General features: G+C 48.0%; 5 protein-coding genes across 5 annotated transcripts; all 5 read right to left on the bottom strand.

The window, feature by feature from the left end:
* Positions 1 to 4,868: 4,868 nt before the first annotated feature.
* LOC115641870 (olfactory receptor 52B2-like) lies at positions 4,869 to 5,834 on the bottom strand. The gene has a single exon (XM_030545238.1). The coding sequence runs from the start codon at positions 5,832 to 5,834 to the stop codon at positions 4,869 to 4,871; it is 966 nt and encodes a 321-aa protein (XP_030401098.1).
* Positions 5,835 to 26,500: 20,666 nt separating this feature from the next.
* Positions 26,501 to 27,418, bottom strand: LOC115641869 (olfactory receptor 52B2-like). Its single transcript, XM_030545237.1, has one exon. The coding sequence runs from the start codon at positions 27,356 to 27,358 to the stop codon at positions 26,501 to 26,503; it is 858 nt and encodes a 285-aa protein (XP_030401097.1). The 5' UTR covers positions 27,359 to 27,418.
* An 11,536-nt stretch (positions 27,419 to 38,954) lies between these two features.
* LOC115641868 (olfactory receptor 52B2-like) lies at positions 38,955 to 39,920 on the bottom strand. Its single transcript, XM_030545236.1, has one exon. The coding sequence runs from the start codon at positions 39,918 to 39,920 to the stop codon at positions 38,955 to 38,957; it is 966 nt and encodes a 321-aa protein (XP_030401096.1).
* Positions 39,921 to 43,258: 3,338 nt separating this feature from the next.
* Positions 43,259 to 47,005, bottom strand: LOC115641948 (olfactory receptor 52B2-like; the record flags this gene model as incomplete). Its single annotated transcript, XM_030545294.1, has 2 exons — positions 46,091 to 47,005; positions 43,259 to 43,288 (listed from the first exon to the last, which is right to left on the bottom strand). Coding segments are annotated over exons 1-2 (945 nt in total), but the record flags the coding sequence as incomplete, so codon positions are not given.
* An 18,519-nt stretch (positions 47,006 to 65,524) lies between these two features.
* LOC115641867 (olfactory receptor 52B2-like) lies at positions 65,525 to 66,490 on the bottom strand. The gene has a single exon (XM_030545234.1). The coding sequence runs from the start codon at positions 66,488 to 66,490 to the stop codon at positions 65,525 to 65,527; it is 966 nt and encodes a 321-aa protein (XP_030401094.1).
* Between the last annotated feature and the right edge of the window lie 4,526 nt (positions 66,491 to 71,016).

The following is a 71,016-nucleotide window of genomic DNA, read 5'->3' as shown; positions in this document are numbered from 1 at the left end:
CAGCAGATCGAGGGAAGTGATTATTACCCTGTATCAAGCACCTATCTGGAGTATTGCATCCAGTTTTGGTCCCCCCAATATAGAAGGGATGTGGACAAACTGGAGACAGTCCATTGGAGGGCAATGAAAATGATCAGGGGGGTTGGGCACATGATTTACGAGGAGAGGCTGAGGGAACTGGGGTTATTTAATCTGCAGAAGAGAAGAGTGAGGGGGGATTTGATAGGAGCTTTCAACTACCCGAACGGAGGTTCCAAAGAGGATGGACCTCGGCTGGTCTCAGCGGTTGCAGAAGACAGAACAAGAAGCAGTGGTATCAAGTTGCAATGGGGGAGGTTTAGGTTGGATATTAGGAAACACTATTTCAGAAGGAGGGTGATGAAGCACTGGAATGGGTTCCCTAGGAAGGTGGTGGAATCTCCATCCTTAGAGGTTTTTAAGGCCCAAAACCTTGGCTGGCATGATTTAGTGGGTGTGGGTCCAACTTTGAGCAGGACATGGGACTAGATACCTCCTGAGGTCTCTTCCAGCCCTGATATTCTGTAATTCTATGTTTCTGTGAAAAGGAACTATTGACCCAAATTCTCCTTTTGTGATTTTATATTGTATCCATTTGTTTCCACCTCACTCTCGTTTCTAGTTAACTCTACTTTTTGCTTAACTAAACTGACTTCTGTTTTATTACTAGTACTCACAAGCACCACGTGTAATAAAGGAGCGGTGATTTACTGCAAAACTGAATGTGACATACTATAAGCGTCTTGTAACTCCTGTATTCCTCATCTGTATATAATTGTGATATTGCTTAGAAAGCAGGCCATGTGAGGAGTCAGGGGAAAGATTATGATCAGTTGAAAGTCACTATTCTCTCTAAATATGGATGTTATTAGTGTATATGAATTTATGAGACTTGTGTTTTATGGTTGGCACTAAAACGTGCTGTAAGGTGGGGAATCAACCAGATATTAGCTCCCCAAGGACAACAGCAAGGAAAGTAACCAGCATCCGGGCGGGGTGTGAAATAGCCCATCAGCAGCAATTGTCCAGCAAGGGAGCTACAATTTAATGACTCACCTGCATAAGGCCATACCAGGGGAACTGCTCAACCTTGCCTGGAGAATCAGCAGTGTCCCAGACATTCCTGGACTTGTGTTCTTTTAGCACATGGGACTGAGGGTATGAAACAGAACAAAGGGACCCCACGCTTGGCCTTTCTCCTGTCCCCACCTATGCTGCAAGCAACAAGGACAGAAGACTGAAGACTCCAACAGAGGACACTGGCCCAAGTTTCATGGGTGAAATATGTTTGCTAAGAACTACAGTATCCAGTGGGATGATAGAAACTGCTTAATCTAGGTTTTGCCCCATCTAATAGGGTTTATATTTTATATTATTTTGGTGACTAAAGCTGATTTTTTGCCTATCACTTATAATCACTCAAAATCTATCATTTGTAGTCGATAAACGTATTTGACCGTTTGTCTTTACCAATGAGTTTGCCTGAAGCCTGTGGTAACTCTCCGCAGGTGTTGCAAGGGCTGGTGTATATCCACTTTCCATTGATGAGGTGGGGAACCAGTTAATAAATGTGCACTGCGCGTCTTCAGCAGTGCCAGTCGGTGTATTGCTGAGGTAGAAAGCTGGGAGCTGGGAGGATTTGGCTGGGGCCTTTCCCTGTGTGATTCATGAGCGGCTCTGGGAGCATTCATGCAATCTAGCTGGGTGGGGAGTCTCCACATTCAGTTGTGCTGAGTGACAACAGCACCTGGAAGGGTTTGCTGCTGGTCATTACCAAGACATTGCGAATGACAGCCCAGGCTGAAGAGTTCAGGGGGCCCCGCCCTCGCACCATCTGTCCCCCGAGCTCCCACCGTGTACCGCCCCTTCCCCTGGGTCCCAGTCAGACCCCCTGTTCCCCAATCCCCTGCCCCCCACTCATTTCTCTCCACCCCCTCCCTCTGTCATTCACCATTCTGGCTGTAAGCATTGGGAGGGCTTAACCCTCCAACTTCTATAAGTGATGGGGCCATGGGCCTTGGCCCCCCACATTCCGGTGCCCCAGCGTCCAAACCTGAAACCCTTTAAATCAGCAGCCACGTAGGAAAATGTTTGTCTGGAGTGCAGGAGACTGGACTAGATGACCCGGGAGATCCCTTCCAGCCCTACACGTCTAAGATTATCACTGGCTAATGTCCCCTTGGTGTTTCAGGTCAGGTCGACTGTCCTGATCGCTTCTGTCAGTGAGGGGCACAGTCAGAGATTTTGTCTTCTCAGTCCAGACTTGATAGGTGGCAATAGTAAAAGTTGGCAGAAGAAAAGTCTGACCTTGGCGTGTTTGACTCTGTCTCCATTACTGTCTGTGTGTCAGGGACCACAGGTCTTGAACATCAGTCTAGAGGGCCCTTAGGCACCAGCACACACCTGTTACAAAGTCATTATATTATATGTGAGCGTATTTGATTCTTACGTTTTTGCATGAATACTGTCTGTGTCTCAGTTTCCCTGTGTGCTGCACCAATGCAGAGGTGGTGGGAATACGGGTGTGTGACTATTGCTGAGGCCTTTGGGGTCAGGTGACGTCGCTCCAGCTGTCTGCATGTAAGCGATGGTCGGTGACCTTAGTCACCTGAGACCCAGGAGGGGGATGTAACCATGTGACAATTTGCCTAGGAAGAGAGACACAGACAAGGAGGAGGAGTAATGGGCATGTCAGAGGTCGGGCCTCTGGAAGCTGGGCAGTCTGCTGTGGGGGACTCGGAGAGATGGAAGTCAGGATGTCTGTCCTGGTCCTCCCAAGATGAATTTTCTGAAAGACAGAGGTTTTTTGCTAACAAGTTCTGTTCTTCCTTTTTCCATTCTGTCTGAGAGTCACGGCTGACTGTGGAGTTGGGGTGCAAGGCCCTCTGGTTTCCCCACAAAATCCTTCCTTACCTTGGGGGTTTTCAACATGACTAAAAAGACTTGAGCTGTTCAGCTTAGAAAAAAGACCTCTAAGGGTGAATCTGACAGAGGTCTATAAAATCATGCCTGGCGTGGAGAAGTGAATAGAGAAATGTTATTTACTTTCTCACAATATACAAAAGCCAGAAGATACCCAATGAAATTAATAGGCAGCAGATTTAATACAAACAAGAGGACATATTTTTTCACACAACAGAGATGTAACCTGGGGAACTCACTGTAAGAGGAATGAAGTGATGGCCAAAAGTACAACTGCATTGAAAAAAGAACGAGACACACGTATAACTGGGAAAAACAAAGAAATAGAACAGTCCTATGGAGGATTGATCCATCAACGGACTATTAGCCAAGACAGTCGGGCAATTCTTACTGAATTGGAGAGGCAACGTAGTGACAGAGGATATGGTAAAAGCTGAAGTGCTCAATGCTTTTTTTGCCTCGGTCTTCACTGGCAAGGTCAGCTCCCCGACTGCTGCACGGGCAGCACAGCATGGGGAGGAGGTGAGCAGCCCTCAGTGGTGAAAGAACAGGGTAAGGACTGTTTAGAAAAGCTGGACACGTACAAGTCCATGGGTCCAGACCTAGTGCATCCAAGGACGCTGAGGGAGTTGGCTGATGCGATGGCAGAGACATTGGCTAGTCTCTTCAAAATTTTTTGGTGATCGGGGGAGGCCCCAGATGGTTGGGAAAAGGCAAATCTAACCATATTTTAAAAAGAGAAGGAAGAAAACCCAGAGAACTACAGACCAGTCAGCCTAACTTCACTCCATGGCAAATTCCTGAAACAGGTCCTCAAAGGATCCATTTTGAATCACTTGGAGGAGAGAAAGGTGATTAGGAACAAACAATATAGATTCATCAAAGGCCAGTCATGTCTGACTAAACTAATTGCCTTCTGTGATGAGATAACTGGCTCTGTGGATATAGGGAAAGTGCTAGATGTGATATATCTTGACTTTAGAAAAGCTTTTGATACGGTCTCCCACAGTATTCTTGCCAGCAAGTTAAAGAAGTATGGGCTGGATGAATGGACTATAAGGGGATAGAAAGCAGTGACCCTGAGAAGGATTTTGGAGTTTGTATCTCTTTGTGGAAGGTGCTGTAACAAAAATCAAGTTAATGCGTTCAATCCAGGGGAGACTGGGTATAATTCTAGGGCCTTGTGTTATACTGGAGGTCAGATTGTGGTTCCTTCTGGCCTTACACATTATGAATCACCATGTTTGCTGTTGGGTGGTGTGTGGGAGACTGTGCTGCCCTAGACATGTCGTCTTGGAGTGGATCTCCAGTTCGAGGAGGCCCATGAAGACACAGTCAAAGCCACCCCTGCTCAGGTTCTGGGCTGTGCAGTGGAGGGCCATGCAATCCCTGTGCTGTCTCCCTGAGGAGACTTTCTCCTGACTTCCATGCTGGCCCCAAAGTGTGCTCACTTTGCCACAGAGGAAATTAAGAAGGAAAGAAACGAACCCAAGGTGACACAGCAGGTTGGAGGGAGAACAAAGTCTAGAGCCCCTGTCTCCCAAAGTTCAGCACAGTGCACTTCGCATGCTGTATGGCATGTCCCCCTTGGCTGCTGCTTTCCACACACACACTGTGCTCTCTCTCTCTCATGGTGACTTTATGCTTGTGCTTTCTTGGTTTGTGGTTTCCCTTCAACTTAGAACAGAGACTTATTCAGTCTGGCTGCTTTTTGTGGAAGTGAGCAGTGTTGTTGTAGCCATGTGTATCCCAGGATATTAGAGAGACAACATGAGGAGGAAATAGCTTTCATTGAACCCAAATTCTGAGGTGAGAGAGACCAGCTTTTCGATCCTACGAAGTGGAAGGACATAGTTAAAACACTCCTATAGTTCCAATGAAAACCTGGCTTTAATTTCCAAGTCCCACAGGATTTTCTGTTGCCTCCTTTAACTCAGCAGGGAGCTTCTGCTGCAGCATCGATGAAACACATTGATCACCCATTTCAGGATCTCTTTTGTTGTCACCCCATAAACAATGGGGTTTAACATGGGGGGAATGAGCACATAGAGGTTGGCCAGGAGGTTGAGAATATAACCTGGGATGATGGGCCCAAATTGGTGTGCAAAATAGGAGAAAACAGATGAGATGTAGAACATCAATATGACACAGACATGGGAGCCGCAGGTGCGGAGAGCCTTGAGCCGGGCATCCTTGGTGGAGAGCTGGAATACGGCCCTGAGGATCTGCCCATAAGACAAAGCAATGAGCACAGAATCCAAACCAATTACTAAAATAGCCACAGCTACGCCATACCAGACGTGGACTGTGATGTCGTCGCAGGCCAGCCGGGCTATGATCATATGCTCACAATAGGTGTGAGGCAGGCGGTTGGTTCTGCAGAACTTCAGCTGCTTCACAAGAAAGATGAGAGGGAAAATGAAACAGAAACTTCTTGTGATAACTGCCAGCCCCATCTTCCCAATCACAGAATTGGTTAGTATGATGGTGTATCTCAGGGGGTTGCAAATGGCAACGTACCGATCAAACGCCATGGCCAGCAGGATGGCCGACTCGGCCAGAAAACTGACATGGATGAAGAACATCTGCGTCAGGCAGGCAGCAAAAGAAATTTCCCCTGCTCTAAACCAGAATACAGCCAGCATCTTGGGCACTGTCGTGGTAGATAACAGCAGATCAGCAGTGGCCAGCATGGACACAAATAGATACATGGGCTCATGGAGGCTTTGTTCTGTTAGTATGATGAATAGTAGGAGAGAGTTTCCAAAAAGTGTTGCAACGTACATCAGACAGAAGGGAATGGAGATCCAGACATGAGACTCCTCCGTACCCGGAATGCCAGTCAGGACATAGGTCATGGGGTCTGAAAAGGTGTGATTGTCAGCTGGCATCATGTGCCATCATTTGGATTTTCTGTTCAGTTTCCTGTAACTAACAGCAAAAGAGACAATCAGTGAGAAGGTGAGTAGTGGCTAGGACTGGACTGCATTTGTTACAGTGTGACATGTTCCTCCCGGGTGTCACCTGGAACTGGGTTTTCATTAAAAATGTACGCACTTGGACTGAGGTGGAGATGGACATAGGAGACGGAAGTGTGGAGAGTCTCTGGGTTAGGCTAAAAGGGGTAAAAAGCACAGGGGATGTCGTGCTGGGAGTCTACTACAGGCCACCTAATCAGGTGGGAGAGGTGGATGAGGCTTTTTTCAAACAACTAACAAAATCATCCAAAGCCCAAGATTTGGTGGTGACGGGGGACTTCAACTATCCAGATATATGTTGGGAAAATAACACCGCGGGGCACAGACTATCCAATAAGTTCCTGGACTGCATTGCAGACAACTTTTTATTTCAGAAAGTTGAAAAAGCTACTGGGGGGAAGCTGTTCTAGACTTGATTTTAACCAATAGGGAGGAACTTGTTGAGAATTTGAAAGTAGAAGGAAGCTTGGGTGAAAGTGATCATGAAATCATAGAATTTGCAATTCTAAGGAAGGGTAGAAGGGAGTACAGAAGAACAGAGACAATGGATTTCAGGAAGGCGGATTTTGGTAAGCTCAGAGAGCTGATAGGCAAGGTCCCATGGGAATTAAGACTGAGGGGAAAAACAACTGAGAAAAGTTGGCAGTTTTTCAAAGGGACGCTATTAAGGGCCCAAAAGCAAGTTATTCCGATGGTTAGGAAAGATAGAAAATGTGGCAAAAGACCACCTTGGCTTACCCTTGAGATCTTGCGTGTCCTACAAAATAAAAAGGCGTCATATAAAAAATGGAAACTAGGTCAGATCACGAAGGATGAATATAGACAAATAACACAGGAATGCAGAGGCAAGATTAGAAAAGCAAAGGCACAAAATGAACTCAAACTAGCTATGGAAATAAAGGGAAACAAGAAGACTTTTTATCAATACATTAGAAGCAAGAGGAAGACTAAGGACAGGGTAGGCCCACTGCTCAATGAGGAGGGGGAAACAGTAAAGGGAGACTTGGAAATGGCAGAGATGCTTAATGACTTCTTTGTTTCAGTCTTCACTGAGAAGTCTGAAGGAATGTCTAGTATAGTGAATCCTTACGGGAAGAGGGCAGGTTTAGAAGAGAAAATAAGGAAAGAGCAAGTAAAAAATCACTTAGAAAAGTTAGATGCCTGCAAGTCACCAGGGCCTGATGAAATGCATCCTAGAATACTCAAGGAGTTAATAGAAAAGGTATCTGAGCCTCTAGCTATTATCTTTGGGAAATCATGGGAGACGGGGGAGATTCCAGAAGACTGGAAGGGGGTAAATATAGTGCCCATCTATAAAAAGGGAAATAAAAAACAACCCAGGAAACTACAGACCAGTTAGTTTAACTTCTGTGCCAGGGAAGATAATGGAGCAGGTAATCAAAGAAATCATCTGCAAACACTTGGAAGGTGGTAAGGTGATAGGGAATAGCCAGCATGGATTTGTAAAGAACAAATAGTGTCAAACTAATCTGATAGCGTTCTTTGATAGGATAACGAGCCTTGTGGATAAGGGAGAAGCGGTGGATGTGATATACCTAGACTTTAGTAAGGCATTTGATTTAGTCTCGCATGGTATTCTTATAGATAAACTAGGAAAGTACAATTTAGATGGGGCTACTATAAGGTGGGTGCATAACTGGCTGGATAACCGTACTCAGAGAGTAGTTGTTAATGGCTCCCAATCCTGCTGGAAAGGTATAACAAGTGGGGTTCCGCAGGGGTCTGTTTTGGGACCGGTTCTGTTCAATATCTTCATCAACGATTTAGATGTTGGCATAGAAAGTACGCTTATTAAGTTTGCGGACGATACCAAACTGGGAGGGATTGCAACTGCTTTGGAGGACAGGGTCAAAATTCAAAATGATCTGGACAAATTGGAGAAATGGTCTGAGGTAAACAGGATGAAGTTCAATAAAGATAAATGCAAAGTGCTCCACTTAGGAAGGAACAATCAGTTTCACACATACAGAATGGGAAGAGACTGTCTAGGAAGGAGTATGGCAGAAAGAGATCTAGGGGTCATAGTAGACCACAAGCTTAATATGAGTCAACAGTGTGATACTGTTGCAAAAAAAGCAAACGTGATTCTGGGATGCATTAACAGGTGTGTTGTAAACAAGACACGAGAAGTCATTCTTCCGCTTTACTCTGCGCTGGTTAGGCCTCAACTGGAGTATTGTGTCCAGTTCTGGGCACCGCATTTCAAGAAAGATGTGGAGAAATTGGAGAGGGTCCAGAGAAGAGCAACAAGAATGATTAAAGGTCTTGAGAACATGACCTATGAAGGAAGGCTGAAGGAATTGGGTTTGTTTAGTTTGGAAAAGAGAAGACTGAGAGGGGACATGATAGCAGTTTTCAGGTATCTAAAGGGTGTCATCAGGAGGAGGGAGAAAACTTGTTCACCTTAGCCTCCAATGATAGAACAAGAAGCAATGGGCTTAAACTGCAGCAAGGGAGATTTAGGTTGGACATTAGGAAAAAGTTCCTAACTGTCAGGGTAGTTAAACACTGGAATAGATTGTCTAGGGAAGTTGTGGAATCTCCATCTCTGGAGATATTTAAGAGTAGGTTAGATAAATGTCTATTAGGGATGGTCTAGACAGTATTTGGTCCTGCCATGAGGGCAGGGGACTGGACTCGATGACCTCTCGAGGTCCCTTCCAGTCCTAGAGTCTATGAGTCTATGAGCCCGTCTGTGCTCCCTTTCACACACTGTGCTCCTGTGACAACCTGCAGACCTGCTCCAAATCTTACGCTTACACCAGCATCCACACACATAGAGACACACCCCGCTGGAGTTACATGCAGGCTCACTGACCAGCCACTGCATGAACCAACAATAAAGAGGCTGCAGCCAAATTAACCACCAGCTTCCCAGATTCGTACCCCCCACTGGAGTGTAAACCCAAAATGTTACAGTCTTACCCTGCCCAGAGAACTGTACAGCATAAGCTCATAGATTTCGCCCCCTCCCTGAATGTGGAAAGGAATATACAACAGCCTCTGCCAGTCGAGCTATGATTTTCCCAGGCACTTCATTCCAACTCACTGGTGTAGATAAAGCAAAAACACCTTTATTAACTACCAAAGATCGATTTTAAGTGGTTATAAGTGTTAGCAAACAGATCAAAGCAGATTACCTAGCAAATAAACAAAAATGCAGCCTAAGATTCATATAGAATCTAAAAATCTATTTTTCATAGATAAAAAACTTATTCTGTTATAATCCAAACCATTGAGGTTTGACTGGAGTGCTTGGGGAAAATCTTGGTTTGGTTAACCCAAGTGTGCATGGTTGTCTTCACACTGAGTGATAGGTGTAGGGGTATTAAACACACACACTGCTCAGATTTATCCAGGGCAGGATGGTACTGCTCTGGGGTCCTAGCCTGGACAGCTGGTAGTTCAAAAGTCTCTGTCCAGTTGCAGCTGGGTGTGTCTCTCCCTGTGTGAATGCTGGTGAAAGTGCAGGCGGGAGGATTATGCAGTTTGTCAGAGCAGTACAGGGTGAGAGGGAGCCCAGGCTGTCAGCGGGCTCAGTGGTACCCCAGTTCCAGATGGCACCCTGGGGGGGAACCTGTCACAATCAGTATCAAAGCAGCCCTTATAATTGGTTGCTCCTGGGTTATTTTGGACATTTACAGCTATGCTGCTTAAAACCAGCTAATTTCTGCAAACCAGAACGGACTGAGTCCTGGGGTCCTGATTGATTTTCATAGAAGTGTTGCCTGAGTGAAGATCTCAGGATTTGGGGTGCAGAATATTACAGGGCCTGAGGAGGTTTGCAATGAGGTTTACTCTGAACAGTCACGTAAACAAGAATGTCCCAGTCCAGGGCCCACTGAGTGCACCAGCAAGACCCTCAGTGACTCCTGTGGGAGTGGATCAGGGTAACCCGGCGACCTCTTCCCAACACCCAACCTCAGCGCAGTCACAGGAGCGTATCTCAGAGCCCCGGCTCCCGTCCTGCCCCTGCAGTCAGAGATACGCACCCTCATTCTAGCCAACCCCAGCTCAACATTTCCCAGGTTTCATGTTTCCATTCGCCCCTTCACAGATTCATTCCATGCAAACGACTCACCAGGCTCCGACCCCAGCTGGGGAGGAGGAATCTCTGCCTGTGACCGGGTCGGGGAGCTGCAGGCGGCAGGGAATCTGCACTGACCGGGGCTGAGATACAGGGATATTTATACTGCTGCCCTGGGAATCCCAGGGGGAGCTCAGAGCCAGCATGGAGCCCCAGGGACCTGCCTCTGTGCCTGGCTCAGCTGAGGAAAAGCAGCAGGGAATTAACCCTTTCCTTTTCTTATGTGGTGAACTGCGACTGTTCTTACTGTGGTCTGTGAATGCTGAGTCGGGGCTGTTGGCCTGGAAGGACAGTCTGCACTGGGGGATGGGAGACTGGCCTGAGGGAGGAGACCTGAGCATGTAATGCTAGAACCCAGGAAGGGGTTAGAGGCCAGGTGACACCTCTGCCCGGGACACTGAACAGAGGCCGAAGGAGAGGCTGGGGGGAGTTGTTCAGCTGGAAGCTGGCTGGGAAATGAGACAGGCACCAGATGGGGCTCAGGTCTCTCAACGGGGCTGGGGCCTCCCTGGGGCCCCAGATGGACCTAACTAAAGGGGGTCCTGTTGTCTGTACCGGCAAGACCTGTCCTGGACTGTGTTCCTGTCATGTAAATAAACCTCTGTTTTACTGCCTGGCTAAGTGTCTCGTCTGACTGCGAAGTGGGGGGGCAAGACCCAGTGGCTTCCCCAGGACCCCACCTGAGCGGACTCGCTGTGAGAAGTACACTGAGGGGCACATGCTGAATGCTCCAAGGAGAGACCCGGGAGGTGAAGTCATGTGAGCTGCTTGCCCTAAAGACAGTCTGCTCTGAGGGAGAGGAGGCTCCCCAAAGTCTGGACTGGCTTTATGGGGTGCAGTTGCAGAGCATCTCTCGCGGACTCTATAACAACTGGTGGCAGGAGCGGGATCTACTGCACCCTGTGGACGGAGCTTCCTGCAGTAAGTGACTGGGGAGCAGTAAAGCGAAGGGGGATTGACGGGGACCAGGTGGGCTGGAGATTCAGAGAGAGATGGTGTGATGCAGTAGGGACTGTCTGTGTGGGGAGTGGGAGAGCAGGGGAGGACTTTAGGGGATGAACAATGCCAGGGCCTGTAACCTGAGCTAGGTAAGGGAGGGGAAAGGTCAACACCTTTGCCCGGGAAGGAGGACAAAGGGAGGGGGTGGCAGGAAGGAAGGAGTTGGAGTTTGGGCTTGGGGCTGTGTGGGCGGAATTCAGGGTATCCTAGCTAGGATCCAAGCACCCTGAAAGCCCAGAAGGACTCGGTGGAGGGGTCCTGACTGTGCCTGCAAGCTCTGCTGTAACCTGTGTTCCTGTTGTCCAATAAACCTTCTGTTTTACTGGCTGGCTAAGAGTCACTGTGGGTCCCAGGAAGAGGGGTGCAGGGCCGGACTCCCCACACTCCGTGACAACTGGTGACAACGGTGGGATATACTGCACCCCGTGGACGGCGCTTCCTGTAGTAAGTCACTGGGGAGCAGTAAAACGAAGGGGTGATTAACCCCTGGGAGCGTGTGCAAGAAGGGCTGGTGCACTAGGGGTCCCCCTGGAAACTGTGGGGAGCGGCGAGCACCCCAGCCTGTGAGTGCCCAGCAGGAAGATGTATGCCAAGCTGCGCAAGTGTGACCTGCTGGAGCTGTGCAAGCAGAGGGGGCTGCACCCGGGGAGGCTCAGCAAGGGCCAGCTGACTGCCCAGCTGGAGCAGGGAGACCGCATGAATGAACGGAGCCCTGTCTCTGAGGGACGCAGCCGGGCAGATGCAGCGCAGGCACCAGTGTCTGTCCCCCCTGGGAGTGGTCAGCCGGCGGACGAGGGCTTCCCGAGACCCCCCCTTCCTAGGCCTAGGGGAAGGGCGGAGAGGAGCCCAGTGTATACCGAGGGCACCGTGACACCCCCGGCCAGCAGGGGATCCTCCCGGCGATGCTCACCCCCCAGCAGGGGATCCTCCCGGCGACGCTCGGCATCCGTGGAGTGGAGGCGGCTGGAATATGAAAGAGAGCTGAAACGGGAGGAGTTCGAGTTAAAGAGGCAAGAGCTGGAGGAGAAGGAGAAACAGCGTAAACATGAGCTGGACCTGGCCCAGCTGAGGAGCAGTGAGGCCCCGGCTGCGGTGAGTGAGGGGGGGCCCAAGCCAACAAAGAGCTTTGATAAGCACTTGCTGCCCCGGCGTAAGGAGGGGGAGGACATAGATACCTTCCTGACGGCCTTTGAGAATGCCTGCGAGCTGCACAGGGTTGACCCTGCAGACAGGATCGCAGTTCTCACCCCCTTACTGGACTCCACAGCCGTGGAGGTGTACAGCCGACTGAAAGGGGCGGAGGCAGGGGACTACGAACTGTTCAAACAGGCCCTGCTCCGCGAGTTTGGGCTGACTCCTGAGATGTACCGGAAAAAGTTCCGGAGCCAGCGTAAAACCCGTGAGGTCACATACCTACAACTGGTCAACCGGGCGCAGGGGTATGCCCGCAAGTGGACAGCTGGGGCCCAAACTAAAGAGGACCTGCTTGACCTATTCATACTGGAGCACCTGTACGAGCAGTGCCCGTCCGACCTGAGGCTGTGGTTGGTGGACCAGAAGCCGGAGAACCCACAGCACGCAGGCCAGCTGGCCGACCAATTTGTGGACAGTCGGGCAGGGGATGGCAGGGAGGAGTCTTGAAGGAGCAGGCCTGCCTCAACGCAGAGAGAGAGTCATCATGGGACCTCCCAAAGGGGGCCTATGGAGAACCCCCCCAAAAGGGGAACATCCAGCGTCAGGTCCCTCCGACCCACTCAAGGGGACCCACGAGATATGGGCTGCTATCGCTGTGGCCAACGAGGTCACATACGGGCCCAGTGCCCCAAGCCCAGGGACAGACCAAGCAGACCCAACCCGCAGAGGGTGGACTGGGTAAAAACCCAATCGGAGGAGGGGCTACATTCCCAGGAAAGGGGGGCTGGCAACATACCACCTGTGGATGCTCCAGGCTCCGGGTTTTTGGTTTACCGGGTGGGCGCGGGGCTGCCCCTCCGGAAAGAGTGCATTGTTTCCCTGGAAGTGGATGGGAGGAAGGTCACTGGGTACTGGGACACGGGCGCAGAAGTGACGCTGGCCCGGCCCGAGGTGGTGGCCTCAGATCGGATGGTGCCCGACACCTACCTGACCTGATGGGCATGGGCGGGACCCCATTCAAGGTGCCCGTGGCAAGGGCACACCTGAAGTGGGGGGCCAAGGAGGCCCCCAAGAATGTGGGGGTACACCGATATTTGCCCACTGACGTGTTAATGGGAGGGGACCTCGAGGACTGGCCTAGTAACACCCAGAGTGCCCTGGTCGTGACTCGTAGTCAGAGTCGGCAAAGGGCACGGCACCCCGACAACGGGGAAGGTACTCGACCCGAGGTGCAGGACCCTAACCCAGGGAGCGGGGAACGCCCAGGGGCACAGTTCAGAGAGGCTGCAGCCTCAGACCCAGCCAGCAAAAGAGAGCCGGTCCCCATCCCTGTCCCAGCTGCTGAGTTCCAGGCCGAGTTGCAGAAAGATCCCTCCTTGCGGAAGCACAGGGACCGGGCTGACCTTAGTGCGGTACAGACCATGAGGAGAGGTTGCAAGGAGAGGTTCCTGTGGGAAAAGGGGTTCCTGTACCGAGAATTGGCTCCCCCAGGGGAAGTAGAGTCATGGGGGATCAAGAGGCAGCTGGTGGTTCCCCAGAAGTTTCGTCACAAGCTGTTGTACTTGGCCCATGACATCCCTCTCGCAGGGCACCAGGGAATCCGACGCACCAGGCAGAGGCTGCTACAGAACTTTTATTGACCTGGGGTCTTTACCCATGTCCGACAGTACTGCCAATCCTGTGACCCCTGCCAGAGGGTGGGGAAGGCCCGGGACAAGGGGAAAGCGGCTTTGAGGCCTTTACCCATCATAGAAGAACCTTTCCAGAAGGTGGCCATGGACATAGTGGGACCCCTCAGCAAGACGACCCGGTCGGGGAAGAAATACATCCTGGTGGTGGTGGATTTTGCCACTCGCTACCCCGAGGCGGTGGCCTTGTCCTCTATTGAAGCAGACACAGTGGCAGATGCGCTACTGACAATTTTCAGCCGGGTGGGGTTCCCCAAGGAGGTCTTAACGGACCAGGGGTCCAACTTCATGTCGGCCCTGCTCCGATCCTTATGGCAGAAATGTGGGGTCCAGCACAACTGGGCCTCAGCGTATCACCCCTAGTCCAACGGGCTGGTGGAAAGGTTCAATGGGACGCTGAAAATGATGCTAAAAACATTTATGAACCAGCACCCGCAGGATTGGGACAAGTACTTACCTCACCTGCTGTTCACGTACAGGGAGGTGCCCCAGGAATCTACCGGGTTTTCGCCTTTCGAACTGTTGTATGGAAGGCGGGTAAGAGGGCCCCTAGACCTGATGTGGGACGAATGGGAGGGGAAGGCCGCTCCCGAGGGAGAGTCAGTGATGGAGTATGTCCTGACCTTCTGGGAAAGACTGGCCGAGCTCATGGGCCTGGCCAGGGAGAATCTGGCCCGAGCTCAGAGGAGGCAGAAGGTCTGGTATGACCGCACGGCACGGGCTCGTGCCTTCGCCACCAGGGATCAGGTGATGGTTCTCATCCCCGTGAGGAGAAACAAACTCCAGGCCACCTGGGAAGGGCCCTTCAAGGTTATCAAGCAACTGAATGAGGTAAACTATGTGGTGGAACTGTCAAATCGGGCACATCACCATCGGGTGTACTATGTGAACATGATGAAACCATACTATGACAGGAGGAATGTGGTGTTGGCTGTGTGTGGACATTGGGAGGGACAGGGAGATGACCCCTTAGTGGATCTATTCCCTGGGACAAAAGCTGGTTCCCCCCTGGAGGTGATTCCCCTCTCTGATCAGCTGACCCCAGGCCAGCACGCTGAGATCAGGGGGGTGCTGCATCTGTACCGACAGCTGTTTTCCAACCAGCCTGGACGCACTAATTTGACTGTCCACCGGGTGGAGACCGGGTCACATCCCCCTATAAGATGCTCCCCTTTTCAGGTCACTGTAAAACTGCCTAGGATCTTGAAAGAGAGGTCAGGGACATGTTGGCTTTGGGGGTGATCCAGCCGTCTTCCAGCCCTTGGGCCTCACCAGTGGTGCTGGTTCCCAAGAAGGATGGGTCAATCCGGTTCTGTGTGGACTATCGAAAGCTCAATGCCATCACCGTATCTGATGCCTACCCTATGCCCAGGCCTGACGAGCTCCTAGACAAGCTGGGAGGTGCTCAGTACCTCACCACTATGGATCTTAACAAGGGCTACTGGCAAGGGCCGCTGGACGCAGATGCCAGGCTGAAATCGGCCTTTATCACCCCTCTGGGGCTCTACGAGTTTCTGACTCTACCCTTCGGCCTCAAGGGAGCACCGGCCACCTTCCAGCGTCTGGTGGATCAGCTACTGAGGGGGATGGAGAGTTTTACCGTGGCGTATATTGACAACATCTGCGTCTTCAGCCAGACCTGGGAGGACCACATGTCCCAGGTTAAACAAGTCCTGGACCGACTCCGAAGGGCTGGGTTAACAGTAAAGGCTGAGAAGTGCAAGGTGGGGATGGCTGAAGTATCTTACCTGGGCCATCGGGTGGGGAGCGGCTGCCTGAAGCCGGAACCAACCAAGGTGGAGGTGATCAGAGACTGGCCTGCTCCCCAAACCAAAAAGCAGGTCCAGGCCTTTATTGGGATGGTGGGGTACTATCGAAGGTTCGTGCCCCACTTTAGTGCCATAGCCGGCCCCATCACTGAACTGTGCAAAAAGGGGAAGCCAGACAAGGTGATCTGACTGAGCAGTGCCAGGAGGCTTTCCGGGCACTGAAGGAGGCTCTGATTAGTGGCCCAGTTCTGGCAAACCCAAATTTTGACAAACCCTTTATGGTGTTCACCGATGCCTCAGACATGGGACTAGGGGCGGTGTTAATGCAGGAGGATGAAAAGGGGGAGAGAGACCCCATCGTGTACCTGAGTAAGAAGCTGCTACCCCGGGAACAAAGCTACGCGGCCATCGAGAAGGAATGCCTGGCCATGGTGTGGGCCCTTAAGAAGCTAGAGCCATATCTCTATGGGCGACACTTCACCGTGTACACCGACCACTCTCCCCTGACCTGGCTGCACCAGATGAAAGGAGCCAACGCCCAGCTCCTGAGGCTCGTGGTCCATGTGAAGGGAAGTGCCAACCTGACAGCGGACGCGTTGTCCCAGAGAGAGGGCCTTGAACTTCCCCAGGTCACTGGGCAAAATGACCCCGCTCAGTTCAATCTTGAAGGGGAGAGATGTGATGCAGTAGGGGCTGTCTGTGTGGGGAACGGGAGAGCAGGGGAGGACTTTAGGGGATGGACGATGCCAGGGCCTGTAACCTGAGCTAGGTAAGGAAGGGGAAAGGTCAACATCTTTGCCCGGGAAGGGGACAAAGGAAGGGAGTGGCAGGAGGGAAGCAGTTTGAGTTTGGGCTGGGCCTGTGTGGGCGGAATTCAGGGTATCCTAGCTAGGATCCAAGCACCCTGAAAGCCCAGAAGGACTCGGTGGAGGGGTCCTGACTGTGCCTGCAAGCCCTGCTGTAACCTGTGTTCCTGTTGTCCAATAAACCTTCTGTTTTACTGGCTGCCTAAGAGTCACTGTGGGTCCCAGGAAGAGGGGTGCAGGGCCGGACTCCCCCACACTCCTTGACACTCCCTGATACAGGTTCTTATAGATTCAAAATAGTAAGTAGTAGGTAGATAAGGCGAGTTAGGCTTATGTTTTTTTTTCTTTATTTGCAAATGTGTATTTGGCTGGAAGGATTTTAATTTGTACTTGTATACTTAGGCTGGGAGGGTATTCCCAGTGTCTATAGCTGAAAGACCCTGTAACATATTCCATCTTAAATTTACAAAGATCATTTTTATTGTTTTTTTTCTTTCTTTAATTAAAAGCTTTTCTTGTTTAAGAACCTGATTGTTTTTTTTTAATCTGGTGAGACCCCAGGGGACTGGGTCTGGATCCACCAGGGAATTGGTGGGGAGAAAGGAGGGAAGAGGGAGAGATAGTTTAATTTCTCTCTGTGTTAGGATTACTTTCTCTCTCAGGGAGAGTCTGGGAGCGGGAGAGACAAGGAGAGGGGAAGGTGGATTTTCCTCTCTGTTTTAAGATTCAAGGAGTTTGAATCACAGTGATCTTCCAGGGTAACCCAAGGAGGGGAAGCCTGGGAGAGGCAACGGTGAGGGAAAGGGTTTACTTTCCTTGTGTTAAGATCCACAGGGTCTGGGTCTTGGGGTTCCCCGGGCAAGGTCCTAGGGGGGGACCAGAGTGTACCAGGCACTGGAATTCCTGGCTGGTGGCAGTGCTACAAGTACTAATCTGGTAATTGAACTTAGAGAAATTCATGCTGGTACCCCATCTTTTGAACGCTAAGGTTCAGAAAGGGGGTTTATACCATGACAAGCTCGAAAGCTTGTCGCTGTCCCCACTAGAAGTTGGTCCAATAAAAGATATCCCCTCCCCCACCTTGTCTCGCTCTGTGTTTATGTAAGATGGTAGGTGGTAGAGAGAGGGGAAATCTGGAGCTGCTCTTCCTCTCGTAGCACTAGAACAAGGGACATGCAAAGAAAGTAAAAGGTGGCAAATAAAAACCAATACATGGAAATACTTTCCCACAAAACAAATAATCAAACGGTGGAACTCGCTGCTGCAGGATTTTGTTGAGGCCAAAACTTTGGAAAGATTCAAAAAGCGATTGGACATTTATCTATCAAAAATATCCAGAATTACCAGACCTAATGACCACACACATTTTGGAAGGGAGAGTGACCCCCATGGCTCAGGGTTTTAGCCAATCTCTGTTAGAGATATGGATGGGATGCAAGGTGTGAGGGGAAGATTATCCCATATCCCCTCATGAGAGATACTCACAGCTTCTTCTGAAGTATCTAGGGCTGGCCACTGCTGGCGACTGGCTATTGGGCTCGACGGACATGGCTCTCATCCATTCTGGTAATTCCCATGTTCCTCTACCAAGGCGCAGAGTTGACCTGCTGCAGGACCCACCCTGGGACACACCTCAGCCTAGATTTCAAGAGGTGCTGAGCACTCAGAGCTCCCACTCTCTGCTATTGGAGTGGTGGGTGCTCAGCAGCTGTGGAAAGGTCTGACCCTGAATGACTCAACTCAGCATCCAAACAGGAGCGTTGGAAGCTCCGAAAACTGGAGGGGGGGGGCACCGGTGCCTGAAATGTGGCCTGCCCCCCCGCACTGCCTCTTTCCCCAAGGCCCAGACTTGCCCCGCCTCTGCCCCTGAAAACCCACCTCACCCTTCTCCCCAAGCCGCTGCCTGCACCACCCCTCCCTGAGGCCCCATCCCAACCCTTCTCCGCGATCCCCCATGCACTCCTCTCCACCCCCTCCACCGTCACTTGCCATTCTGGCTGTAAGCATTGGGATGGCTTAACCCTCCAACTTCTATCAGTGATGGGGCCAAGGTCCTTGCACCCCTCCCCCATTCCAGTGCCCCAGCATCCAAATCTGAATCCCTTTAAATCAGCAGTCACTTAGGAAAATGTTTGCCTGGAGTGTAGGGGACTGGAGTAGATAACCCGTGAGGTCCCTTCCTGCCCTACACGTCTAGAATTATAACTGGGTAATATCCCCTCAGGATTCCCCATCAGGTGGGCTGTCCTGATGGCTTCTGTCAGTGAGGGGCTGAGGCAGATAATTTGTCTTATCAGCAAGACTTAATTGGCATCAGTAGTTAAGGGCGTCAGGAGAGAAGGTTGCCATGGGCCTGTTTGACTCTGCCTCCATTACTGTCTGGGTGTCAGGGACCACAGGTCTTGAACGTCGGGCTAAGGGCACTTAGGCTCTAGTAACCCCCTGTGACAAAGTGGGTTTTTCCTCCTTATTATGTTGTACACAAGTGTATTTGAGTCTTATGTTTTTGCATGAATACTGTGTGTGCCTCAGTTTCCCTGTTGTACTGCACCAATGACTAAGTGGTGGGAATAAGGCTGGGTGACTTTTGCTGAGGCCCTCAGAACCAGACAAGCTGGCTCCAGATGCCTGCACGTGAGCGATGGCTGGTGCCCTTCCTCACCTCGGACCAAAGAGGGAGTGTCATGTTGCACTCCATATGCTTTTTGAATATATGCTTATTAATGTAAATATGATGTAACTGGAATATGCTTTACGCAAAAAAGTATCATTACAAAGCTTATAATCTACTGAGAGTGTTCATCCTATTTGTTTGCAGGTATTATTTCTCTGTCTAGAGTTAGGAGAATAAGGGCTTGTCTACAGCACACAGCTTTTAGTGACAAGGCTGGGGGAGCAAACAGCTGTGCATATCTCTCTATCAGTGTCACAGAGGGTGGAAAATGTATGAGTTTATCCTGCATAAGTTTTATACAGAGTAAAACAAATTTATTTGGGGTTTGGATCCCATTGGGAAATGGTTGACAGGTTGCTAGCGAGGTAATTTGCTGAATTGTATTTGGTTAAAGTCTGCACCGTTGAGGGGCTGGCCCAGGTCTGTGTTGCAGCAGGCTGGCGTATCTGGCACAACAAGGCAGGGTTCTGGAGTCCCAAGCTGGCAGGGATAACAGGCTCACAGGTAATTTCAGCTCATCAGGTGACAGTCCCAAGGAGATCTCTGTGATCCAAACTGTCACAGGGGGAAGCAACCAGGTGACACTTTCCCCAGGAAGTGAGACAAACAAGAGGAGGAGGAGTAACAGGCATGTCAGAGGTCAGGCCTCTGGAAGCTGGGCAGTCTGCTATGGGGGACTTGGAGAGAGGGGAGTCCGGGGTGTCCAGCCCAGGGTCCCCCAAGATGGAGTTTGCTGAAGGTCACTGATTTCTGTGCTAACAAGCTCTGTTCTACACTCTGTTCCTTTGATAAATAAACCTTCTGTTTTACACACTGGCTGAAAGTCACGGCTGACTGCAGAGTCGATGTGCAGGGCCCTCTGGCTTCCCCACAACCTCCTCTTTCATCGTGGGGGTTTCACCGTGACTCGGATGATGCGGGAGTTGGTGGTCATGACTGGGCAGGCGATGGTGTTCTCTCCGCTCTCAGCCAGGCTTAGGGAGGCTCAGGGAGGGCCCAGGAGAGCCGGAGGGGGGGGGGGGGGCTGGTTTGCTTCACTGTGGTGAAATTCTTTGTCTTGTTCCTGCTGCTGTGATCACAGATCTGTGGGTGGGGGAGCACGAGAAAGGAACCAGCCTCCCTCAGCCCTTGCTAATGCCAGAATCCAGGCCCCAGTCATGTATACCAGACCCCACCTCTTCACTCCCAGGGCACCAGCTCCCTCCTGCCCTCCTGCTTCTCCAGCAGTTCACCGCTCTGCCTGACAGCTGGGCCGACTGTGACATCATCGATGACATCTTTGTGAGCAGTAATGTCATTGGCAGCCCTACCCCCCTGCTCCCCGAAACGGACAGACCCAGAAAAGATGCTGATCCATCGGAGAGGGCTCAGAGAAGAGCCAAGGGAATGATTAAAGGATTAGAAACCCTGCCTGATAGTGATGGGCTCAAAGAGCCCAGTCAGTTCAGTTGAACAAAGAGAAAGTTAAGTCTGATCTCAGTGTGTAAGTACCTACACAGGGCACAGACATATAAGAATCAGCTCTTCAATCCAATGCTGGAAGTGGAAGATAGACACATTCAGACTGGGAATAAAGTGGAGATTTTTAACAGCGAGAGGAAATAACCATTGGAACAATTTATTAGGTTTGTGGTGGATTCTCTATCACTGACCATTGTTCAATCAAGAAGGGATGTTTTTCTAAAATTGCAGCTCTGGCAATTATTTGGGGGCAGGTCTCCAGCCTGTGAGATGCAGGTGATCAGACTAGACGAGCATAATGTTGCCTTCTGTCCCTGAAATTAGTGAATCAGTGAATAATGGGGAAATGAAGCCACCAATGGGCCAGTTCCCTTGGTCAGATTCTCCTTGGTCTTGGTGGGATGTCTAGTTTGGAAGCTCCTCAGTACAGAGATCACATCTCAGTTTGGGAAGTGTCAGGCACAGGCCTTTGCGCCCCACTGCAAACAAGATTAAAAATAATATGCAGCTGTTTCATCAGTGGATCTCAAAGCAGTCTTTAAAAGATGTCAGTGTCATTATTCCCATTTTACAGAAGAGGAAACTGAGTTACAGGGAGGCAAAGTGATTTGCCCAAGGTTCTCCAGCAGGGTGGTGGCAGAGTGTGGGAATAGAATGCAGATCTCTTGAGTCCACCCCATATTCACAGCCTGTATCGATGCCACCCAGGGTCTTCATCTCCCTGCCATGCAGATACTTTACCCTGGGGTTATAGGACTGGTCAGAGGAGAAAGGAAGGATCCTTTTCTCTTGTCCTTCGCTGATGTACACTGAGAGCGAGAGGCAACAAACCTAGAGTTGGTGTGTAACAGGGTCTGTAACTAACTCTTTACCTGCCTCCTTCTCCCCAACCCAGAGGGGCCCCGCAGCCCCAACCAGAAGTTACTGTAAAAATGGGAAAATTAAACAGATTGTGAATTTCCAGTTCACTGAGGTACAAACCTCAGTCAGGGGAGGTCCAGGACGATTGGAAAAAAGCAAACATAGTGCTCATCTTTAAAAAAGGGAAGAAGGAGAATCTGGGAACTACAGACAGGTCAGCCTCTCTCAGTCCCTGGAGAAATCATGAAGCAGGTCCTCACAGAATCCATTTTGAAGCACTTGGAGGAGAGGAAGGTGATCAGGAATAGTCAGCATGGATTCAGCAAGGGCAAGTCATGTCTGACCAACCTGATTGTCTTCAATGCTGAGATAACTGGCTCTGTGGATATGGGGAAGGCGGTGACGTGATATATCTTAGCTTAGGCAAAGCTTTTGATACAGTCTGTCCTGGGGCTGGTTTTGTTCAACATCTTCATTAATGATCTGGATGGTGGGATGAATTGCACCTCAGCAAGTTTACAGATGACACTAAACTGAGGGAGAGAAGTAGATGTGCTAGATGGTAGGGAAAGGGTCCAGAGTGACCTGGACAAATTGGAGGTGGTGAAATCTGCATCCTTAGAGTTTTTAAAGGCCCATTCCAGTGCTTCACCACCCTCCTAGTGAAATAGTTTAAGTCCAACCCCCTGCTCAAAGCAGTACCAACTAAACTATCCCAGTGTTTCCTAATATCCAACCTAGACTTCCCCCACTGCAACTTGAGACCATTGTTCCTTGATTTATCATCTGCCACCACTTAGAACAGTCTAGATCCATCCTCTTTGGTACTCTTTTCAGATAGTTGACAGCTAATCACACACACCTGTTCTATTCTCCCGCTCTCTCTCCCACAGTCGGGGAGACCAGAGACCACGTGTAAATGAGTCTCTCGCCCGGTGCACCAGACCACAGCACCCCTGACCTCTCTCCCACCCAGCCACTCCCACAAAGCCACGAGTGTAGGGAATTAGGGGTTGGACGAGATGACCTCCTGAGGTCTCTTCCGTCCCTAATATTCTATGATTCTATGAGACCTGCCCCCGTCCTGCCTCCACTCCCCATCCTGGCTCCCCACTTGCAGACTGGGCAGCCCCCAGACAGGATCCCCCCATCCCAACCTATCACCCCCCTAACGCCAACTCTGCCTCCAGAAATTTCCTCATCTGCAAAGTGAGCTGGATAAGTTGATGGAGGGGATGATATAATGAGATTGCCTACAATGGCGTATGGCCCATCTGGGACTGCTAGCAGCAAGTATCTCCAATGGCTTAAAAAGATAAACACAATATCAGTTAGTAGATAGCAGTTTTCAGGTATCTAAAAGAGTGTCATCAGGAAGAGGGAGAAAACTTGTTCACCTTAGGCTCTAATGATAGAACAAGAAGCAATGGGCTTAAACTGCAGCAAGGGAGATTTAGGTTGGACATTAGGAAAAAGTTCCTGTCAGGGTGGTTAAACACTGGAGTAAATTGCTTAGGGAGTTTGTGAAATCTCCATCTCTGGAGATATTTAAGAGTAGGTCAGATAAATGCCTATTAGGGATGGTCTAGACAGTATTAGGTCCTGCCATGAGGGCAGGGGACTGGACTCGATGACCTCTCGAGGTCCCTTCCAATCCTAGAGTCTATGAATCTATGACTCTATGAATATGTCTGGGAAGAGTTAACACGGGTATTGGCCAGGGAAATCATGCCTCACCAAGCTACTAGAATTCTTTAGGGCATCAACAAGAATGTGGAGAACAGTGATCCAGTAGCTATAGTGCACTTGGACTTTCAGAAAGCCTTTGACAAGGTCCATTCCCAAAGGCTCTTAGGCAAAGTAAGCTGTCATGGGATAAGATGGAAGGCCTCCTCGTGGATATCAGTAACTGGTTAAAATATAGGAAACAAAGGGGAATAAATGATCCATTTTCACAATGGAGTGAAGTAATCAATGGGCTCCCCCAAGGATCTGTACTGTGACCAGTGCTGTTCAACACATTCCTTAATGATACAGAAAGGGGAATGAACAGTGAAGTTGCAAAGTTTGGAGAGGATACATAATTATTTAAGATAGTTAAATCTAAAGCTGACTGAACAGTTACAGAGGAATCTCACAAAACTGGATGACTAAGCAATGAAATGGCTGATGAAATTCAACACTGATAAGTGGAAAATATTGCACACTGGAATAAATCATCCTAACTACACATATATGAGGATGGGGTCTAAATTAGCTATTACCACTCAATAAAGAGACCGTAGAGTCACCGGGGACAGTTCTCTGAAAACTTCTGCTCTCGGCACAGCAGTGGTCAAAAAAGCTAACAGACTGTTAAGAACCATTAGGAAATGGAGAGAAAATGTCATATTGCCAGTGTATAAATCCGTGGTACTCCCACACCTTCAGTAGTATGTCCAGTTCTAGTAGCCGCATCTCAAAAAGGATATAGTGTAACTTGAAAAGTTTCAGAGAAGGGCAACAAAAATGAAGAAGGGTATAGAATGGCTTTGTCAAGGTATTTTTCCTCACTTTGAACTTTAGCGTCCAAAAAGCGGGGACCTGCATGGACCCTTCTAAGCTTAATTCCAAGCTTAGATCTGATAGCGCTGCTGCCAGCCAAAATATAGTGTTTGGCACACTTTCTGTTCCCCTAAAACCTACCCTGGGGAGCCCAAGACCCAAAGCCCTTGTGTCTTAAAACAAGGAGAAATAAACCATCCCCCCTCCTTTCCCCCTCCCAGACTTTCCCCTTCCTGGGTTACCCTGAGAGGCTACACTGATCCAAACTCCTTGGATCTTAAAACAGAGAGGAATTAACCTTCCCCCTCTCCTTTCCCCCCACCAATCCCTGGTGAGTTCAGACTCAATCCCCTTGGGTCTTAAACAAGGAAAAAAATCAATCAGGTTCTTATGAAAGAAAGCTTTTAGTTAAAAAAAGAAAAAAATAAAAAATATCTCTGTAAAATCAGGATGGAAAATGTTTACAGGGTATTCAGCTCATATAGACTAGAAGGACTTCCCTCCCCCCCTTGACCGCAGCCTGAGATTCAAGTTACAGCAAACAGAGGTAAAAATCCTTCCAGCAAAGTACACATTCGCAAGTTAAGAAAACAAACATAAGACTAATCCGCCTTTTCTAGCTAGTACTTACTATTTTGAACATGAGAGACTGTTTCAGAAAGGTTGGAGAAACCTTGGGTGCATGTCTGGTCCCTCTTAGCCCCGAGAGCGAACAACGAACAAAACAAACAGCACAAACAAAGACTTTCCTCCACCGAGATTTGAAAGTATCTTGTCCCCCCATTGGTCCTCTGGTCAGGTGTCAGCCAGCTTCTAAACCCTTTACAGGTAAAAGAGACATTAACCCTTAACCATCTGTTTATGACACCATATGAGGAGAGACTAAAAATGGCTTCGACCGTTCAGCTTAGAAAAGAGACAACTAAGGGAGGATACAACAGAGGTCTATAAAACCATGACTGGTGCGGAGAACGTGAGAAAAGTAATTTTATTTACTTTTTCATGCAATGCAAAAACCAAGGGTTACCTGATGAAATAATAGGCAGCAGATTTAATTCAAACAAGAGGACATATTTTTTCATGGAACACAGCTAACCTGTGGAACTCATTGCCAGGGGATGTTGTGATGGCCAGAAGATAAAATAGAATTAGATATGTAAATGGAGGATAGGTCCGTCAACAGTTTTAAGCCAAGCTGGTCAGGGATGCAAGCCCATGGTGCGGCTGTCCCAAAACCTCTGACCACCAGAAGCCAGGATGGGCTGAGAGGGATGGATCACTTGATGATTGTCCTGTTCTTTTCACCCCCCTGAAGTACCTGGCATTGGCCGCTGCAGAGCTTTGCCCTGACCCAGTATATACTGTTCTCATGTTCTTATCAAACATTTCTTCTCAACAGCTTCAGAAATGGAAGGTGGGAATAAAATGAAAATAGATTCCCACAGTGTTTCTGCTGGATGTTGTGTGATGTTAGCAGAAGGTCAAACAGGATATAGTATAACTTGGAAAGTTTCAGAGAAGGGCAACAAAAATGATGAAGGGTATAGAATGGCTTTGTCAAGGTATTTTTCCCCACTTTGAAATTTAGCGTCCAAAAAGTAAGGACCTGCATGGACCCTTCTAAGCTCAATTCCAAGCGTAGACCTGATAGCGCTGCCAACAGCCAAAATATAGTGTTTGGCACACTTTCTGTTCCCATAAAACAAGCCCCAGGAGGATTCAGCACGTTCTCCTCAGCAGCAAAACATTCATTTAGCAAAGGGTAAGAAACAGCTAATCACACACACCAGTTCTATTCTCCAGAGACCACGTGTAAATGAGTCCCACACCCGGTGCACCAGGCCACAGCACCCCTGACCTCTCTCCCACCCAGCCACTCCCACAAAGCCACGAATGTAGGAAAGAGACCGAGAGCAGCCTGCGAAATGAGCCGTAAGGCAGCCAAACACAAAGTCCTTGGGACAAAGGCCTTGGCTGCAGAATGGGGGACTGAGGCCAGCAGAGCTGTGATCCTGAGAAGGATTTAGGAGTTTGAGGAGGAAAGAAACTAACCCAAGGTGACACAGCAGGTCAGTGGCAGAAACAACACTAGCGCCCCTTTATCCCAGTGTGCAGGCCAGTGCACTTCCCACTTGCCCATGGTATGGCCCCCTTGGCTGCTGCATTCCTTAATGGTCTGAAAAGAGTCCAGTTCAGATGTAGCTAGTCAGAGAGGAGATACACACACCATGCTCTCTCTCGTGGTGATTTTTACATTTCTTCTTCCATGTTTTGCTGTTTCCTTTCAACTTAGAACAAGACTCACTCGGTCTGGCGGCCTTTTCTGGCAGTGCACAGTGCTGTTGCAGCCATGTAAGTTGCAGGATATTAGAGCGACAAAGTGGAGGAGGAGATGTCTTTCATTGGACCAACTTCTGTTGGCGAGAGAGACCAATGTTCAAGCTTACACAGTGGAAGGACATAGTTAAAACACCCGTATAGGTCCAATGAAAACCTGGCTTTAACTTCCAATGCTAAAAGCATTTTCTGTTGACTCCTTTAACTCAGCAGGGAGCTTCTACTGATGCATCGATGAAAGATGTTGATTACACATTTCAGGATCTCTTTTGTTGTCACCTCATAAACAATGGGGTTTAACAAGGGGGGAATGAGCACATAGAGGTTGGCCAGTAGGTTAAGAATATAACCTGGAATGATGTGCCCAAATCGGTGTGCCAAAGAGGAGAAAAAGGCCGGTGTGTAGAACATCAGCATGACACAGAGGTGGGAGCTGCAGGTGTGGAGAGCCTTGAGCCGGGAGTCCGTGGAGGGGAGCCGGAAGATGGTCCTGAGGATCAGCCCATAAGACACAGCAATGAGCATAGCATCCAAACCAATTACTAAAACAGCCAGAGCTACACCATACCAGGCACTGACTGTGATGTCATCGCAGGTCAGCCGGGTTATTGCCATATGCTCACAATAGGTGTGAGGCACGCGGTTGGTTCTGCAGAACTTCAGTTGCTTCACAAGAAAGATGTGAGGGAAAATGATACAGAAACTTCTTGTGACAACTGCCAGCCCCATCTTCTCGATCACAGACTTGGTTAGTATCATGGTGTATCTCAGGGGGTCGCAGATGGCAATGTATCGATCAAATACCATGGCCAGCAGGATGGCCGACTCGGCAATGAAACTGACATGGATGAAGAACATCTGGGTCAGGCAAGCAGCAAAAGAAATTTCCCCCACTCTAAACCAGAATACAGCCAGCATCTTGGGCACTCTACTGGTAGATAACAATAGATCAACAGTGGCCAGCATGGACACGATTAGATACATGGGCTCATGGAGGCGTCGTTCTGTTAGAATGATGAATATTAGGAGAGAGTTCCCAAAAAGTGTCACAAAGTACATCAGACAGAACGGGATGGAGATCCAGAAATTAGACTCCTCCGTACCCGGGATGCCAGTCAGGATGTAAGTTAAAGGGTAAAACATGGTGTGATTGTCAGTTGGCATCATGTACCATCACTTGGATCTTCTATTCAGTTTCCTGTAACTAACAGCAAAAGAGAAAATCAGGGGGAACTCCAGTGTCATCTAGGACTGGAATGCATTTGTTGAGAGAATCAGAGATACCATCAAAAACTTCACTGTGTGACAACTGCCTGTCGTTTGGGACCGTAAATCTAGAAACACATTTGTGCTGCAGAACTGTAGTAGGAAGAGAGCCTGAGACATAAAACCTTGTGTCCGAGGTCTAGTATGAGGTGTGAGGCCTGAGCTAAAATAATCGAAGCCTTGTTGATATAAAGAAAAATTAGGCTGTGAGCTACAGGTAGGCCCTGCTCACAGAATCTGGCAAGCACAAGGCTGATATTTGAAAACCACACATTTCTAAGAGGTTCTAGGCACAGAGCACTCAGGCAAACACATTCCAGAAGAGTGATACCAGAACACCTCAATATCAGCACATTCCCTAAAGATGAGAGGAACATGGTGACCCATCCTAAAGATATGGTCAGAATGAGAAAGTGATGGATAGAGATGTACAACGTGATGGGTTGTAACCGGCTACGTCAGCGGGTGTCAATTAACTACGTTAGAGGGTCAGTATGTAACTTGTTTGTATTGATGTATGAAATGGAGCCTCAAAGGGAGTGTCTCTGTCTAGACTAAGGAGGAATGGAAAGTCCCACTGTTCACTGAGCTGGTTCATTCTAATGGCCATAGATGTATTAATTGTCCTGTAGAGTCTGCAGGATACTAGTCCCATGCTTCATCGACAATAAACCTGGCTGGGTGCCTTTGTACCTTAACGGAACTTGTGGTTCGCTGGAGGTCTGCTGTGCCAGCTGTCTGCGCAGAGTTAGGACAGGACAAAGCGAGAACACACTCATTCACAACCAAACATCTAACCACACTGGTGACCCACGACAAGTTACGTACTGCCCCTCTGACATAACATCTCCATTCCAGAAGAGGGAAGATGGTTTGAATGGTTCTGGCCCCAGGTGAATCAGGGCACGTCCTCCTGGTGTTGCTGACCGCAGCAGAATCTCTCCTCTGCACATTTGCTAGTTGTTTTCAGGTCTCAAGCAGTGACTGTGAAAGTGAGTTAAAGCAGCCACACGACTGGTTCTTCTGGCACTTCCCCCAGTTTCACACTCACAACTGCGGAGTCACTCCCAGTTTACAATGGGATGAGAGCAGAACCTCTTTCTTTCACAGTCCTCTTGATGGATCCTACTGGCTTGTGGCCTTGACCCAACCAACACTCAAGCACACAAGTAAACTCACTCACAAGGAATCTCCATTGACCTTTATGAAAATACTCACCTGAGTAAAGTTACAAGTTTTTTCAGGATTTGTTCCTAAATACGTGAAGCCAATCTCAGTTGAGGTCTGGTCTGCACTACAGACCTATATTGGGATAGCTACTTTGCTCATTGGTGTGAACAATCTGCACCTGTGACCCACATAAATATACCAGCCTGACCCCTGTGTAGACACAGCTACACCTCTGGGGGAGGTGGATTAACTACGCTGCTGGGGGGAGCTCTTCTCTATCAGCACAGAGCATCTCCCCGACCCACCACAGCAGTGCAGCTGTAGGGGGACCAGATGTCCCGTTTTTAAAGGTTTTTAAAGTCCTGTATTGAAGCCCTCCTGCAGCTGTCCCAACTTTTTCTTAAAAATGGGCAAACTATCCCATATTTTCGCTCTGCTCCACATCCATACTAGCAGGTCCTGCTGCTGGCCAGATCCCTGCTTCCCAGATGCCCGCCTACCAGCGGTGAGTCGAGGGTGTCCAGTGGGTGACGAGGGGGGTGGGTATGCAAGGCTGGTGACAGGGCAAAGATGCAGCACATGGGCGCAGCCGCTCCCCCTGTTGGTCCATCAGCTCAGCCCCCACTATGTGCCGGCTCTCAGACAGCAGGGCTCCCACCCCCCGTCCCATTTCCCATTGTCATCGGCTGCACACTGGGAGCTGCAGTGGCAGGTGGGTGTGAGCAGGCACCAGGCAGTGACCGGTTACATGTCGCCTCCACTCCCCACCTCTCAGCCCTTCACATGCTCCTCCTCTTGCTGTCCTCTCCCTGCTTTGCCCTTTCACTCTCCCAAACCCCGCTGCTCCCCCACATCCCGATCCCAAGTGGGGCACGTCCTGCTCCCAGCGCTGTGTGGAGAACCAGCCCCTTGTCAGAGCATTCAGCTCACCAAAAGCCTGTCTGGCAGGCTCCTTCCTTCCCCCACTGCCACTGGCTGGGCCGCTGCGCCGGGAAAGTCCAAGACTCTCCGGCCCAGAGCACTGGCCAGGAGGTGCTGAGATCTGCATGAGTCAAAGCCCCTCACAGCGCTGGTACAGGGAAGACTCTCCGCCCCTCAGCTAAGCTCTGGAGCGGATGGAGGGAAGAAGGAAGCAGTTTTCAACCTGTTCATGCCCCGAACCTGCAGTTTTCACAGCAGCTCCTGAGGGCAGGGGCTTAGCACCCTTTTCACCCCCCAGGCTCCCACCTTGGATTCTGTCCCTGGGTTTGCTGCGGTGCTCTAGGCATCTTCCCTTGCTGAGCCACCTCCTTGGCCAGGTTCGCTAAAGCCCCTGCAGTTAAGTTCCCTGGGACATGGTGCAAAATGCATCCTTAGGGCTTAACCCCTTCTTGCCCTCACTGTAGCTGGGGGACAGGAGACAGATGGTTACATTATGGCCAACAGGAGCCTGGAGGTTTTATCTGCCTTTTGCTATGGGAAGGAAGGGTGGGGATCGGGGAGAGAAGAGATGAGCTCTGCAAAGACATGCGCCAGGTCATCTTCACGACTGAGGATGTCATGGAGATTCTCAAACCTGAGCCATTCTTTTTAGGTGACAAATCTGATGAACTGTCCCAGATTGACATGTATTAGAGGAGGTTTTGGAACAAATTGATAAACTAAACATTAATTAGTCACCAGGACCAGATGGTTTCACCAAAGAGTTCTGAAGGAACTCAAATGTGAAATTGCAGAACTACTAACTGTAGTCTGTAACCTATCAATTAAATCAACTCTGTACCAAATGATTGGAAGACAGCCAATGTGATGCCAATTTTTAAAAAGGGTTCCAGAGGTGATCCCAGTAATTACAGGCCACTAAACCTGACTTCAGAACCGGGCAAACTGGTTGAAATTATAGTAAAGAACAAAATTATCAGACACATAAAAGGACATACTTTGTTCGGGAGAGTCAACATGTTTTTTTCTAAAGGGAAATCATGTCTCACTAATCTGCTAGAATTCTTTGAGGGGCTCAACAAGCATGTGCACAAAGGGGATCCAGTGGATAGAGCGTACTTAGATTTTCAGAAAGCCTTTGACAAGGTCCCTCGCCAAAGGCTCTTCAACAAAGTAAGCTGTCATGGGATAGGAGGGAAGGTCCTCTCATGGATCAGTAACTGGTTAAAAAATAGGAAACAAAGGGCAGGAATAAATGGTCAGTTTTCAGAATGGTGAGAGGTAAATAGTCACGTCCCCCCAGGGATCTGTTCGGGGACCATTCTTATTCAACATACCCATAACTGATCTAGATAAAGGAGTAAACAGTGAGCTGGCAAAATCTGCAGATGATATAAAAGTACTCAAGGTATCTAGGTTCCAGGCAGACTGTGAAGAACTACAAAAAGATCTTTCAGAACTGTGTGATTGGACAAAAAAATGGAAGATGGAATTCAATGTTGATAAATCCAAAGTAATGCACTTTGGAAAACATAATCCCAACTATACCTATAAAATGATTGGGTCTAAATGAGCTGTTTCCATTCAGGAGAGGGATCTTGGAGTCATTGTGAATAGTTCTCTGAAAATGTCCATTCAATGTGCAACAGCAGCCAAAAATGTGAACAGAATGTTTGGAACAATTAAGAAAGAGATAGATAATAAGACAGAAAATACCATATTGCCTTTATATAAACCCATGGTATGCCCCAAACTTGAATACTGTGTGCGGATGTGCTCGCCCCATATCAAAAAATGATATATTGGAAATGGAAAAGGTAAAGAAAATGGCAACAAAAATGATTAGGGGTAAGGGATGGCTTCCATATGAGGAGAGACTGATAAGACTGGGACTTTTCAACTTGGAAGAGAGATGACTAAGGGGGGAAATGATAGAGGTCTATAAAAGCATGACTGGTGTGGAGAAAGTGAATACGGATGTGTTATTTGCTCCTTCTCATAACACAAGAACTAGGGGTCACCAAATGAAAGTAATAGGCAGTAGGTTTAAAACAAATGAAGGAAGTATTTCTTTCTATAACGCACAGTCAGCCTGTGGAACTCTTTGCCAGAGGATGTTATGAAGGCCAAGACGATAGCAAGGTTCAAAAAAGAACTAAAGAAGATCACGGAGGATAGGTCCATCAGTGGCTGTTAGCCAGGATGGGCAGGGATGTGTCCCTAGTCTGTTTGCCAGAAGCTGAGAATGGGCTACGGGGAATGGATCACTTAATGATAACCTGTTCTGCACCTGGCACTGGTCACTGTCGGCAGACAGGATACTGGGCGAGGTGGATCTTTGGTCTGACCCAGCGTAGCCTTTCTTATGTTCTTATCCCTTCCTCTCCCCTGTGGCTGGAGGAAGCTCCCCTCCCTTCCCTCCCACTCTGTGCTAAAAGGTTGCCACTGACCAGATTCTGGTGTGAACCCTGACAGAAATCTGGGGAGGGGTAGGTATGTGATCTTCCGGGCCCCCCACAGGTTGCCTCCGGAAGACACTCGCAAGGTACCAGGAGAGGCAGGTCCAACCCAGGGGACCAGCCAGGCATGGAGGGCAGAGCGCGCAGACAGGGAGGGTCAGGTAGGTGGGTCGGTCACCCCTCTCCCTGTGTGAGAGAAGTGTACAGGAGTGTGTGTGTGTCACTTCTCCCTGTGTCTGGAGGGGGTAGGAGAGTGTGTGTCACCCCTCTCTGTGTTGTACTTTTTTTAACAGGAATTCAGTTTATTTGATGTTAATTTGAAAGTTCATACTGCACAGTTCTGATTCCTTGCTGTTCAACCTGCTTGAATACGAGTAATTTTACCAGGTGTCCCGTATTCAGCATAGGGAGATATGATCACCCTCAGCAGGAGGAAAACTGGTTATCAAAACAGCCCTTATAATTCATTACTTGTGGGTTCTCCAGTTCAGACATTTGCCACTAAGCTCCCTGAAACCAGCTAATTTCTGCCAGCCGGAACGGACCCAGTACTGGGGTCCTTATGGAGTTAATGGAAGTGTTGCCTGAGTGAAGGCCTCAGGATTTGGGGTGTAGAATATGACAGGGTCTGAGTAGATTTCCAATGAGGTTTACTCTGAACAGTCACGTAACCAAGAATGTCCCAGTCCAGAGCCCACTGAGTTCAACAGCAAGACCCCAGTGACTTCCGTGGGCGTGGATCAGGGTAACCCGGCGACCTCTTCCCAACACCCAACCTCAGCGCAGTCACAGGAGTGTATCTCAGAGCCCCGGCTCCCATCCTGCCCCTGCAGTCAGAGTTACGCACCCTCATTCTAGCCAACCCCAGCTCAAACATTTCCCAGGTTTTATGTTTCCATTCGCCCCTTCACAGATTCATTCCATGCAAACGACTCACCAGGCTCCGGCCCCAGCTGGGGAGGAGGAATCTCTGCCTGTGACCGGGTCGGGGAGCTGCAGGCGGCAGGGAATCTGCACTGACCGGGGCAGAGATACAGGGATATTTATACTGCTGCCCTGGGAATACCAGAGTGGGGGCTCAGAGCCAGCACGGAGCCCCAGGGACCTGCCTCTGTGCCTGGCTCAGGTGAAGAGCAGCAGGGAATTAACTCTTTCTTACTCTCACTTGTTTGATCTGATCATTTCTCCCTTTGTACGTTATTTAGAAGGGTCCTTGTGACACTGAGGCCCTGGCAAACAATTCTCTGTTCTTTGCAAACAGCTCATATCTCAGGCCTGACACACTCACTACACCACGCACAAGTCTTATGGAATATTTCCCCCTAAAGAGTAGCATGTAAGGTGTGTGCAGAAAGCTTGTAACTTGTCAAGCTTCATAACCATTGCACAAGGCATGTCTGGGTAATTGTTAAGGAATAACATATTGATACTGACAGTGAGCTTTATGGACCTGGAGTAGAAGTTAGTCACCAGGGCAGTGTGTCTTGCTGATGGTCCTTCCAAGAGGGTGTTGTGACCCCATGTTAGCCGGGGACGTAATGCCAGGCTCAGTTCTCCAGCCTTGCTCCATCCCAGGATGATCAATAGAAAACCATCAGAGTCAACTGCAAAGAATAAAACCCACATAGAGTTAAATGAAGGAACATGACAACAGACAGGACTGCCCTGCCTGTGAACAGAAACAAAAGTCTGTTTCAGGATAACACAGAGTGGGGAGAGGTCCTCTGGATCCTTTCACTGAGGAGCCATCATGTGGGGCAGGGAAGTTCTCATGAAAAATTGGTTCCTGGTTTTTGTGAATCCAGCCAGCTGAGGAGAGCCGGAGTGTGGTGGAGGCTGTGTTTTCTTCACTGTGGTGAAATTCTTAGTATTGTTCTTGCTGCTGTGATCACAGATCTACGGGTGGGGGAAGCAGGAGAAGGGAACCGACCTCCCTCAGCCCTTCCTAATGCCAGAATCCAGGCCCAAATCATGCCTACGAGCCCCCACCTCTTCACCTCCAAGACACCAGCTCTCTCCTGATTTCTAACAGCGAGAGGAAAAAACCATTGGAACAATTTATAAGGGTTGTGGTGGATTCTCTATCATTGACCATTGTTCAATCAAGGCAGGATGTTTTTCTAAAATTTCGGCTCTGGAAATTATTTGGGGGTAGGTCTCCAGCTTGTGAGATGCAGGGGATCAGACTGGATGAGCAGTTCCGGCCTTGGAATTAGTGAATTGGTGAATAATGGGAATGTGAACCCAGCAATGGGCCAGTTCCCCTGGTCAGATTCTCCTTGGCCTTGGTGTGACATCTAGTTTGTAAGCTGCTCAGTACAGGGATCACGTCTCAGTTTGGGAAGTGCCTGGCACAGGCCTTTGGGCCCCACTGGAAACAAGATTAAGTAATAGCTGTTTCATCAGTGGATCTCAAAGCAGTCTATAAAGGATGTCAGTGTCATTATTCCCATTTTACAGAAGAGGAAACTGAGTTACAGGGAGGCAAAGTGATTTGCCCAAGGTTCTCCAGCAGGGTGGTGGCAGAGTGTAGGCATACTATTCAGATCTCTTGAGTCCCACCCCATATTTACAGCCTGTATGGATGTCATCCAGGGTCTACATCTCCCTGCCCCTTCGTGCATCAGTAACTGGTTAAAATAGAGGCAATAAAGGGGAATAAATGGTTTGTTTCACAATGGAGATAAGTAAACAGTGGGTTCCCCAAGGATCCTGTACATGGACTAGCGCTGTTCAACACATTCCTTAATGATCCAGAAAAAAGAGTGAACCGTGAAGTGTAATGTTTGGAGAGGATACAAAATTATTCAAGATAGTTTAATCCAAAGTTAACTGAGAAAAGTTACAGAAGGATCTCACTGGGCAATGAAATTGCTAATTAAATTCAGATTGATAAGTGAAAAACGATGCACACTGGAAAAAAATCATGCTAAATACACCTATATAAGGATGGGGTCTAAATTAGCTGATACCACCCAACAAAGAGATTGTGGAGCTGTCATGGGTAGTTCTTTGAAAACTTCCGTTCTATGCACAGCAGTGGTCAAAAAGGCTAATAGATTGTTAAGAACCATTAGGAAATGGATAGAAAATGTTTTACTGCCACTATATAAATCCATGGTACGGCCTGTCATAGTATAATTCCCAAATCTGGACCTTAGCCTCCAAAATATGGGTACTAGCATGAATTCCCCTAAGCTTAATTACTAGCTTAGATCTGACAGGCTGCCACCAATCAGGACTTATGTAGAGCGCCTGATAGACTCTGGTCTCCCCAAACCCTTCCCTGGGGACCCCCAAGACCCAGATTCCTTGAGTCTCACAACAAAGGGAAATAAACCATTCCCTCCCCCGCTCTTTTCTTCCTCCCTGGTTACACTAGGAGACCACCGTGATTCAAATCCTTGAATCACCACTTCCCCTCCCTTCTTCCCCAGAGAGAGATACACACAGATAAACGCCGAGAGCAGGTTTTTCTTCCCTCCTACCTTTCCTTTCTCCCACCAATTCCCTGGTGAGTACACAGACTCAAGTCCTTTGAGCCTTATCTAGGAGAAAAAAATCAAACAGGTCTTAAAGCAAAGGTTTTAATAAAAAAAGAAAAAAGTAAAAGGTTTATCTCTGCAGTTTAGATGGTAAACAGTACACGGTCTTTTAGCTTATAGAAAATGGATAAACAGCCTTATCCAGAAAAAATACAATTTAAACTATTTCCAGCAGACTACACATTTGCAAATACAGAAAAACAACGTAAAAGCCTATATTGTCTTTCTACCGTTGTACTTACAAATTGGAAACAGAAGATTAGAAAGCCCAGAGATTCGTGTGGTCCCTCTCAGAGCCCAGAGAGAGAACAGCCCAAGAACAAAGGACTCACACTCAAACTTCCCTCCACCTAGATTTGAAAAAAAACTTGTTTCCTGATTGGTCCTCTGGTCAGGTGTTGTTTGTTAACCCTTTCCAGGTGAAAGAGACATTAACCCTTAGCTATCTGTTTATGACACTCCCCCCAAATCGCAGACAGTGGGGAACGTCACTGGCGGTGATTTCTTCCTAGAACTTTAGAATAAACAGATTAATACAACACATGCACCTTTACATATACTACTAAGTATGTAAACTACAAGGCTTTCTACATTTTAAGAACAATTTTTAACCAGTGGATTCTGGGAAACTCTCACGGGAGAGTGCATCAGCTACTTTGTTAGAAGCTCCTGAAATGTGTTGAATTTCAAAATCAAAATCTTGGAGAGCTAAGCTCCATCGAAGAAGTTTTTTGTTGTTCCCTTTGGCAGTATGAGGCCACTTTAGTGCAGCATGGTCAGTTTGTAGCTGGAATCGCCGTCCCCAAACGTATGGGCGTAGCTTTTCCAGGGCATACACAATGGCGTAGCATTCCTTTTCACTGACTGACCAGTGACTTTCCCTCTCAGACAGTGTCTTGCTGAGAAACACGACAGGATGGAAGTTGTGATCCGGTCCTTCCTGCATAAGAACTGCTCCGACACCATGCTCAGATGCATCTGTGGTTACTAGGAATGGCTTGTCAAAGTCTGAGGCCATTAGCACAGGGTCAGACATGAGCGTTGCCTTAAGTTGGGTAAAGGCCTTTTGACACTCATTAGTCCACTTAACTGCATTCGGCTGGGTCTTTTTGGTCAGGTCGGTCAGTGGGGCAGCGATGTAGCTGTAGTGTGGTACAAATCGCCTGTAATACCCGGCCAAGCCTAAGAAGGATTGGACCTGTTTCTTTGACTTTGGGACAGGCCACTTTTGGATAGCATCCACCTTGGCCTGTAGGGGGTTTATGGTTCCTCGACCTACCTGGTGTCCCAGGTAAGTCACTCTGTTTTGGCCTGTTTGACACTTTTTGGCCTTAACAGTTAGTCCAGCCTGCCTGATGCTCTCAAAGACCTTTTCCAGGTGTTCTAGGTGTTCGGGCCAGGAGTCAGAAAAAATGGCCACATCATCGAGGTAAGCAACTGCGTAGTCTCCCAGTCCTGCTAGTAGACCATCTACCAGCCTCTGGAAGGTGGCGGGTGCATTTCGCAGCCCGAAAGGAAGGACATTAAATTCATACACCCCCGCATGGGTGATGAATGCAGACCTTTCCTTGGCAGGTTCATCTAACGGTACTTGCCAGTACCCCTTGGTTAAGTCTATTGTAGAGATGAACTGGGTACGTCCCAACTTTTTCAATAGCTCATCGGTGCGTGGCATCGGAACACAGAGCTAACCTATGGAACTCACTGCCAGTGGATGTTGTGATGGGAAAGGATTGAAAAATCCTTAGATAAGTTGATGGGGGATAAGTCCATCAATGGCTACTAGCCAAGCTGGTCAGGGATACAAGCCCATACTGCTGGTGTCCCAAAACCTCTGATCACTAGAAACCAGAATGGGAAGACAAGGGATGGATCACACAATGGTTGCCCTGTTCTGCTCACTGCCCTGAAGCACCTGGCATTTGTCACTGTCAGAAGACAGGACACTGGGCTAGATGGACCATTTATCTGACCCAGTAGATGCCATTTTTATGTTCCTGTGAGACATTTCTACTCCAACGCTCTCGGAATGGAAGGTGGGAATAAAAGCAGAAACAGTATCCCGCAGCAATTTTGTGGCACTAGCAGATGGTTACACAAGACTCATCACATTATCCTCAGTGGCAAAACATTCCACTAGCAGGGGGTAAGACACAGCTAATCACACACACAAGATTTTCCTCTCTCTGTCTCCCATGATCGGTGCACCAGAGAGCACGTGCAAATAAGACCCTCACCCAGTGCACCGGGACACAGCACCCCCTGACCTCCCTCCCACTCGGTCAGCCCCACAAAGCCACTTGCGTGGGAAAGAGCGTGAGATCAGCCTGGGGAAGCTGGGCGCATCCACGCAAAATGATCCATTAGGCAGCCAAATACACGGTCCGTGGGAAGCAGGCCTTGGCTATGGAATGAGGGACAGAGGCCAGCAGAGATGTGACCCTGAGAAGGATTCAGGAGTTCTGATATCTTTGTGGGGGGTGCCTTAGCCAAACACAAGTTATTGGGCTGAATACAGGAGTGACTAGATGAAGTTCTAGGGCCTGCTTAAAGACTGAATCACCATGTTTCCCATGGGATGGTGTGCGTGGGGGGGGGGTTGCTGCCTCAGCCATGTCCTCTTAGAGTGGATTTCTGGGTAAAGGAGTCCCATGATGACACAGACAAAGCCACCCCTGCTCAGGTTCTGGGCTGTGTGGAGGAGGGCCATGAAATCTCTGTGCTGTCTCCCTGAGGAGAATTGCTCCTGATTTCCATGCTGGCCCCATAGTGTGCTCATTTGCCAATGAGGAAATCGAGGAGGAAAGAAACTCTCCCAAGGTGACACAGCAGGTCAGTGTCAGAATGAACACTAGAGCTCCCATCTCCCAGTGTGCAGCACAGTGCACTTCCCATGCTTGTATGGCACCTACTCCTTCGCTGCTGCTTTCCTTTGCCATGGAGAGTGCGACTCAGATGCAGCTTGTCACAGAGGAGCACACACTATGCTCTATGACAATGTGATTTTACCATTGTGCTTTCTTGTTTTTTTGTTTCCCTTCAACATAGAGCAAGACTGACTCAGTCTGGCTGATTTCTGTGGCAGGGCGCTGTGCTGTTGCAGCCATGTGTGCCCCAGGATATTAGAGAGACAAACTGGGGGAGGAAATAGTTTTCATTGGACCCAAATTCTGTTGACGAGAGAGACCAGCGTTCAACCTTATGCAGTGGAAGTACATAATAAAAACATCCCTACAATTCCAATGAAAACTTGCGTTTAATTTCCAAATCCCAGAGCATTTTCTGTGTCCTGCTTTAGCTCAGCAGGGAGCTTCCCCTGCACCACCAATGAAACACATAGATCACCCGTTTCAGGATCTCTTTTGTTGTCATCCCATAAATGATGGGGTTTAACATGGGGGGAATGAGCACATAGAGGTTGGCCAGGAGGTTGAGAATATAACCTGGGATGATGTGCCCCAATCGATGTGCAAAATAGGAGAAAAAGGCCGGTGTGTAAAACATCAGTATGACACAGAGGTGAGAGCTACAGGTGCGGAGAGCCTTGAGCCGGGCGTCCTTGGAGGGCAGCAGGAAGACAGCCCTGAGGATCAGCCCATAAGACAAAGCAATGAGCACAGCATCCAAACCAATTACTAAAATACCCATGGCTATACCATACCAGAAAATGACTGTGATGTCGTTGCAGGCCAGCCGGGTTATGGCCATGTAGTCACAATAGGTGTGAGGCAGGAGGTTGGTTCTGCAGAACTTCAGCTGCTTCACGAGAAAGATGAGAGGGAAAATGAAACAGAAACTTCTTGTGACAACTGCCAGTCCCATCTTCCCAATCACAGAATTGGTTAGTATCATGGTGTATCTCAGGGGGTCGCAGATGGCAACGTACCGATCAAACGCCATGGCCAGCAGGATGGCCGACTCGGCCAGAAAACTGACATGGATGAAGAACATCTGTGTCAGGCAGGAAGTAAAAGAAATTTCCCCCGCTCTAAACCAGAATACAGCTAGCATCTTGGGCACTGCCGTGGTAGATAACAGCAGATCAGCAGCGGCCAGCATGGACACGAATAGATACATGGGCTCATGGAGGCTTTGTTCTGTTAGTATGATGAATAGTAGGAGAGAGTTCCCAAAAAGTGTCACAATGTACATCAGACAGAAGGGAATGGAGATCCAGACATGAGACTCCTCTTTACCCAGGATACCAGTCAGGATGTAGGTCACTGGGGTAAAAAAGGTGTAATTGCCAGCTGGCATCATGCACCATCACTTGGATCTTCTATTCAATTTCCAAGAACTAACAGCAAAAGAGACAATCAGTGGAAGGTGAGTGTCGGCTAGGACTGGACTGCATTTGTTACAGTGTGATGGGTTCACCCGGGGGGGGGCACATGGAACTGGGGTTTCATTGAGCCCTCTGACCCCCCAGTCTGTGCCTCCCTCACACTCCGACAAGCTGCAGACCTGCTCCCCATCTGACACTTATACCAGCATCCACACCCAGGGACACACCCCGCTGCAGTTACACGCAGGCTCTAACCAGCCACTGCGTGAACCAACAATAGAAAGGCTGCAGCCAAATTAACCACCAGCTTCCCAGATTCGTACCCCCACTGGAGTGTAAACCCAAAATGTTACAGTCTTACCCTGCACTGAGAACTGTACAGCATAAGCTCATAGAATTCCCCCCCTCCCTGAATGTGGAAAGGAATATACAGCAGCCTCTGCCAGTCGAGCTATGATTTTCCCAGGCACTTCATTCCAACCCACTACTGTAGATAAAGTTAAAAGAAGTTTATTAACTACCAAAATAGATTTTAAGTGATACCAAGCAGATCAAAGCAGATTACCTAGCAAATAAACAAAAATGCAAACTAAGATTTATATAAAATCTTAGAATCTATTTTTGTAGTTAAAAAACTTGTTCTGTTATACTGTAAAGCAGTGAGCTTCGACTGGAGTGCTTGGGGAAAATCTCGGCTTGGCTAACCCAAGTGTGCATGATTCTCTTCAGATGGAGGGAGAGTCCTACCAGGTATTAAACACACACACTGCCCAGATTTGACCAGGGCAGGATCGTACTGCTCTGGGGTACTGGCCTGGACAGCTGGCGGTTTAAGAGCCTGTGTCCAATTGCAGCTGGGTGTGTCTCTACCTGTTGGTGAAAATTCAGGCAGGAGGGTTTTGCAATTTGTCACAGCTGTATAGTGTGAGAGGCAGCCCAGGCTGGGGGGTCAGTGGGCTCAGAGGTACCCCAGTTCCAGATAGTACTCTGGGGGGAACCTGTCACAATCAGTATCAAAGCAGCCCTTATAATTGGTTGCTCCTGGATTATACAGTTTGTACATTTACGGCTATGCTGCTTGAAACCCGCTATTTTCTGCCCAATGTAATGGACCCAGTCCTGGGGTCCTTATTGATTTTAATGGAAGTGTTGCCTGAGTGAAGGCCTCAGGATTTGGGGTGTAGAATATGACAGGGTCTGAGTAGATTTCCAATGAGGTTTACTCTGAACAGTCACGTAACCAAGAATGTCCCAGTCCAGAGCCCACTGAGTTCAACAGCAAGACCCCCAGTGACGTCCGTGGGAGTGGATCAGGGTAACCCGGCGACCTCTTCCCAACACCCAACCTCAGCGCAGTCACAGGAGCGTATCACAGAGCCCCGGCTCCCGTCCTGCCCCTGCAGTCAGAGTTACACACCCCCATTCTAGCCAACCCCAGCTCAACATTTCCCAGGTTTCATGTTTCCATTCGCCCCTTCACAGATTCAATCCATGCAAACGACTCACCAGGCTCCGGCCCCAGCTGGGGAGGAGGAATCTCTGCCTGTGACCGGGTCGGGGAGCTGCAGCAGCAGGGAATCTGCACTGACCGGGGCTGAGGTACAGGGATATTTATACTGCTGCCCTGGGAATCTCAGGGGGAGCTCAGAGCTAGCACAGATCCCCAGGGACCTGCCTCTGTGACTGGCTCAGGTGGTGAAGAGCAGCAGGGAATTAACCCTTTCCTCCTCTCACTTGTTTGATCTGATCATTTCTCCTTTTGTTCATTATTTAGAAAGGTCCTTGTGACACTGAGGCCCCCAACAAAGAGTTCCCTCTTCCTTGGAAATAGCTCATATCTCAGACCTGACAAACTCACTACACCACATACAAGTCTTATGGAATATTAAACCTTGAGAAGTAGCATGTAAGGTGTGTGTAGAAAGCTTGTAATTTGTCAAGATTTGTAACCATTGCAAAAGGCATGTATGAGTAATAGTTAAAAAAACATAGTGATATTGACAGTGAGCTTTATGAACCTGGAGTAGAAGTTAGTTACCAGGGCAGTGTATCTAGGTGATGGCCATTCCAGGAGGACGTCATCACCCCACTCTGGTTAGCTGGGCATGTAACGCCAGGCTCAGTTTTCCAGCCATGCTCTGTCCCGAGATGATCAATAGAAAACCATCAGAGACAACTTCAAATAATCAACACCACTTAGAGAGTAAATGAAGGAACATTACAGCAGACAGGATTGACCTGCCTATGAAGAGAGACAGAAGAGTTTCAGGATAACACAGAGTGGGGAGAGACCCTCTGGATCCTTTCGCTAGCGAGCCATCTTGTCGGACACAAAAGTTCTCATGAAAAACTAGTTCCTGGTTTTGTGAATTCAGCCAGTTCTGCAACAGAGTAAACTTAGCGGGAAGGGGAACTTACTTTATTAGCAGAGTGCAGAGTCCTTCCCTTAGGACGGAAGAATCCCATGCACCGCTACAGACTTGTGACCAACTGGCTAGGCCGCAGTTCTGCAGAAAAGAACGTGGGGATTACAGTGGAGAAGAATCTGGATATGAGTCAGCAGTGTGCCCTTGTTGCCAAGAAAGCTAACAGCTTTTTTGGATCTATTAGTAGGAGGATAGCCAGCAGATCAAGGGAAGTGATTATTCCCCTCCTTTCGGCACTGGTGAGGCCACACCTGGAGTATTGCGTCCAGTTTTGGTCCCCCCACTACAGAAGGGATGTGGACAAATTGGAGAGAGTCCAGCAGAGGGCAATGAAAATGATCAGGGGGCTGGGACACATGACTTATGAGGAGAGGCTGAGGGAATTGGGATTGTGTCATTTGCAGAGGAGAAGAGTGAGGAGGGATTTGATAGCAGCCTTCAAGAACCTGAAGAGGGGTCCCAAAGAGGAGGTTTAGGTTGGATATTAGGAAACACTATTTCACTAGTGGGATTGTGAAACACTGGAATGGGTTCCCTAGGGAGGTGGTGGAATCTCCATACTTACAGGTTTTTAAGGCCTTGCTTGACAAAGCCCTGGCTGGGATGGTTTAGTTGGTCCTGCTTTGTGCAGGAGGTTGGACTAGATGACCTCCTGAGGTCTCTACCAACCCTGATATTCTATGCTTCTTTGAGACCTGCCCCAGTCCTGCCTCCACTCCCCAGCCTGGCTCCCCACTTGCAGACTGGGCAGCCCCCAGACAGAATCCCCCCATCCCAGCCTATCACCCCCTCAAGCCAACTCTGCCTCCAGAAATTTTCTCATCTGCAAAGTGAGCTGGATAATTGATGGAGGGGATGGTATAACGAGATTGCCTACAATGGCATATGGCCCATCTGCGACTGCTAGCAGCAAGTATCTCCAAAGGCTTAAAAAGATAAACACAATATCAGTTAGCAGATAGCAGTTTTCAGGTATCTAAAAGGGTGCCATAAGGAGGAGGGAGAAAACTTGTTCACCTTAGCCTCTAATGTTAGAACAAGAAGCAATGGGCTTAAACTGCAGAAAGGGAGATTTAGGTTGGACATTAGGGGAAAGTTCCTAACTGTCATGGTGGTTAAACACTGGAATAAATTGCCTAGGGAGGTTGTGGAATCTCCATCTCTGGAGCTATTTAAGAGTAGGTTAGATAAATGTCTATCAGAAATGGTCTAGACAGTATCTGGTCCTGCCATGAGGGCAGAGGACTGGACTCAATGACCTCTCGAGGTCCCTTCCAGTCCTAGAGTCTATGAATCTATGACTCTATGAATATGTCAGGGAAGAGTTAACACAGGTATTGGCCAGGGAAATCATGCCTCACCAAGCTACTAGAATTCTTCAGGGCATCAACAAGAATGTGGAGAACAGTGATCCAGTAGCTATAGTGCACTTGGACTTTCAGAAAGCCTTTGACAAGATCCCTTCCCGAAGGCTCTTAGGCAAAGTAATCTGTCATGGGATAAGACAGAAGGCCTCCTCGTGGATCAGTAACTGGTTAAAATATAGGAAACAAAGGGGAATAAATGGTCCATTTTCACAATGGAGTGAGGTAATCAATGGGCTCCCCCAAGGATCTGTATTGTGACCATTGCTGTTTAACACATTCCTTAATGATACAGAGAAGGGAGTGAACAGTGAAGTGGCAAAGTTTGGAGAGGATACATAATTATTTAAGATAGTTAAATCTAAAACTGACTGAACAGTTACAGAGGAATCTCACAAAAATGGATGACTAAGCAATGAAATGGCTGATGAAATTCAGCATTGATAAGTGGAAAATAATGCACATTGGAATAAATCATCCTAATTTCACATATATAAGGATGGGGTCTAAATTAGCTATTGCCACTCAATAAAGAGATCGTAGAGTCACTGTGGACAGTTCTCTGAAAACTTCTGTTCTCAGCACAGCAGTGGTCAAAAAGGCTAATAGACTGTTAAGAACCATTAGGAAATGGAGAGAAAATGTCATATTGCTAGTGTATAAATCCGTGGGATTCCCACAACTTCAGTAATGTGTCCAGTTCTAGTAGCCGCATCTCAAAAATAATATAGTGTAACTTGAAAAGGTTCAGAGAAGGGCAACAAAAATGATGAAGAGTATAAAATTGCTTCCATATGAGGAGAGATGAAAAAGGCTTCGACTGTTCAGCTTAGAAAAGAGACAACTGAGGAGGGATAAGACAGAGGTCTATAAAATCATGACCGGTGCAGAGAAAATGAATAGAGAAATGTAATTTACTTTTTCACACAATGCAAAAACCAAGGGTTACCTGACAAAATAATAAGCAGTAGATTTAATTCAAAGAAGAGGACATATTTTTTCATGGAACACAGCTAACCTGTGGAACTCATTGCCAGGGGATGTTGTGATGGCCAGACGATTAAAAAAGAATTAGATAAGTTGATGGGGGACAGGGCCATCAATGGCTATTAGCCACGCTGGTCAGGGTTGCAAGCCCATGGTGCTGCTGTCCCAAAACCTCTGACCACCAGAAGCCAGGATGGGCCGAGAGGGATGGATCACTTGATGATTGTCCTGTTCTGTTCGCCCCCCTGAAACATCTGGCACTGACCGCTGGGGAGCTTTGCCCTGACCCAGTAGATACTGTTCTCATGTTCTTATCAGACATTTCTTCTCAACAGCTGCAGAAAAGAAAGGTGGGAATAAAATGAAAATAGATTCCCACAGCGTTTCTGCTGGGTGTTGTGTGATGTTAACAGAAGGTCAAACAAGCCTCCAAGCCCCAGAAGGAGTCAGCATGTTCTCCTCAGCAGAAAAATGTTCCTTTAGCACAGGGTAAGAAACAGTTAATCAGACATACCCGTTTTATTCTCCCTTTGTCTCTCCCACAGTCGGGGGGACCAGAGACCACGTGTAAAAGAGTCCCTCGTCCAGTGCACCAGGCCACAGCATCCCTGACCTCTCTCCCACCCAGCCACTCCCACAAAGCCATGAGTGTAGGGAAGAGAGCGAGATCAGCCTGGGGAAACCGGGCCAATCCATGCGAAATGAGCCGTAAGGCAGCCAAACACAAAGTCCTTGGGACAAAGGCCTTGGTTGCAGAATAAAGGACTGAAGCCAGCAGAGCTGTGACCTTGAGAATAGTTTAGGAATTTGAGGAGGAAAGAAACTAACCCAAGGTGACACAGCAGGTCAGTGGCAGAAACAACACTAGCTCCCCTTTATCCCAGTGTGCAGCCCAGGGCACTTCCCACTTGCCCATGGCATGGCCCCCTTGACTGCTGCATTCCTTAATGGTCTGAAAAGAGTCCAGTTCAGATGGAGCTAGTCAGAGAGGAGATACACACACCGTGCTCTCTCTCTCCCATGGTGATTTTTACATTTCTTCTTTCATGTTTTGCTGTTTCCTTTCAACTTAGAACAAGACTCACTCAGTCTGGCTGCCTTTTCTGGCAGTGCGCAGTGCTGTTGTAGCCATGTAAGTTGCAGGATATTAGAGAAACAAAGTGAGGGAGGAGATGTCTTTCATTAGACCAATTTCTGTTGGTGAGAGAGACCAGCTTTCAAGCTTACACAGTGTAAGTACATAGTAAAAACATGTGTATAGTTCCAGTGAAAACTGGCTTAAATTTCCAATGTCAAAAGTATTTTCTGTTGACTCCTTTAGCTCAGCAGGGAGCTTCTGCTAACACATCTATAAAAGATGCTGATTACCCTTTTCAGGATCTCTTTTGTTGTCACCCCATAAACGATGGGGTTTAACATGGGGGGAATGAGCACATAGAGGTTGGCCAGTAGGATGAGAATATAACCTGGGATGATGTGCCCAAATCGGTGTGCATAATAGGAGAAAACGGATGAGATGTGGAACATCAGTATGACACAGAGGTGAGAGCTGCAGGTGCGGAGAGCCTTGAGCCGGGCGTCCTTGGAGGGGAGCCGGAAGACAGCCCTGAGGATCAGCCCATAAGACAAAGCAATGAGCACAGCATCCAAACCAATTACTAAAATAGCCACAGCAAAGCCATACCAGACGTTGACTGTGATGTCGTCGCAGGCCAGACGGGCTATGACCATATGCTCACAATAGGTATGAGGCAGGAGGTTGGTTCTGCAGAACTTCAGCTGCTTCATGAGAATGATGTGAGGGAAAATGATACAGAAACTTCTTGTGACAACTGCCAACCCCATCTTCCCGATCACAGACTTGGTTAGTATCATGGTGTATCTCAGGGGGTCACAGATGGCAATGTATCGATCAAACGCCATGGCCAGCAGGATGGCCGACTCAGCAATGAAACTGGCATGGATGAAGAACATCTGTGTCAGGCAGGCAGCAAAAGAAATTTCCCCTGCTCTAAACCAGAATACAGCCAGCATCTTGGGCACTGTAGTGGTAGATAAAAGCAGATCAACAGTGGCCAGCATGGACATGATTAGATACATGGGTTCATGGAGGCTTCGTTCTGTTAGTATGATGAATAGTAGGAGAGAGTTCCCAAAAAGTGTCACAACGTACATCAGACAGAACGGGATGGCCATCCAGAAATGAGACTCCTCCGTACCCGGGATACCAGTCAGGATGTAAGTAACAGGGTAAAAAACGGTGTGATTGTCAGCTGACATCATGTACCATCACTTGGATCTTCTATTCAGTTTCCTGTAACTAACAGCAAAAGAGAAAATCAGTGAGAACTCCAGTGTCAGCTAGGACTGGACTGCATTTGTTGAGAGAATCAGAGGTACCATCAAAAACTTCACTGTGTGACAACTGCCTGTCATGTGGGACCGTAAATTCAGAAACACATTTGTGCTGTGGAACTGTAGTCGGAAGAAAGCCAAAGACATAAGCCCTTGTGTGAGGTGTGAGGCCTGAGCTAAAGTAATCGAAGCCTTGTTGATACAAAGCAAAATTAGCCTGTGAGCTAGAGGCAGGCCCTGCTCACAGAATCTGGCAAGCACAGGGCTGATATTTGAAAACCTCACATTTCTAAGAGGTTCTAGGCACAGAGCACTCAAGGAAACTCATTCCAGATGGGTGGTACCAGAACATCTCCATACCAACATGTTCCCTAAAGATGAGAGGAACATGATGACCCATTGTAAAGATATGGTCAGGATGAGAGTGTGATGGATAGAGATGTACAATGTGATGGGTGGTGACCGGTTACATCACAGAGTATCAATTAACTACGTTAGATGGTCAGTATGTAACTTATTTGTATTGATGTATGAAATGGAGCCTCAAAGGGAGTGTCTCTGTCTAGCCTAAGGAGGAATGGAGAGTCCCACTGTTCACTGAGCTGGTTCATTCTAATGGCCATAGATGTATTTATTGTCCTGAAGAGTCTGCAGGATACTAGTACCATGCTTCATCGACAATAAACCTGGCTGGGTGCCTTTGTACCTTAATGGATCTTGCGGTCATTGGGTGGTTCGCTCGAGGTCTGCTGTGCCAGCTGTCTGCGCAGAGCTGGGACAGGACAAAGCGAGAACACACTCATTCACAACCAAACATCTAACCACACTGGCGACCCACGACAAGTTACGTACTGCCCCTCTGACATAACATCTCCATTCCAGAAGAGGGAAGATGGTTTGAATGGTTCTGGCCCCAGGTGAAGCAGGGCGCGTCCTCCTGGTGTTGCTGCCCACAGCAGAATCTCTCCTCCGCACATTTGCTAGTTGTTTTCAGGTCTCAAGCAGTGACTGTGAAAGTGAGTTAAAGCAGCCACACGACTGGTTCTTCTGGCACTTCCCCCAGTTTCACACTCACAACTGCCGAGTCACTCCCAGTTTACAATGGAGTGAGAGCAGAACCTCTTTCTTTCACAATCCTCTTGATGGATCCTACTGGCTTGTGGCCTTGACCCAACCAACACTCAAGCACACAAGTAAACTCATTCACAAGGAACTCCCATTGACTTTTATGAAAATACTCACCTGAGTAAAGTTACAAGTTTTTTCAGGATTTGGTCCTAAATACGTGAAGCCAATCTCAGTTGAGGTCTGGTCTGCACTACAGACCTATATTGGGATAGCTACTTTGCTCATTGGTGAGAAAAATCTGCACCTGTGACCCACATAAATATGTCAACCTGACCCCCTGTGTAGACACAGCTACACCTCTGGGGGAGGTGGATTAACTACTCTGCTGGGGGGAGCTCTTCTCTATCAGCACAGAGCATCTCCCATGACCCACCACAGCAGTGCAGCTGTAGGGGGACCAGACATCCCATTTTTAAAGATTTTTAAAGTCCTGTATTTAAGCCCTCCTGCAGCTGTCCCAACTATTTCTTAAAAATGGGCAAATTGTCCCGTATTTTCTCTCTGCTCCGCATCCATACTAGCAGGTCCTGCTGCTGGCCAGATCCCTGCTTCCCAGTTGCCCGCCTACCAGCGGTGAGTCGGGGGTGTCCAGTGGGTGACGAGGGGGGTGGGTATGCAAGGCTGGTGACAGGGCAAAGATGCAGCACATGGGGCCAGCCGCTCCCTCTGTTGGTCCATCAGCTCAGCCCCCACTATGTGCCGGCTCTCAGACAGCAGGGCTCCCACCCCCCATCCCATTTCCCATTGTCATCGGCTGCACACTGGGAGCTGCAGTGGCAGGTGGGTGCGAGCAGGCACCAGGCAGTGACCGGTTACATGTCGCCTCTGCTCCCCACCTCTCAGCCCTTCACATGCTCCTCCTCTTGCTGTCCTCTCCCTGCTTTGCCCTTTCACTCCCCCAAACCTCGCTGCTCCGCTACATAACAATCCCAAGTGGGGCAGGTCCCGCTCCCAGCGCTGTGTGGAGAACCAGCCCCTTGTCAGAGCATTCAGCTCACCAAAAGCCTGTCTGGCAGGCTCCTTTCTTCCCCCACTGCCACTGGCTGGGCCGCTACGCCAGGAAAGTCCAAGACCCTCCGGCCCAGAGCACTGGCCAGGAGGTTCTGAGACTCTGTATGAGTCAAAGCCCCGCACAGCGCTGGTACAGGGAAGACTCTTCGCCCCTCAGCTAAGCTCTGGAACAGCGTGAGGGAAGAAGGAAGCAATTTCCAGCCTGTTCATGACCCGAACCTGCAGGTTTCACAGCAGCCCCCCAGGGCAGGGGCTTAGCACCCTTTTCACCCCCCAAGCTCCCACCCTGGATTATGTCCCTGCGTGTGCTGGGGTGCTCTAGGCATCTTCCCTTGCTGAGCTACCTCTCTGGCCAGGTTCGCTGAAGCCCCTGCAGTCACGATCCCTGGGATATGGTGCAAAATACATCCTTAGGGCTTAACCCCTTCCTGCACTCATTGTAGCTGGGGGACAGGAGACAGATGGTTACATTATGGCCAACAGGAGCCTGGAGGTTTTATCTGCCTTTTGCCATGGGAAGGAAGGGTGGGGATCGGGGAGAGAAGAGATGAGCTCTGCAAAGACCTGGGCCAGATCATCTTCATGACTGAGGATGTGAGGGAGATTCCCAAACCTGAGCCATTCTTTTTAGGTGACAAATCTGATGAACTGTCCCAGATTGACATGTCATTAAAGGAGGTTTTCGAACAAATTGAGAAACTAAACATTAATTAGTCACCAGGACCAGATGGTTTCACCCAAGAGTTCTGAAAGAACTCAAATGTGAAAATGCAGAACTACTAACTGTAGTCTGTAACCTATCAATTAAATCAGCTTCTGTACCAAATGACTGGAAGACAGCTAATGTGACACAAATTTTTAAAAAATGGCTGTAGAGGTGATCCCAGCAATTACAGGCCAGTAAGTCTGTCTTCAGTACCAGACAAACTGGTTGAAATTATAGTAAAGAACAAAATTGTCAGACATATAAAAAGACATAAATTGTTCCGGAGAGTCAACATGTTTTTCCTAAAGGGAAATCATGCCTCACCAATCTGCTAGAATTATTTGAGGGGCTCAACAAGCATGTAGACAAAGGGATACAGTGTACTTAGATTTTCAGAAAGCCTTTGAGAAGGTCCCTCGCCAAAGGCTCTTCAGCAAAGTAAGCTGTCATGGGATAGGAGGGAAGGTCTTCTCATGGATCAGTAACTGGTTAAAAAATAGGAAACAAAGGGCAGGAATAAATGGTCAGTTTTCAGAATGGTAAGAGGTAAATAGTCATGTCTCCCCAGGGATCTGTTCGGGGACCAGTCCTATTCAACATATCCATAAATGATCTAGAAAAAGGAGTAAACAGTGAGCTGGCAAAATCTACAGATGATACAAAACTATTCAAGATAGTTAGGTTCCAGGCAGACTGTGAAGAACTACAAAAGGATCTTTCAAAACAATGTGATTGGACAAAAAAATGGAAGATGGAATTCAATGTTGATAAATCCAAAGTAATGCACTTTGGAAAACATAATCCCAACTATACCTATACAATGATGGGGTCTAAATGAGCTGTTTCCATTCAAGAGAGGGATCTTGGAGTCATTGTGGATAGTTCTCTGAAAATGTCCATACAATGTGCAATGGCAGCCAAAAGTGTGAACAGAATGTTTGGAACAATTAAGAAAGAGATAGATAATAAGACAGAAAATACCATATTGCCTCTATATAAATCCATGGTACGCCCGCAACTTGAATACTGTGTGTGGATGTGCTCGCCCCATATCAAAAAATGATATATTGGAAATGGAAAAGGTACAGAAAATGGCAACAAAAATGAGTAGGGGTAAGGGACGGCTTCCAGATGAGGAGAAATTGATAATACTGGGACTTTTCAGATTGAAAGAGAGATGAGTAAGGGGGGAAATGATGAAGGTCTACAAAAGCATGACTGGTGTGGAGAAAGTGGATAAGGAGGTGTTATTTACTCCTTCTCATAACACAAGAACTAGAGGTCACAAAATGAAATTAATAGGCAGCAGGTTTAAAACAAATGCAGGAAATATTTTTTCCCACAACGCACAGTCAACCTGTGGAACTCTTTGCCAGAGGATGTTGTGAAGGCCAAGACGATAGCAGGGTTCAAAAAAGAACTAAAGAAGATCACGGAGGATAGGTCCATCAGTGACTGTTAGCCAGGATGGGCAGGGATGGTGTCCCCAGTTAGTTTGCTAGAAGCTGAGAATGGGCTACGGGGAATGGATCACTTAATGATAACCTGTTCTGCACCTGGCACTGGTCACTGTCGGCAGATAGGATACTGGGCTAGGTGGACCTTTGGTCTGACCCAGCGTAGCCTTTCTTATGTTCTTATCCCTTCCTCTCCCCTGTGGCTGGATGCAGCTCCCTTCTCTTCCCTCCCACTCTGTGCTAAAAGGCTGCCACTGACCAGATTCTAGTGTGAACCCTGACAGAAATCTGGGGGGGGGTAGGTATGTGATCTTCCAGGCCCCCCCACAGGTTGCCTCAGGAAGACACTCGCAAGCTACCAGGAGAGGCAGGTCCATCCAAGGGGACCAGCCAGGCATGGAGGGCGGAGCACGCAGACAGGGAGGGTCAGGTAGGTGGGTCGGTCACCCCCCCTCCCTGTGTGAGAGAAGTGTACAGGAGTGTGTGTGTGTCACTTCTCCCTGTGTCTGGAGGGGGTAGGAGAGTGTGTGTCACCCCTCTGTGTGTTGTACTTTTTTTAACGGGAATTCAGTTTATTTGATGTTAATTTGAAAGTTCGTACTGCACAGTTCTGATTCATTGCTGTTGAACTTGCTTGAATACGAGTAATTTTACCAGATGTCCTGTATTCAGCATTGGGAGATATGATCACCCTCAGCAGGAGGAACATTGATTATCAAAACAGCCCTTATAATTCATTGCTTGTGTGTTCTCCAGTTCAGACATTCACCACTAAGCTCCCTGAAACCAGCTAATTTCTGCCAACCGGAACAGACCCAGTCCTGGGGTCCTTATGGAGTTAATGGAAGTGTTGCCTGAGTGAAGGCCTCAGGATTTGGGGTGCAGAATATTACAGGGCCTGAGGAGGTTTGCAATGAGGTTTACTCTGAACAGTAACGTAACCAAGAATGTCCCAGTCCAGAGCCCACTGAGTGCACCAGCAAGACCCCCAGTGACTCCTGGGGGAGTGGATCAGGGTAACCCAGCGACCTCTTCCCAGCACCGAACCTCAGCGCAGTCACAAGAGCGTATCTCAGAGCCCCGGCTCCCGTCCTGCACCTGCAGTCAGAGTTACACACCCCCATTCTAGCCAACCCCAGCTCAACATTTCCTAGGTTTCATGTTTCCATTCACCCCTTCACAGATTCAATCCATGCAAACGACTCACCAGACTCCGGCCACAGCTGGGGAGGAGGAATCTCTGCCTGTGACCGGGTCGGGGAGCTGCAGGCGGCAGGGAATTTGCACTTTCCGGGGCTGAGGTACAGGTATATTTATATTGCTGCCCTGGGAATCCCAGGGGGAGCTCAGAGCCAGCACAGAGCCCCAGGGACCTGCCTCTGTGCCTGGCTCAGGTGGGGAAAAGAAGCAGACAATTAACTCTTTCCTTCTCTCACTTGTTGTTCTGATCATTTCTCTCTTTGTACGTTATTTAGAAAAGTCCTTCTGACACTGAGGCCCCTGGCAAAGAATCCCCTGTTCTTTGCAAACTGCTCATATCTCAGGCCTGACACACTCACTACACCACGCACAAGTCCTATGGAATATTAACCCATAAAGAGTAGCATGTAAGGTGTGTGCAGAAAACTTGTAACTTGTCAAGCTTCATAACCATTGCAAAAGGCATGTCTGGGTAATAGTTAAGGAATAACATATTGCTATTGATAGTGAGCTTTATGGACCTGGAGTAGAAGTTAGTCACCAGGGCAGTGTGTCTTGGTGATGGCCCTTCCAAGAGGGTGTTGTGACCCCATGTTAGCTGGGGATGTAATGCCAGGCTCAGTTCTCCAGCCTTGCTCCATCCCAGGATGATCAATGAAAACCATCAGAGTCAACTGCAAACACTAAACATCGCATAGCGTTAAATGTAGGAACATGACAACAGACAGGATTGCCCTGCCTGTGAACAGAGACAAAAGTCTGTTTCAGGATAACACAGAGTGGGGAGAGGCCCTCTGGATCCTTTCACTGAGGAGCCATCTTGTGGTGCAGGGAAGTTCTCATGAAAAATTGGTTCCTGGTTTTTGTGAGTCCAGCCAGCTCTGCAACAGAGTAAACTGGCAGGGGGGTGGAACCTAATTTATTACCTAGGAAAGGGTTCTACTGACCCAAGTTCTCATTTTGAGATGTTCTATTGGAACCATTTGTTTCCCTGACTCTCTCGTTTCTAGTTAACTCTCCTTTCTTCTTAAATAAACTGACTTCTGTTCTATTAAATGTGCTCACAAGCACCGTATGTTATACAGGAGTGGTGATTTATGTTGCAATTGGTAAACTGGGATATGCTGCTCCTTTCAGGGCAAAAAATCTGAATGTCGTGTGAGTAGCCAGTGTCAGGGGCAGGATATCACAGGGGACCAATTCACAGAGGTTCAGAGATGGGGGTGCCCCCTTTGTTTCCATGCAAGGCAAAGACAGGGCTGTTGAGGACAGTATCCCATTGCTGAGTCAGGGGGTAACAGGGAGCCGTGAGAACCATCACACTCGTTTTTACCCAGTCTGCCTTTAGTCTCACTTAGTCCAACCATCCTGAAAACCTGTATGTGTGTGTGTGTGTGTCGTGTCATTGTAGCTCCATCAGTCCCAGGATATTAGAAAGACAAGGTGGGGAGGGAATATCTTTCACTGGACCAACTTCTGCCTGTTCCCCTTGAATGGTCTCTTAGAATAGAAGCAAACTACTCACACTAAACTATCTGTTGCACCTTGTTATAGCTGGGACACCTTCAGTGCCTTTCCCACACCTGACAAACTGCTCCATGTAGCTCTAAAGTTTGTCGCTTTATACACCCGTAGTTAGTCCAGTAAAAGATATTTTGCCCCCAACTTGTCTCTTTCTCTGTGTATATGTAAGTCAGCAGGTGATAGAGAGATGGGAAATCCTGAGCTTTTCTTCCTCTCACTACACTAGAACAATGGCCATGCAAGGCAGTGAAAGATGGCAAATAAAAACAAGGAAATACTCTCCCACAAAACAAGTAATTAGACTGTGAAACTCACTGCTGCAGGATTTTGTTGAGGTCAAGACCTTAGCAAGATTCAAAAAGGGATTTGGCATTTTTCTGAGTATCAAAAGCCCCCATGGTTATCAGAGTTAATGACCACAAATGTTTTGGAAGGGAGATGACCCTCATGGCTCGGGGTTTAAGATAATTTCTGTTAGAGATAAGGTCTTGTGAGCAAGACACGAGAAGTTATATTTCCACTCTACTCTGTGCTGGTTAGGCCTCAGCTGGAGTATTGTGTCCAGTTCTGGGCACCGCATTTCAAGAAATATGTGGAAAAAATTGGAGAGGATCCAGAGAAGAGTAACAAGAATGATTAAATGTTTAGAGAACATGACCTATGAAGGAAGGCTGAAAAAATTGGGTTTGTTTAGTTTGGAAAAGAGAAGACTGAGAGGGGACATGATAGCAGTTTTCAGGTATCTAAAAGGGTGTCATCAGGAGGAGGGAGAAAACTTGTTCACCTTAGCCTCTAAGGATAGAACATGAAGCAATGGGCTCATACTGCAGCAAAGAAGATTTAGATTGGACATTAGTAAAAAGTTCCTAACTATCGGGGTGATTAAACACTGGAATATATTGCCTAGGGAGGTTGTGGAATCTCCATCTCTGGAGATATTTAAGAGTAGGTTAGATAAATGTGTATCAGGGATGGTCTAGACAGTATTTGATCCGGCCATGAGGGCAGGGGACTGGACTGGATGACCTTCGAGGTCCATTCCAGTACTAGAATCTATGACTTTAAACGATGCAGGGTGTGAGGAGAAGATTATCCCATATCCCCCTCATGAGAGATTTTCACAGCTTCTTCTGAAGCATCTGGTGCTGGCCACTCCGGGAGACAGGCTACTAGGCTCGATGGACCCGACTCTCATCCATTCTGGTGGTTCCCATGTTCCTCCACCAAGGTGCAAAGTTGACCTACTGCACAGCCCCTATGTACGGTGAGCATTGACATTAAACCAAAAATGGAGCTGGCACTTTCCAAAAGTGAGCTGCTGAATTGGGAGGCCTCTTTTCTCTAGCCCTCAACCTGAGACACACCTCAGCCAAGATTTCAAGAGGTGCTGAGCTCTTGAAGCTCCCACTCTATGCCACTGGAGTGGCGGGTGCTCAGCAGCTGTGAAAAACCAGACCCTGGATGACACAAGCTCAGCATTCAAACAGGAGTGGCAGATAGGGATGCCAACTTTCCGACTGCAGAGAATTGAACACCCTTGCCCTGCCCTTCCCCTTCTCTGAGGTCCTGCCCCCTGCTCCCTCCATCACTGCTCCCTCCCTCACTCGCTCTCCCCCGCCCTTGCTCAGTCGCTCAGGGGGTTGGAGGTGCAGGAGGAGGTGAGGGCTCTGACTGAGGGTGCAGGATTCGGGGAGGGGCCAAAAATGAAGGGTTTGGAGTATGGGAGGGGTGTCTGGGCTGAGGTAGGGGGCTGGGGTGCAGGACAAGTTTTGGGGTGCAGGCAGCACTTACCTCAGATGGCTCCTGGAAGCATCCTGCATGTCCCTCTGGCTCCTAGGCAGAAGCACAGCCAGGAGGCGCTGCACGGTGCGTGCTGTCCCAGTCCAGAGGAGCCAAACTCACAGTAGAGAAGAGCCACCCCTGCAGATCCCATTGGCCACGATTCCCGGCCAAGGGTAGTTGTGGGGCTGGCACTTGGGGTGAGGAGAATGCGGGGAGCCCCCTGGCCACTCCCCGCCTGTGGCCAGACATGCTGGCTGCTTCTGGAAGACCTTCAGAGCCAGAGTAGGCAGGGAGCCTGCCTTAACCCCGCTGCACCACCATCCAGATTTTTAAAAGCCAAGTCACAGGTGCTGAGCAGAGCGACCAGGTAGACTGTCCTCATTGCTTCTGTCAGTGAGGGGCTGAGTCAGAGAATTTCTCTTCTCAGCGCAGACTTGATTGGCAGCAACAGTAAAGGGCGCCAGGAGAGAAGGCTGCCCTGGGCCTGTTTGACTCTGCATCCATTACTGTCTGGGCGTCAGGGACCACAGGTCTTTTGGTTTGGTTTACAGGGCCTTTAGGTGTTAGAACTCAGCTCTAACAATGTTGTTTTTTTCTCCTTATTATGTTGTACGTGAGCCTATTTGAGTCTCACAGTTTTGCATGAATACTGTGTGTGCCTCAGTTTCCCTGTGTGCTGCACCAATGCCTACATGGAGGGAATAAGGGTGTTAGACTTTTGCTGAGGCCCTCGGGGCCTGGTGTGGTGGCTCCAGCTGCCTGCACATAAGCTATGGCTGGTGCCCTTTGTCACCTGAGACGCAGGAGTGGGATGCAACCGGGTGACACTTTGCCCGGGAAGTGAGACAAAGACCAGGAGGAGGAGCAAGGGGTGTGTTGGAAGTCAGGCCACTGGAAGCTGGGCAATCTGTTGGGGCAGACTTGGAGGGAGAGGAGTCTCTCCTGGAGTCCTCCCAAGATGGACTTTGCTGAAAGTCACTGATTTCTGTGCTAACAAGCTCTGTTCTACATTCTGTTCCTTTGACTAATAAACCTTCTGTTTTACACACTGGCTGAGAGTGACAGTTGACTGCGGAGTCGGGGTGCAGGGCCCTCTGCCTTCCCCACAAACTCCTCCTTCACCTTGCGGGTTTCACCATGACTCGATGATGTGGGGGTTGGCGGCGATGACTGGGCAGGTGATGGTGTTCTCTCCGCTGTCAGCCAGGCTTAGGGAGGCTCAGAGAAGGCCCAGGAGAGCCGGAGTGGGGGCGGGGGGACTGGGTTTGCTTCACTGTGGTGATAGTTTTAGTATTGTTCTTGCTGCTGTGATCACAGATATATGGGTGGTGGAGCAAGGTTCTCCAGCAGACCCTTGGCAGAGCTTGGGGATAAACCCTAAATGTCCTGAGTCACAGTCCTGATTCAAAGCCTGTGTGGATTTTGCAGCATTTTATACCTTAAGAGAGCATCATGTAACCCCCCATTCCTCAGTTATAATTAATTGTGATCTTCCGTAAAAATCATGCAATGTGAGCTATCAAGGGAAAGGTTATGAACTGCTGAAAGCCACTGTTCTAGCTAAATATGTAGATGTTTTGTGCATATGAAGGTACAAGAATTGTGTTCTCTGGTCGTCTCTAAAACATGCTGGAAGTTGCGGGATCAGCAAGATGTTACCTCCCAGAGACAACAACAAGGAAAATAACCAGTGCCCTGGTGAGGTGTCAAACAACCTGTCAACAGCCATTGTCCAGCAAAGGAGCTACAAGTCAGTGACTCACCTGCATGTGGCCACACCAGAGGAATTGCTAAACCTTTCCCAGTGACTCAGCAATGTCTCCAAACGTGCCTGGACTGATGCTCTCTAAGCACATGGGACTGAGGGTATAAAACAGGACACAGGGGCCCCACACTTAGCATTTCTCCTGCCACCACCTTCGCTGCAAGAAACAAGGAGACTAAGAAGAATGAAGGGACTGGCCCAGGGTGAAATTCTTTTCAAGGGTGGGCTGCATAAGTAGGAAAATTGCCAACAGATAGAGGGACTTGATCATTCCCCTCTATTCGACACTGGTGAGGCCTCATCTGGAGTTCTGTGGCCAGTTTTGGGCCTCACACTACAAGAAGGATGTGGAAAAATTGGAAAAAGTCCAGCAGAGGGCATGACTTATGAGGAGAGGCTGAGGGAACTGGGATTGTTTAGTCTGCAGAAGAGAAGAATGAGGTGGAATTTGGTAGCTGCTTTCAACTATCTGAAAGGAGATTCCAAAGAGGATGGATCTAGGCTGTTCTCAGTGGTGTCAGATGACAGGAAAAGGAGCAATGATCTCAAGTTGCAGTGGGGCAGGTCTAGGTTGGATATTAGGAAACACTATCTCACTAGGAGGGTGGTGAAGCACTGGAATGGGTTACCTAGGAAGGTGGTGGAAACTCCTTCCTCAGAGGTTTTTAAAAAGCCTTGACAGAGCCCTGTCTGGGATGATTTACTTGGATCTGGTCCTGCTTTGAGCAAGGGGTTGGACTAGAACCTCCTGAGGTCCCTTCCAACCCTGAGATTCTATGATTCTGTGATTCTATCATCTGTCTATTATGAACTGCAATATCCATGATCCGAGGAATGGAAAACCTGTCTTATGAAAGGAGAGTCAAAGAGCTTGGCTTGTTTAGTCTAGCCAAAAGAAGGCTGAGGGGGGATATGCTTGCTCTTTATAAATATATTAGAGGGATTAATATTAGGGAGGGAGAGGAATTATTTAAGCTTAGTACCAATGTAGATACAAGAACGAATGGGTATAAACTGGACACTAGGAGGTTTAGACTTGAAATTAGACAAAGGTTTCTAACCATTAGAGGAGTGATGTTCTGGAACAGCCTTCCAAGGGGAGTAGTGGGGGCAAAAGACATATCTCGCTTTAAGATTAAGCTTGATAAGTTTATGGAAGGGATGGTATGTTGGGACAGCTTAATTTTGGCAATTGATCTTTGATTATCGCCAGATAAGTGTGCCTAGTGGTTGGTGATGGGATGTTGGCTGGGATGGGATCTGAATTACTGCAGAGTATTCTTTTCTGAGTGCTGGCTGGTGAGTCTTGCCCACATGCTCAGGGTTTAGCTGATCACCATATTTGGAGTCGGGAGGGAATTTTCCTCCAGGGCAGATTGGCAGAGGCCCTGGAGGTTTTTCGTCTTCCCCTGCAGAGTGGGGCATGGGTCACTTGCTGGTGGATTCTCTGCAGCTTGAGGTCTTCAAACCACAATTTGAAGACTTCAGTAACTCGGACATAGGTTAGGGGTTTGTTATAGAAATGGATGGGTGGGGTTCTGTGGCCTGCTTTGTGCAGGGAGTCGGACTAGATGATCACATTGGTCCCTTCTGACCCTAGAATCTATGAATCTATGAGTTTAGACAGTGTGCTTATATATTCTTTTATTTTGGTAACTAATCTGACCGTTTGCCTATCACTTAATATTACTTAAAAACTATCATTTATGGTCAATGCATTTGTTTTACTGTTTGTAAGAAGTGTGTGGCAAAACGTTCCACTTTCCATTGATGAAGTGGTGAACCAATTAATAAATTTGCACTGCTCAAGATGGTACACTCCTGATGTACAGTGCTGGGAGATGTGGGGGACTTGGCTCTGGTGCCTTTCCCTGTGTGATGCACGAGTGGTTCTGTGAACAGTCATGCAATCTAGTAGGTTGTGGGGCTCCACGTGCAGTTGTGCTGAGTGATAACACCGGGAGGGGTTTTCTGCTGGTCACTAGCAAAGCATTGTGAGGCACAGGGGGCACAGCGGTCCCGGCTATCCCATCACAGATGTCATTCAGGGTCTACATCTCCCTGCCAGGCAGATACTTTTCCCTGGGGTTACAGGACTGGCCAAGGGAGAAAGGAAGGATCCTTTTCTCTTGTTCTTCAGTGATGTACAGTGGGAGCAAGAGGCAACTAACCTAGAGTTGGTGTGTTACAGGGTCTGTAACTAACTCTCCGCCTCCCTCCTTCCTCCCTGAGCCAGAGGGACCCCCCCACATACACCAGAAGCTATTGGAAAAATGGGGAAAACTAAACAGGCTGTGAAATTCCAGTTCATTGAGGTACAAACCTCAGTCAGGGTAGAGTTAGGGATAAAAACCAGAAGCTACTGGAAATGTGAAGAAATTAAACAGGTTGTGAATTTACAGTTCACTGAGATACACCCAACGATCGGGGGCCGTCCAGGACAATTGGAAAAAGGCTAATGTAGTGCCCATCATTAAAAAAAGGAAGAAGGAGAATCCGGGGAACTACAGCTTCACCTCAGTCCCTGGAAAAATCAAGGAGCAGGTCCTCAAGGACACCATTTAGAAACACTGGGAGGTGAGGATAGTGATCAGGAACAGTCAACATGGTTTCACCAAGGGCAAGGCATGCCTGACCAACCTGATTGCCTTCTATGATGATATAACTGGCTCTGTGGATTTGGGGAGAGTGGTGGATGAGATATATCTTTAAGAGTGGTAGTCATGTTAGTCTGTATCAGCAGAAACAACGAGGAGTCCTTGTGGCACCTTAGAGACTAACAGCTTTTTTTGGGGCATAAGCTTTTGTGGGCTAGAATCCACTTCATCAGATGCATGTAATGGAAAACACAGTAGCAGATATGTTTATACATAGTACATGAAAAGATGAGTGTTGGCTTACCAGGTGGGGGATCAGACTAACGAGACAATTTAATTATCTCAGTGCCCTGCCTGGTTTAAGCCAGACCCGCAAGTGTGCAGCAAACCCCATCCCAGGTCTGACTCATGTCCCCTAACAGTGGTAGGCTTAATTGAAAGCAGATTAAGAAGTGCTCCTGTCTTTAACACTCAGATGCTCAACTCCCAATTGGGTCCAAACCCCAAATAAATCCGTTTTACCCTGTATAAAGCTTATACAGGGTAAACTCATCAATTGTTCGCCCTCTATAACACTATTAGAGAGATATGTAAAGCTGTTTGCACCTCCCACAGGTATTAATACATACTCTGGGTTAATTAATAAGTAAAAAGTGATTTTATTAAATACAGAAAGTAGTATTTAAGTGGTTCCAAGTAGTAACAGACAGAACAAAGTGAATTACCAAGCCTAAGTCTAAACCAAATGCAGTAAGAAAAATGAATAGAGATAAAATCTCACCCTCAGAGATGTTTCAGTAAGCTTCCGTCACAGACTAGACACCTTCCTAGTCTGGGCACAATCCTTTCCCCTGGTACAGCCCTTCTTCCAGCTCAGGGGGTAGCTAGGGGATGCCTCATGTTTGATGCCTCTTTTGTTCTGTTCCACCCACTTCTACATCTTTTGCATAAGGCAGAAATCCTTTTACCCCTCTCTGGTTCCCACCCCCTCCTTCTCCGTGGAAAAGCACCAGGTCAAAGATGGATTCCAGTTCAGGTAACATGATCACATGTCACTGTAAGACATCATTACTCACTTGTCAGCACACAATATATAAGAAGACTTACAAGTAAAACACAGCCATCTACAGTCAATTGTCCTGGTTAATGGGAGACATTAAGATTCCGTATCAACATTAATGGCCCACACTTTGCATAACTACAATAAGACCACAGAGTTATATTTCATATTTCTAGTTTCAGATACAAGAGTGATACATTTATTCAAATAGGATGACCACACTCAGTAGATTATAGCTTTGTAATGATACCTTACAAGAGACCTTTTGCAGGAAGCATATTTTAGTTACATTATATTCACACTCATCAGCATATTTTCATAACATCACATAGATTGAAACGTCACACAATCCACTCCCAGTCTTTATTCAGGCCTTATCTGATGGTGTCCGGTTTGCAAATTAATTCCAGTTCTGCAGTTTCAAGTTACAGTCTGTTTTTGAAGATGTTTTATTGAAGAATTGCTACTTCTAAGTCCGTTATTGAATGACCAGGGAGGTTGAAGTATTCTTCTACGTTTTTGAATGTTGTAATTCCTGATGTCAGATTTGTGTCCATTTATTCTTTTGTGTAGAGACTGTCTGGTTTGTCCAATGTACATGGCAGAAGGGCATTGCTGGCACTTGATGGCACATATCACATTGGTAGACATGCAGGTGAAGGAGCCCCTGATGTTGTGATTGATGTGGTTAGGTCCTAGGATGGTGTCCTTTGAATAGATATGCGGACAGAGTTGGCACCGGGGTTTCTTGCAGGGTTTGGTTCCTGGATTAGTGTTTTTGATCTGTGGGGTGTAGTTGCTGGTGAATATTTGCTTCATGTTGCGGGGCTGTCTGTAAGTGAGGACTGGCCTGTCTCCCAAGGTCTGTGAGATTAAGGGATCGTCCTTCAGGATAGGTTGCAGATCCTTGATGATGCTCTGGAGAGGTTTTAGTTGGGGGCTGTAGGTGACGGCTAGTGGCTTTAGATATTTTGACTTTAGAAAAGCTTTTGATATGGTCTCCCACAGTGTTCTTCCCACCAAGTGAAAGAAATATGGGATGGATGAATGGACTATAAGGTGGATAGAAAGCTGGCTAGATTGTCAGGCTCAATGGGTAGAGATCAACGGCTCAATGTCTAGTTGGCAGCTGGTATCAAGTGGAGTGCCCCAGGGGTTGGTACTGGGGCCAGTTTTGTTCAACATTTTCATTAATGATCTGGATGATGGAATGGATTGCACCCTCTGCAAGTTTGCAGATAGCATTAAGCTGGGGGGAGAGGCAGAAAAGGTGGAGGGTAGAGGTAGGGTCCAGAGTGACCTAGACAAATTAGAGGATTGAGCCAAAAGAAATCTGATGAGGTTCAACACGGACAAGTGCAGAGTCCTTCCCTTAGAATGGAAGAATCCCAGGCATTGCTACAGGCTCGGGACTGACTGGCTAAGTGGCAGTTCTGCAAAAAAGGATCTAGGGATTACAGTGGATGAGAAGCTGGATATGAGTCCGCAGTGCACCCTTGTTTCCAAAAGGATAACAGCACATTGGGCTGCATTCGTAGAAGCATTGCTAGCAGATAGAGGGAAGTGATTATTCTCCTCTATTCGGCACTGGAAAGAACACATCTGGAGTAATGGGTCCAATTTTGGGCCCCCCACTACAGAACAGATGTGGGCAAATTGGATAGAGTCTAGTAGAGAGCAAGAGAAATGATTAGGAGGCTGGGGCACATAATTTACAAGGAGAAGCTAAGGGAACTGGGCTTGTTTTGTTTGCAGAAGAGAAGAATGAGGGGGGATTTGATAGCAGCCTTCAGCTATCTGAAAGGGGGTTCCAAAGAGGATGGAGCTCAGCTGTTGTCAGTGATGACAGATGACAGAACAAGGAGCAATGGTCTCAAGTTGCAGTGGGGGAGGTCTAGGTTGTATATTAGGAAAAACTATTTCACTAGGAGGGTGGTGAAGCACTGGAATGGGTTACCCAGGGACGTGGTAAAATCTCTATCCTTAGAGGTTTTTAAGACTTGTCTTGATAAAGCCGTGGCTGGGATGATTTAGTTGGGGTTGGTCCTGCTTTGAGCAGGTCATTGGATTAGATGACCTCCTGAGGTCTCTTCCAACCCTAATCTTCGAAACAAAGTGTAGGAATAAACAAGAGAGTAAGGTAAACAGCAGGATCCCCCCCCCTGGATCTATAGTGGGACCAGTGCTGTTCAACACATTCCTTAATGATCCGGAAAAGGGAGTGAACAGTGAAGTGGCAAAGTTTGCAGGGATACAAAATTATTCAAGATAGTTAAATCCAAAGTTGACTGAGAAAAGTTACAAAGGGATCTCACAAAACTGGATGACTGGGCAACAAAATGGCAGGTGAAATTCAGCATTGATAAGTGCAAAATGATGAGCACTGGAAAAAAAATAATCCTAACTTCACATATATGAGGATGGGGTCTAAATTAGCTATTGCCACTCAATAAAGAGATCGTAGAGCTACTGTGGACAGTTCTCTGAAAACTTCTGGTCGAGGCACAGTGTGGTCAAAAAGGCTAATAGGCTGTTAAGAATCATTAGAAAATGGAGAGAAAATATCATATTGCCAGTGTATAAATCCATGGTACACCCACGTCTTCAATAGTGTGTCCAGTTGTAGTAGCCGCATCTCAAAAAAGATATTGTGTAACTTGTAAAGATTAAGAAAACGGCAACAAAAATGATTAAGGGTATAGAATGGTTTCCATGTGAGGAGAGACTAAAAAGACTTGGATTGTTCATCTTAGAAAAGAGACAGTTAAGAGAGGATATGACAGAGGTCTATAAAATCATGTTATTTACTTATGTACACAATGCAAAAGCCAAGGGTTACCTGACAAAGTAAAGAAGCAGTATATTTAATAAAAACAAGGGAAAGTAATTTTTTTTCATGAAGCACAGAGTTAACCTGTGGAATTCATTGCCAGGGGATGTTGTGATGGTAAAGGATTAAAAAAAGAATTAGATAAGTTAATGGGGGATAGGTCCATCAATGGCAATAAGCCAAGATGGTTGGGGATGCAAGCCAAGCTGCTGGTGTCACAAAACCTCTGACCACCAGAAACCAGGATGGGCTGAGAGGGGGTGGATCACTTGATGTTTTTCCTGTTCTGTTCACCCCACCTAAGCACCTGGCACTGGCGACTGTCAGAAAACAGGACAATGGGCTAGCTGGACCTTTGGCCTGACCCAGTATATACTGTTCTTATGTTCTTATGAGACATTTCTTCTCAACAGCTGCAGGAATGGAAGGCGAGAATAAAGGAAAAAAGATTCCCACAGTATTTCTGCTGGATGTTGTGTGATGTTAGCAGAAGGTCAAACAAGCCTCCAAGCCCCAGAAGGAGTCGGCATGTTCTCCTCAGCGGCAAAACATTCCTTTAGCAAGAGGTAAGAAACAGCTAATCGCACACACACAATTCTATTCTCCCTCTATCTCTCCCACAGTCAGGGGGACCAGAGATCATGTGCAAATGAGACCCTAGCCCAGGCACAAGGCCACAGGATCCCCTGGCCTCTCTCCCACCCAGACAGCACTATAAAGCCATGAGTGTAGGGAAGAGAGCGAGATCAGCATGGGGAAGCCGGGCCAATCCATGCAAAATGTACCATGAGGCAGCAAAACACAAGGTCCGTGGGACGCAGGCCTTGGCTACGGAATGGGGGACGGAGGCTGGCAAAGCTGTGACCCTGAGAAGGATTTAGGAGTTTGAGAAGGAAAGAAACTAACCCAAGGTGACACAGCAGGTTTGTGGCAGAACCAACACTAGAGCCCTTGTCTGTCAATGTGCAGCCCAGTGCACTTCCCACTGGCCTATGGCATAGCTCCCTTAGCTGCTGCTTTCTGTTTCCATTCAGAGTCCAGCTCAGCTGCAGTTTGTCAGACAGGAGATGCACACACTGTGCTCTCTCTCATGCTGATGTTTACCTTTGTTCTTTCTTGTTTTGCTATTTCCCTTCAACTTAAAACAAGTCTCACTTGGTCTGGCTGCCTTCTGTGGCAGTGTGCAGTGTTGTTGTACCATGTCAGTCGCAGGATATTAGAGAAACAAAGTGGAGGAGTAAAGAGCTTTCATTGGACCCAAATTCTGTTGATGAGAGAGACCAGTTTTCGAGCTTACACAGTGTAAGTACATAGTAAAAACACCCCTAGAGTTCCAGTGAAAACCAGGCTTTAATTTCCAAGACCCAAAGCATTTTGTGTTGCTTTTTTAGCTCAGCACGGAGCTTCTACTCCAGCATCGATAAAAGACATTGATCACCCGTTTCAGGATCTCTTTTGTTGTCACCCCATAAACGATGGGGTTTAACATGGGGGGAATGAGCACATAGAGGTTGGCCAATAGGTTGACAATATAACCTGGGATGATGTGCCCAAACTGGTGTGCTAAAGAGGAGAAAACGGCCGGCACGTAGAACATCAGTATAACACAGACATGGGAGCCGCAGGTGCGGAGAGCCTTGAGCCGGGCGTCCTTGGAGGGGAGCAGGAAGACGGCCCTGAGGATCAACCCATATGATACAGCAATGAGCACAATATCTGAACCAATTACTAAAATAGCCACAGCTACACCATACCAGACGTGGATTGTGATGTCGTCGCAGGCCAGCCGGGCTAGGATCATATGCTCACAATAGGTGTGAGGCAGGAGGTTGGTTCTGCAGAACTTCAGCGGCTTCATGAGAATGATGAGAGGTAAAATGATACAGAAACTTCTTGTGACAACTGCCAGCCCCATCTTCCCGATCACAGACTTGGTTAGCACTGCAGTGTATTTCAGGGGGTCGCAGATGGCAACATACCGATCAAATGCCATGGCCAGTAGGATGGCCGACTCGGCAATAAAACTGACATGTATGAAAAACATCTGGGTCAGACAGGCAGCAAAAGAAATTTCCCCCGCCCTAAACCAGAATACAGCCAGCATCTTGGGCACTGTAGTGGTAGATAACAGCAGATCAGCAGCGGCCAGAATGGACACGAATAGATACATGGGCTCATGGAGGCTTTGTTCTGTTAATATGATGAATAGTAGGAGAGAGTTCCCAAAAAGTGACACAGCGTAAATAAGACAGAAGAGGATGGCGATCCAGAAATGAGACTCCTCTGTACCTGGGATGCCGGTCAGGATGTAAGTTACAGGGTAAAAAACGGTGTGATTGTCAGCTGGCATCATTTACCATCACATGGATCTTCTATTCAGTTTCCAGTAACTAACAGCAAAAGAGAAAATCAGTGAGAACTCGAGTGTCAGCTAGGACTGGACTGCATTTGTTGAGAGAATCAGAGATACCATCAAAAACTTCATTGTGAGACAACTGCCTGTCATGTGTGACCGTAAATCCAGTAACACTCTCATACTGTGGAACTGTAGTAGGAAGAGACCCTGAGACATAAGCCCTTGTGTCAGAGGTCTAGTATGAGGTGTGAGGCCTGAGCTAAGGTAACGGTCAAAGCCTTGTTGATATAAAGCAAAATTAGGCTGTGAGCTAGAGGCAGGCCCTGCTCACAGAATCTGGCTAGCACAGGGCTGATATTTGAAAACCACACATTTCTAAGAGGTGCTGGGCACAGAGCACTCACGTAAACACATTTCAGAAGGGTGATACCAGAACATTTCCATACCAACTCTTTCTCTACAGATAACAGGAACATGGTGACCCATCCTAAAGATATGATCAAGTGTACGAGGTGATGGGTGGTAACCAGCTACATCAGAGAGTGTGAATTAACTATGTTAGAGTGTCAGTATGTGACTTGTTTGTATTGATGTGTGAAATGGAGCCTCAAGAAGAGTGTCTCTGTGTAGCCTAGGGAGGAATGGAAAGTCCCACTGTTCACTGAGCTGGTTCATACTAATGGGCTCACATGTATTAATGTTCATGTACAGTCTGAGGGATATTGGTGCTGTGCTTCATTGACAATAAACCTGGCTGGGTGCCTTCGTACCTTATGGGATCTTGGGGTCATTCGGTGGTTCACTCAAGGTCTGCTGTGCCAACTGTCTGCGCAGAGCTGGGACAGGACACAGAGAGAACACACACGCACACAGCTGAACATTTTACCACACCAGTAAACCACAATAAGTTATGTACTGCTGCTCTGACATAACATCTCCATTCCAGAAGAAGGAAGATGGTTTGGATGATTCTGGCCCCAGGTGAAGCAGGACGCGTCCTCCTGGTGTTGCTGCCCACAGCAGAATCTCTCCTCTGCACATTTGCTAGAGTTGTTCCAGGACTCAAGCGGTGACTGGAAAGTGAGTTAAAGCAGCCAGACGACTGGTTCTTCTGGCACTTACACCAATTTACACTCAGTACTGAGGAGTCACTCCCAGTTAGTAACAGGATGAGAGCAGAACCTCTTTCCTTCACAATCCTCCTGCTGGATCCTACTGGCTCTGAGGCCTTGACCCAACCAACACTCAAGCCCACGAGTAAATTCATTCACAAGAAACTCCCATTGACTTTTATGAAAATTCTCACCTGAGTAAAGTTGCAATTTTTTTTCAGGGTTTGGTCCTAAATATGTGGGACAATCTCAGTGAAGCTCTGGTCCACACTACAGACATATATCGGGATAACTGCATTGCTCAGGGTTGTGAAAAATCCTCACCCGTCTGTGACATAGTAACACCAACCTGACCCCCTGTGTCGACATTGCTACAGCCTCGCGGGGAGGAGGATTAACTACACTACCGGGGAGCTCTCCCCCATCAGCGCAGAGCATCTCCACTAACTCACCACAGCGGTGCAGCTGCGCGGACTCAGCATTTTAAGCCTGTCTGAGCTGGTAGCTCTGCTCCAGAGAACTACAGCTGCAGTAGGTGTAGGGGGACCAGGCGCCCCGTTTTTAAAGGGACAGTCCCGTATTTAAGCCCTCCTGCAGGTGTCCCAACTTTTTCTAAAAACAGGAAAAGTGTCTTGTATTTTTTCTCTCTCCTTCCATCCGTATTGGCAGCTCCTGCTGCTGGCAAGATCCCTGATTCCCGGGTGCCATCTACCAGTGGTGAGTGGGGGAGTCTAGGTCCAACGATGAGGGTGGGGGGGCAAGGCTGGTGACAGGGCAAAGATGCAGCATACAGACCCCTAGCACCCTGCTGCTCCCTCAGCTGAGCCAACCCTATATGCCGGCTCTCAGTGAACAGGGCCCCACCCCCCTGTCCCATTTCCCATTGTCACCAGCTGCACACTGCGAGCTGCAGTGGTTGGTAAGTGCAGGCAGGCACCAGGCAGTGGTTACGTGTCACCTCTGCTGCCCACCCATCAGCCCTTTAGGTGCTCCCCCTCATGCTTTGTCCCTTCACCCTCCCCCACCCAGCCCCACTGCTCCTCCATGTCCCCTGCAGCTGGGCACATCCTGCTCCCATCTCGGAGCAGAGAACCAGCCCCTCATCAGAGCACTCAGCTCACCAACAGACTAGCCAGCTGGCTCCTTCCTTCCCCCACTGCCTCTGGCTGGGCCGGTGCCCCAGGAAAGCCCCAGACCCTCCGGCCTGGGGCGCTGGCCATTAGGTGCTGAGACCTGCATGTGCCAAAGCCCCCACACAGCTCTGGCAAGGGGCAGCCTCTCCGCCCCAAAGTTAAGCTCTGGAGTGGCAGGGGGGGAGGCGGAAGCAATTGCCAGCCTTTTCATGCCACAGATCTCCAGGCTGCAAAGCAGGGCAGGGGCTTAGTACCCTCTTCATCCCCCACCCCTCACCCTGAGTCTGATCTGATCCATCCCCTAGGCATCCTCCCCTGCTGAGTCACCTCTCTATCCTGGATCGCTGAATCCCCTGCAGTCAGCTTCTCAGGGCCCTGGTGCATAATGCTGCCTCAGGGCTTAACCCTTTCCTTCCCTCACTGTAGCCAGGGAACAGGAGGCAGCTGGGATACGTTGGGTGGCCTGCAGTGGGTGGGTGGGGAGAAACATCAGGGAAGAGAAAAGATGTGCTCTGCAAATCCACGAGCCAGGTAATCTTCACAGCTGAGCATATGAGAGAGATTCCCAAACCTGAACCATTCATTTTAGATGATAAATCTGAGAAACTCTCCCAGATTGAAGTGTCATTACAGGAGGTTTTGGACCAAATTGATAAACTAAACAGTAATAAGTCACAGGCCCAAATGGGATTCACCCAAGAGATCTGAAGGAACTCAAATGTGAAATTGTAGAACTACTAACTGTAGTCTGTAACCTATCAATTAAATCAGCTTATGTACCAAATGACTGGAGGACAGCTAATGTGACACCAATTTTTTAAAAAGAGCTGTAGAAGTGATCATGGCAATTACAGGCTGGTAAATCTGACTTCAGTCCCAGGCAAACTGGTTGAAATTACAGCGAGGAACAAAATTGTCAGACACAGAGATGAACATAATTTGTTGGGAAGAGTCAACATGTTTTTTCTGAAGAAAATCATGCCTCTCCAATCTGCTAGAATTCTTTGAAGGGGTCAACAAGCATGTGGACAAAGGGGATCCAGTGGATAGAGTATATTTAGATTTTCAGAAAGCTTTTGACAAGGTTCCTCACCAAAGGCTCTTCAGCAAAGTAAGCTGTCATGGGATAAGAGGGAAGGACCTCTCATGGATTGATAACTGGTTAAAAGATAGGAAACAAAGGTAGGAATAAATGGACAGTTTTCAGACTGGAGAGAGGTAAATAGTGGTGTCCCCCAGGGACCTGTACGGGGAGCAGTCCTATTCAAGATATTCATATATGATTTGGAAAAAGGGATAAGCAGTGAGGTAGCAAAATTTGCAGATGATACAAAACTTCTCAAGATAGTTAAGTCCCAGGCAGAGTGCAAAGAGCTACAGAAGGATCTCTTAAAACTGTGTGACTGGACAAGAAAAGGGCAGATGAAATTCAATATTCATAAATGCAAAGTAATGCATGTTGGAAAACATAATCTCAACTATACATAGGAAATGATAGGGTGTAAATTTGCTGCTATCGCTAAAGAAACAATTTTGACATCATTATGGATAGTTCTCAGAAAACATCCACTCAGTATGTAACGGCCGTCAAAAAAGTGAACAGAATGTTGGGAATCATTAACAAAGAGATAGATAGCAATACAGAAAATGTCATATTGCCTCTTTATATGTCCATGATACGCCCACATCTTGAATACTGTGTGCAGATGTGGTCACCCCATGTCAAAAATTAATATATTGGAATTGGAAAAGATTCAAAAAAGGGCAACAAAATGATTACGGGCATGGAACGGCTGCCATATAAGGAGAGTTTAAGAAGACTAGGACTTTTCAGCTTGGAAGAGAGATGACTAAAGGAGGATATAATAGAGGTTTATAAAATCATGATGGGTGTGCAGAAAGTAAGTAAGGAAATGTTATTTACTCCTTCTTATAACACAAAAACTAGGGGTCACCAAATGAAATTAATAGGCAGCAGGTTAAAAACAAAAGAGAGGAAGTATTTCTTCCCACAATGCACAGTCAACCTGTAGAACTCTTTGCCAGAGGATGTTGTGAAGGCCAAGAATATAACAGGGATCAAAAATGAACTAGATAAATTCATGGAGGATAGGTCCATCGATGGCTGTTAGCCAAGAACAGCGTCCTTAGCCTCTGTTTGCCAGATGCTGTGAGTAGGTGACAGGGGATGGATCACTTGCTGATTCCCTGTTCAGCTCATTCTTTCTGGGGCACCTGGCATTGGCCACTGTCGGTAGACAGAGTACAGGGCTGGATG

The sequence above is a fragment of the Gopherus evgoodei genome, unplaced genomic scaffold (assembly GCF_007399415.2).
Source record: "Gopherus evgoodei ecotype Sinaloan lineage unplaced genomic scaffold, rGopEvg1_v1.p scaffold_36_arrow_ctg1, whole genome shotgun sequence".
Classification (NCBI taxonomy): Eukaryota; Metazoa; Chordata; order Testudines; family Testudinidae; genus Gopherus; species Gopherus evgoodei.
Note: the sequence above shows the minus strand (reverse complement) of the source record. Positions and strands in the feature narration are given on the sequence as shown.

What these genes read in the sequence shown, in the direction of transcription:
- LOC115641868 (XM_030545236.1), bottom strand. Translation starts at nt 39,920, where the DNA reads ATGATGCCAGCTGGCAATTACACCTTTTTTACCCCAGTGACCTACATC.
- LOC115641870 (XM_030545238.1), bottom strand. Translation starts at nt 5,834, where the DNA reads ATGATGCCAGCTGACAATCACACCTTTTCAGACCCCATGACCTATGTC.
- LOC115641869 (XM_030545237.1), bottom strand. Translation starts at nt 27,358, where the DNA reads ATGTACTTTGTGACACTTTTTGGGAACTCTCTCCTAATATTCATCATT.
- LOC115641867 (XM_030545234.1), bottom strand. Translation starts at nt 66,490, where the DNA reads ATGATGCCAGCTGACAATCACACCGTTTTTTACCCTGTAACTTACATC.